At 46.7% G+C, this 72,089-nt stretch overlaps 2 protein-coding genes across 2 annotated transcripts; both read right to left on the bottom strand.

Moving 5' to 3' along the window:
• Window positions 1-29,197: 29,197 nt before the first annotated feature.
• LOC125550755 (probable mixed-linked glucan synthase 8) lies at window positions 29,198-35,120 on the bottom strand. Its single transcript, XM_048713840.1, has 3 exons — window positions 34,984-35,120; window positions 30,961-33,859; window positions 29,198-30,878 (listed from the first exon to the last, which is right to left on the bottom strand). The coding sequence occupies exons 2-3, from the start codon at window positions 31,456-31,458 to the stop codon at window positions 29,274-29,276; spliced, it is 2,103 nt and encodes a 700-aa protein (XP_048569797.1). The 5' UTR covers window positions 31,459-33,859; window positions 34,984-35,120; the 3' UTR covers window positions 29,198-29,273.
• Window positions 34,686-35,192, bottom strand: LOC125550763 (probable mixed-linked glucan synthase 9). Its single transcript, XM_048713847.1, has one exon. The coding sequence runs from the start codon at window positions 35,190-35,192 to the stop codon at window positions 34,875-34,877; it is 318 nt and encodes a 105-aa protein (XP_048569804.1). The 3' UTR covers window positions 34,686-34,874.
• Window positions 35,193-72,089: the final 36,897 nt, after the last annotated feature.

Below are 72,089 nucleotides of genomic sequence, written 5' to 3'. Positions count from 1 at the left end.
CTTGAAGATCATCGTCCAACTCCTTAAGGCCACATGCCCTATAGAAGTTCGAACAAAAGTGCCTCATGCACCATCGATGGTGCAACGGAGCATGCCCGGGAATGTCAATCTCCACCGCGTTAAGAATTCCTGCATGCCGATCCGATATGACACAAATTTCCCTTTGAGCGGGTAACACCTTCGTCCTCAAAAGACGCAAAAACCACTCCCAGTTGTCATTGTTCTCCGCCTCAACCAAAGCAAATGCCAATGGCAACACCCGGTTATTGGCATCACTTGCTATCGCAACCAACAAGGTCCCCTTGTATTGTCCGGTCAAGAACATGCCATCAATGGCGATGACCGGCCTACAGTGTTTGAAAGCCCTCACGCATTGCTCGAACGCCCAAAATGCATGGCCAAATACTCGGACTTTCTTTCCTTCATAAACCATTGTTTGGTGCCCATGAGGCTCGACAACATGAACCATGCCCGGGTTTGTGGCAGCCATGGCTAACAACAACCTAGGGATTCGGTTGTATGCTTCCTCCCAAGTACCATACAGCATCTTAAATGCGGCTTGCTTCGCCTTCCATGCCTTGCCGTACTTCACCTTGTAATGAAAGATGGCTTTCACAAGGTCAATGACATGTTGGACGCTCATTGTTGGAAGTGTGGATATTGAGTTGGAGAGCCTGTAAGCGATGAACTCGGACGTGGGTTGTCTGTGGTCTTGGGACACAATCTTGCCATCCACCCTTTTGCCTCGGCACATGTGAGTTGGCACACAACTCACTACGTGCCAAGCGGGACCTCCTTTCCATGGTCTTGCACGCACAATCCACGGACATATTTCATCTTCACATGCACATGCAACCGTGTAGCGCACATTAACGTCCGAGTGCACCACCTTGAGTGGACGATAATGCGTAACCGAGTAGTTGTCAAGCCACGTCTTCAATTCCAACAAGGTTTCGAACTTAGACCCTTTAGCAATCCGGTTCTTGTTGTCTCCCAAATCACGGTGAGAGCTTGGCCTAACCCCAAGAGATATAGATTTGCCACCATCCACAACGGCTTCATCCGCGAGACTAACATCCTTGAACAATGGTGTCTTGTGATCCCGACCGAATACCTTCTCGAAAGCTTCGGTCTCCTTCATCGTGAACCCCTCCTCATCAACTTGTTTATCGGGACCTTCATCATCCGAATCCGATGCATATGCACGGGAAAAAGGGATGGAATGGTCCATTGTCTCTTGCAAATGATATTTGTCAAGATCACCCACATTGTTGCCATGGAGATCAACTTCATTGTCATCATCCGCATACTCATCATTGTCCTCTTGCAAAGCTTCATCTTCGTTGTTTGTAAACGGGCTCAATGTTGGCCTCACTTCTTGGGTCAAAAGAGGTTCAACAATTTCATCTCGCTTCAAGGGTGGGGGGCTACTAGCAACCAAAGGGGAGGGTTTCCGGTTCAAGTCCAAATGCAAATTTGAATCAACCTTCTTCGTTGCAAATAACTCAAGAGCCTTGTCAAGTGAATTGGCCACCGTTTCCTTGTATGCAACCCAACGTTGCTCCGAGTTGATACACATTGTCTTCCAACGGATGTGCATTCCAAAACCTACATTATGCCTTCCCTCCAACTCAACAATATCACTAGGGTCCATCCAATTCAAATATTTCCTCACTTGTTGCAAGAGCTCCGCATAGCTAGGACTACTATCAAACACCATATCAAGCTCATCCGGATCCGGTTCAATATTGCCTTTCAAGAAGGCGTCTTTATCCCCATGATGAACAAACACACATGTTCTTCCCATCCCTATAAGCATTCAAACAACACAACGTAACATTGCTTCCATGAGTACTAATTTAAGGATTAACATGGAATACAAACCCTAATATATATATATATATATCAAACAATAACCCTAACCCTAACCATAACCCTAACCCTAACCATAACCCTAACCCTAACCATAACCATAACCCTAACAATAACCCTAACCCTAACCATAACCCTAGCACCAACATAAGAACACCCATAAGAATAACCCTAACATACTAACAAAGCCTAATAATAGGAAATTGGCAAACAAAGATCTCACATCTCCATGCAAATCTCTAGATCCAAACAAAACTAGGGTTTCCCCAAACTAGCATTACTTGGATCAAAACAAGGGGATCGGAGAAGATTACCTTGAGGGAGGGTATGACTTCAAAATCCACGGACAAATTCTTCAAATTTGCAAGATTTGGGAGAGGATTTGAGAGGGGGAGAGAGTGGGAGAGGGGGCAAAGCTCGGGTTGGGGTGTGTGCGGTGGGGGGAGTGCGGGAGGGGGGGGGGGGGCCAAGCCGCTGGATAAGTCATAGTGCAGCGCCTACAGGCTGGGCGCTGCACACATTACATGTGTGGCGCCTAGTTCGGAGGCGCTGCACTGCTGGGTGCGGGCCCAAGCTGCCACGGTGGACAGTGCGTGCAACGCCCCAAAGCTGGGCGTTGCAGCTAGGGTGTGGCGCCTGCGTGGCGGGCGCTACACAAAAGGATCAGTTCGTGAAATAGTTTCACGGGCAGTTCATTTCGGTGAATTGATTTCGTCCCAAGGTCAAAATTGTCAAATTTGCCCACCGCCGACGCTAGGGAGTGGAGACCACCTTATTAGGGATCTTAAAGTGAAAGTCTAAACCATTTCTCAAAAAAAAAGGTGAAAGTCTAAACCAGTGGACACACATGCATGAAGCACTATACACATCGCTTGAGTTTTTCGCGACATAGACATAGCGGTTTACACATTTGGCGCCCTCGTGGCTCCCTTATGTTCGTAAAACATGTTTGTATTTTTTTGTTTCACATGCAAGGTGCATATCGTATGTGGTTGTGCCAAACTAAGTATCTTTGAAAAAATTAGCTACCTGCAAGTCGCCTGAAATTTAATTCAGGGTCGGTCAATTTGTGTGCCGTTGATATTGCTTTCCAATGCGTGTTGTTATTCTTTTACTGGTTTGTTCTCTCAGGTGTTTGGCTTGTGTTAAATCGACTGATCACATATTTGGGTCAGTCGATTGCTTAACAGTCCAAAGCCCATTACCAGGTGCGGCCCATCTCCTTTTTTATTTGTTTTTCTGTTTGTGCTTTTTATTTTTTTTATTTTCTTTATTAGTTACTTTTTTATGTTGTGGCTATTTTGTGATATTGGGTGATCGTAAATATTTGCAGAAAAATACTATATGATATGTGTCAATATTGCACTATCATATGGTTAATCTTTGCATATTAAAAAGTGTAGTTTTGATGCAAAGTTGTGTGCAACTTTTTTGTTTATTTATTTTCTTCCTTCTTAAAGGATAATAGATATGCTACTAATTCATTCTTCCTTACAATTTTTTATTTAGTTACTTAGTTTTAATTTATTTTTATTTCTTAAATAAGCATACTACCAACGCTGTTAATTCATTTCTTTGTAGGAAACTTACTTTTTGCAAAAAGAATCCACTTTATTCTTACATACCTTGAAAGAGCGCACATTTTTATATATTGTGTGCAAATTTATCATTGTTAGTTTTATATTTTATTTCATTTTCTTAAAGGGTAATTGGCATGCCACAAATTCATTCTCTCTTATAAAACTACATTATTTTGAGTTTTATTTTATATTTTTTTTCATTTTATTTCCCCTTAAAGGGTAATACCAATGCCACTAATTCATTCTACCTTAGAAAACCTGATTATTTCGATTTTGTTTTAGTTCTTATTTCATTTTCTTTCTTCTTAAAGGATAATACCAAAGCCACTAATTCTTTATTTCTTAGAAAACTTCATTATTTTGACTTTACTTTAATATTTATTTCATTTTCTTTCTTCTTAAAGGATAATATCGAAGCCACTAATTCATTCTTCCTTAGAAAACCTCATAACTTTTTGACTTTGTTTTATTTTTATTTCATTTTTTTCTTGTTAAAGGGCAATACCAAAGCCATCTATTCTTTTTTTTCTTAGAAACCTTAATTATTTTGATTTTGTTTTTACCTCATTGTTTCAATTTTGTTTTACTTTATGTCATTTTCTTTTTTATTAATAGTGTACTACCAAAGCCAATAATTCATTTATTAGAAATCTTCATTATTTTGAATTTGTTTCAGTTTTTATTTTATTTTATTTCTTCTTAAAGGTAATGCCAAAGCCACAAATTTGTTCTTTCTTAAAAACCTTCATTACTTTTATTATTATTTTCCTCTTAGTTAATGGTAATGCCAATACCGGTAATTCGTTCCTCCTTAGGAAACTTGTTTCTCTTTTGTGAAAATTCCACCATTTTATGTGTATTCTTGCATATATTATATAAAGGCACAATATCTGTGTAAGTTGTGTACAAATTTTGTCATTATCAGTTTTATTATTTGACATGGTCTTTCTTCTTAAAGCATCCGAATGCCAACAATATTTTTCTTAGAAAAATGTATTATTTTGATTTAATTATATTTTATTTATTATTTAAGGATAACATGAGTGCCACTAATTCATTACTTGTTACGAAACTTCTTTTGTGTGAAATTCCACTATTATATGCTTATATTTTGCATGTTATAAAAAAGTGTAATGTCTGTGTAAGTTGAATGCAATTTTTTATTTAATTATGCTTTGCTAAAGTGCGATCTTTCATCATGTTAAGGGTCATATTAGATTTTTAAAATTAAGAAAACCAAAGTCATTTTTGTTTGCTTTTGTTTTTTATTTGTGACGTCTATCCTTGACATAATAGTTGTCTTTTTTTGCAAGTAAATAATGCCCATGTCCCTGTTAGAGTAATAATAATAAAACTGAAAGGTGTGTTTCTTCATTTCTGCTCCGGTGCTCCCCCCCTGGGATGAACGCGGGGTGGAAAAACACATCGACGGCCAGGATGAACCAAAAACGGTTCATAACAAGGGGCATGATCATCTTTGTTGCCCCCGCGTATAGCCGTCGAGGAGTCCTGGGAGGCCCATACAGGCCCGGTTAGATCGTATGCCCGTCCGTATATGTATTTGTTTGTATACGGCGGCCTTTCGTGCACGCGTGAAGCCGCCCGCACGTGGGGCAGCGGGTAGTTGCCAAAACTGTCGGGTAGTTGCCAAAACTGTCGCATCATATAAATGTGGACGACAACCACCTCGGGCCGCATCGCCCATCATTCCCCCCCGCCGCATCGTCTCCCTCTCTCCACTCTCCACTCCCCACTCCCTCTCCTCTCCAACCTCCTCGTCTCCCTCACCGCATCCTCTCCATCGCCATGGCGAACGCAGGAGGCGAGCGCCCCGATTGGGGCGCAGATCTGGTGGAGCAGGCGCGGCAGGTCGCTGCGGGCACCTTTGTGAGGGGGCGTGCCGGCGTCCAGCGTGGTGCTCCCTCTGCTGGAGATCTGGAGAAGGCGGGGGCGGGCCGCAACGGCGTGGTTCAGCCAGATGCGCCCGCTCTGGCGAACTTTGGCGAGGCGCAGAAGGTGGAGGCGGGCTCTAGCGAGGCGCAGAAGGTGGGGGTGGGCTCTGGCGAGGCGCACGAGGTGGAGAAGGTGGAGAAAGTGGAGGCCGGCTCCGGCGAGGAGGAAGCGGAGCAAAAGGTATCTGCGGCTAACTTTTAGTTGGTAGTTTTTAGATTGTAGGGTTTGTGGCCAGAACTTTGTTTGGTTAGATTTGTTGGAGGTAGGGCTTTCTCTGCATTAGGGTTTTTCTGTATTTGATTCGTGCAAGAATGGTGGACCACATATGATTATTAGATTAGGTTAGAAGTAGCCAGATTGAGGGATGGGTTTTTTCAGATGCTTATTAGATTAGTAGTGGAATTTTTGCAATTCTTTAGGTGTTTGGAGTCAAATATATACTTCTGTATTGGTTTGGGTTGGTGCCTGCTTTAGTTCTTTGGCTTGATGATTAATTAAATGGATGCTTAGTTCTAGGGATTATGGCTGTCATAGTTGCAATTCTTAGATGCTTGATTGATGCATGTTGTCATAGTTGCAGTTATTTGATGCTTGATTGATGCCTGTCTGGCAGAGGCTATGAGATGAGTTGTGCATGGCCTTGTGTTTTTGGAAATTGTCTACGTGAGGTGATTAGATGGTGCATTAGTTTGGTTGTAAATATAGTGAAGGATGTGCTCATGTACTGGGTGTTGTCATGTTAATCAAAAAGAGCTTCTCAAGGGCTGGATTGTTTTGTGCTGGATTGGGGCTTCTGAAGGAGAGGGGAAGCGTGGTCGAGGGGAAGGGGCAGTCTATGCTTATTTACTTTGGGTTAGTAGTGGAATTTTGTCGTTGCTTCAGAGATATTGACAGCATTGAACATCCTCTGCAATGTCGTTGCTTCAGAGATAAAAGCATCTTGGGGTTTTTTCAGATGCTTATTAGATTAGTAGTTGAATTTTTGCTTGTTAGAATTTAATTAGTATGAGGATGAATACCTTATTTAAGGGGGAATTTAAGGTCAGATAGATGTCATATGATTATTAGATCCGTAGTTCAATGCTGCTGACATTTATGATTATTTGATTTGATCTGTGGTTCAATGATACTGGATGGAAACATATTTGATTTGGAATGCATTAATTAAGATGTGCCAATGAATTGATTTAGATGATACAAGATTCATCTATAGTTTAATTTGTTGTTGTTTAGGTAAGTAATGAAATTTTAGATGTTTGTTGGAGATGTATGCATTTATAGTTGAAGTTGTACATAATTAACTACTGCATTATGTTAATATGTGTAGGAGCTTTGCTGCATTATCCCAAAAACAGTAATTTGTGCATATTAAAATTTGTAGTTGGCTTCTGTAATTAGTATATACTATATGTAAAGTATGAAGTAAACATTCCAAGGCAGGATCCTAGCAACAAAATATACTATATGTTTCCATTAAGTAGTGTGGGGGGGAATTCCCTCAAAACAAAAGTGTTGGGTTAATCCAGGGAATGTCAATAATCCAGCTTGCATTTTCATTAGGATTTATGAAGGACATCATTTATCTGTTGATTGATTGCTTAGATTCTATATTTATAAGGAAAGCATTTGGTCACTTGCAACATACCAATGTGGTTCACATTCACAATTTTGTTTGTAATGACATTCTGTGAACTGCAATTCAATTCATTGTAATTGATGTGCATGTTTGACAATATAGCAGGAGGAGGAGGATCTTCTGGGCAACAAGAGGAAGTGGGACAAGACTGGGTTCTACCCATATGAGTCTGATGAAGATGAGCCGTACGAGGTAAGGCATAGTTGAAATGTTATTTCTGCATTGAGTTAGTATTATGTGTTTATAGTTTTTGAATGCATAATGTATTAATGTCAGTCATTAATGTGTGCAGTATGAATCTGGAGATGATGTGGTCGAGGGGAACGTCGAGTCCTTTAAAGAGAAGGAGGTGTTGAAGATCAGGGTCCAAGGACCTGCTAAGTACTACAACTGGAGGAATGAAAAGTACCGGTGCCCCTACTGCAGCAAGCCCAAGCCCAGGTCTGGATTATTGGAGCATCTGATGGAACATTGCCGGGCTACATCGATCTCCAGTCATGACTACAAGATCATTGGTCAGCATTCTGCCCTCCTGAAGGTCCTGAGAAACCCTGACCTCTAGTCGTACATCATGCTGATCATCGGAAGCTGGAAGCCATACTCATCATCAGTATATTTGATGATGTTTTACTTTTGGAAAGCTGCATCTGGGTCTGAACTGCTTGAAAACTTGCTATATTAATGTAATGTAATGTATTGTGTGTTTGAACTAGATCTGTTGTGAACTGCCTGCTACCTATGGTGGTAACCTAGAATGCTATCTATATATGTGTGGCCTTAACTTTATTGGTCGTGAATGCTTCCTTCATGTTTAGTTGTTGTTTCGATGGTGCAATGATCACAAATGGCGCTTCAGTGTTGCTTGAGACATGCTGCAACACTTGTCTATGCTGTGGGCAAGTGCAACATGCTGTGCCCATGTGCCAATTATACCAAATATTGAATGTGGCAATGTTCCAAAATGGCTGTCATGAATTATAGTACATGGGGTTTAGTAAAGTTACTGATAATTGTTCATCCTCACACATTCCATCAACGCATAATTTGAATAAGCAAAAAGATTAAATGTTCCATCATTTGAACCTATGTTGCAATTAGAGAGCAAATATTCCATCATCAAAGTGTGAAGGAATTAAATGTAAATTTAGAAGAGTAATGTAATACTAGTTAAAAATAATGTGTACAAAAAAAGGAATTTGAAATAAGATCTACTTTATTTTGTAATAAAGTTATATTACCCTACTTATTAGAATTTTGAAAATGTCACTTATTTATAAGAAAAGAAAATATAAATATTCAAAAAGATGTGTTTGATAAAAATACCTTTTGAATTTTTGGTATGTTATTATTTGAGGGGTCATGTAATTTTTATGTTATTTTTGCAGTGCTCAGGTAATTTTTATGTAAAGTGAAGGAAAAGGAAAAAAATAAACAAAAGGAAAAGCATGGGCCATCCTAGCCATCTTGGAAACCTAGCTTTATAAATAAAAAATTCAAAAAAATAAGAGGGCATTAAAAAAGTAAACAAATATAAGAGGGCATTATAAATTCAAAAAAATTCAAAAATATAGAAAGAATATTTTGCAATGCCCCCCTGAGGTATAGACCGATGTTTTGACCAGTCAGTCTAGAGGGCATTATAAATTAATAAAAAATTCAAAAAAATATAAAACCTTGGAAACCCACCTTTGTTTGTGCAATAGATCATGTGTGCCAAAGTTGAGGTCATTTGGAGGTGGTCGAAAAAATGACCGCATTCCGGAGGAGCCATTTGGTCTTAACTTAAGCCAGTTTTTGAAAAAATGTGATTTTTCCCACCACCTCCAAATCACACAAACTTTCTTGAACATGGTGACCCACATGTGCCAGTCATGGCTATGAAAGAAAATTTGGAAAAAGAATATTTTACAATGCCCCCCTGAGGTATAGACCGATGTTTTGACCAGTCAGTCTAGAGGGCATTATAAATTAATAAAAAATTCAAAAAAATATAAAACCTTGGAAACCCACCTTTGTTTGTGCAATAGATCATGTGTGCCAAAGTTGAGGTCATTTGGAGGTGGTCGAAAAAATGACCGCATTAAGCCAGTTTTTGAAAAAATGTGATTTTCCCCACCACCTCCAAATCACACAAACTTTCTTGAACATGGTGACCCACATGTGCCAATCATGGCTATGAAAGAAAATTTGGAAAAAGAATATTTTACAATGCCCCCCTGAGGTATAGACCGATATTTTAACCAGTCAGTCTAGAGGGCATTATAAATTAATAAAAAATTCAAAAAAATATAAAACCTTGGAAACCCACCTTTGTTTGTGCAATAGGCATGTGTGCCAAAGTTGAGGTCATTTGGAGGTGATCGAAAAAATGACCGCATTCTGGAGGGGCCATTTGGTCTAACTTAAGCCAGTTTTTGAAAAAAAGTGATTTTTCCCACCACCTCCAAATCACACAAACTTTCTTGAACATGGTGACCCACGTGTGCCAATCATGGCTATGAAAGAAAATTTGGAAAAAGAATATTTTACAATGCCCTGTGAGGTATAGACCGATGTTTTGACCAGTCAGTCTAGAGGGCATTATAAATTAATAAAGAATTCAAAAAAATATAAAACCTTGGAAAACCACCTTTGTTTGTGCAATAGATCATGTGTGCCAAAGTTGAGGTCATTTGGAGGTGGTCGAAAAAATGACCGCATTCCGGAGGGGCCATTTGGTCTAACTTAAGCCAGTTTTTGGAAAAAAAAATGTGATTTTTCCCACCACCTCCAAATCACACAAACTTTCTTGAACATGGTGACCCACATGTGCCAGTCATGGCTATGAAAGAAAATTTGGAAAAATAATATTTTACAATGCCCCCCTGAGGTATAGACCGATGTTTTGACCAGTCAGTCTAGAGGGCATTATAAATTAAAAAAAAATCAAAAAAATATAAAACCTTGGAAACCCACCTTTGTTTGTGCAATAGATCATGTGTGCCAAAGTTGAGGTCATTTGGAGGTGGTCGAAAAAATGACCGCATTCCGGAGGGGCCATTTGGTCTACTTAAGCCAGTTTTTGAAAAAAATGTGATTTTTCCCACCACCTCCAAATCATACAAACTTTCTTGAACATGGTGACCCACATGTGCCAGTCATGGCTATGAAAGAAAATTTGGAAAAAGAATATTTTACAATGCCCCCCTGAGGTATAGACCGATGTTTTGACCAGTCAGTCTAGAGGGCATTATAAATTAATAAAAAATTCAAAAAAATATAAAACCTTGGAAACCCACCTTTGTTTGTGCAATAGATCATGTGTTCCAAAGTTGAGGTCATTTGGAGGTGGTCGAAAAATGACCGCATTCCGGAGGGGCCATTTGGTCACTTAAGCGAGTTTTTGAAAAAATGTGATTATTCCCACCACCTCCAAATCACACAAACTTTCTTGAACATGGTGACCCACATGTGCCAATCATGGCTATGAAAGAAAATTTTGAAAAAGAATATTTTGCAATGCCCCCTGAGGTATAGACCGATGTTTTGACCAGTCAGTCTAGAGGGCATTATAAATTAATAAAAAATTCAAAAAAATATAAAACCTTGGAAACCCATCTTTGTTTGTGCAATAGATCATGTGTGCCAAAGTTGAGGTCATTTGGAGGTGGTCGAAAAATGACCGCATTCCGGAGGAGCCATTTGGTCTAACTTAAGCCAGTTTTTGAGAAAATGTGATTTTTCCCACCACCTCCAAATCACACAAACTTTCTTGAACATGGTGACCCACATGTGCCAATCATGGCTATGAAAGAAAATTTGGAAAAAGAATATTTTACAATGCCCCCCTGAGGTATAGACCGATGTTTTGACCAGTCAGTCTAGAGGGCATTATAAATTAAACAAAATTCAAAAAAATATAAAACCTTGGAAACCCACCTTTGTTTGTGCAATAGATCATGTGTGCCAAAGTTGAGGTCATTTGGAGGTGGTCGAAAAAATGACCGCATTAAGCCAGTTTTTGAAAAAATGTGATTTTCCCCACCACCTCCAAATCACACAAACTTTCTTGAACATGGTGACCCACATGTGCCAATCATGGCTATGAAAGGAAATTTGGAAAAAGAATATTTTACAATGCCCCCTGAGGTATAGACCGATATTTTGACCAGTCAGTCTAGAGGGCATTATAAATTAATAAAAAATTCAAAAATTATAAAACCTTGGAAACCCACCTTTGTTTGTGCAATAGATCATGTGTGCCAAAGTTGAGGTCATTTGGAGGTGGTCGAAAAAATGACCACATTCCGGAGGGGCCATTTGGTCTTAACTTAAGCCAGTTTTTGAAAAAATGTGATTTTTCCCACCACCTCCAAATCACACAAAGTTTCTTGAACATGGTGACCCACATGTGCCAATCATGGTTATGAAAGAAAATTTGGAAAAAGAATATTTTACAATGCCCTGTGAGGTATAGACCGATGTTTTGACCAGTCAGTCTAGAGGGCATTATAAATTAATAAAAAATTCAAAAAAATATAAAACCTTGGAAAAACCACCTTTGTTTGTGCAATAGATCATGTGTGCCAAAGTTGAGGTCATTTGGAGGTGGTCGAAAAAATGACCGCATTCCGGAGGGGCCATATGGTCTAACTTAAGCCAGTTTTTGAAAAAATGTGATTTTTCCCACCACCTCCAAATCACACAAACTTTCTTGAACATGGTGACCCACATGTGCCAGTCATGGCTATGATAGAAAATTTGGAAAAAGAATATTTTACAATGCCCCCCTGAGGTATAGACCGATGTTTTGACCAGTCAGTCTAGAGGGCATTATAAATTAATAAAAAATTCAAAAAAATATAAAACCTTAGAAACCCACCTTTGTTTGTGCAATAGATCATGTGTTCCAAAGTTGAGGTCATTTGGAGGTGGTCAAAAAAATGACCGCATTCCGGAGGGGCCATTTGGTTAACTTAAGCCAGTTTTTGAAAAAATGTGATTTTTCCCACCACCTCCAAATCACACAAACTTTCTTGAACATGGTGACCCACATGTGCCAATCATGGCTATGAAAGAAAATTTTGAAAAAGAATATTTTACAATGCCCCCTAAGGTATAGACCGATGTTTTGACCAGTCAGTCTAGAAGACATTATAAATTAATAAAAAATTCAAACAAATTCAAAAAAAATTATTAGATGACTTGAAGGTCAAAACATTAACTTGTCATATATGCAAAAAAATATGTGTATTGAACGCAAGTGAGCATGTGTATAATTTAATGTGTGATTTCAAGATCAAATCAATACACAATGGTAATATGCCAAAAAAAAAGTGCCCACCTACCAGAGCAGGAGAATTCATACTCCACGGCCTGCATACGACTAGGAACCCTGCGGTGCATGGGCCAGGATGCAGGCCCGTGGTGCAGAATATCTCTGCTGCTAGTAGGCCCCATGGGGCAAAGGGGGCAAGAGTTAGGCAATGTACTGCCTGCAATAGATGGGAGCTTGGGAGGGGAGTCGCAGTAGGGTATATAAACTGGTGCGGCGCTCCCTCGCTTGGCGAGGTGGGACTAAACTGCCACCACCCAACGGCTATGCGCTGCGATGTGCCCTGCGCGGCTCCGCCTTGGGCTCAATTCGGGCGGGCTGGCCCAGGGTAGCCTTACTCCGCTAGCTGATACATTTTATATATTTTTTTGTTTCTTTTCTTGTTTATATTTCTAATATTTAAAATCAAGTCTCTTTTTTCTATATTATTTCTAACAGTGTTTACTAAAATTTAAAAAAATATGCCAAATTCTGTTGTGTTTTATTTCATTTGTTCCTACTCTTTTGTATATTGATAATATTTACGAAATATGAACTAAAATGTTGTGTTTTAATTCAATTCTTCATTCCAATATTTCTTATCTTTATTATTTTTAAATATTTTTAGTTTGTAAGATAAAATGTTCTGTTTTATTTCACTTCTTCATTCTAATATTTGTTCTCTTCTTTATATTTGAAATATTTCCAAAATGTAAGATAATATGTTGTCTTTTATTGCACTTATTCATTCAAATTTTTTCTTCCGTTTTCTATATTCTCCTCTTTTCTTTGTTCTGAGAGTTATAAATTTAAATAATGTATGATATAATGTTCTCTCATATTTCACTTTTCATGGTTGTCTTTCCTAATTATTAATTTTATTTTCTGTTTCATACTTGAAATATTATTAAATCAAATATAGTTGGGACAATCGCATGTATGCCTCCACTTGCACCATGTACTACAAGCAGGTTCTTCTTCTCGGTCTCACCAATTGATACCAAACTTTTATGCACACCCTATGATGACCATAGCAAGCATGCCTGGCAACTACCGTTCATTTCCGACACTCTATGCATCTTGTAGGCGTTTTGCGGTGATAAAACCCTAGAACACTGCCGCGGCGTGTCGCGACGTGTGTTTTGTGTCCGAACTCGTGCACACCTTGCCTGGGGGGGCACATTGGCCATGCTCACATGCTCCCAAAAGTTGGGGTCATCTCATGCATGCCCCCACATGCACCATGTACAAGCGGACCATTCGGGTCTGCCGGAGGGCAAGTTTGGAAGAGGTTTTCCTTGACGGTCCCACGAAAAGATCCCAAACTTTTTGCACACCGTACCATGACCATGGCATGCATGTGGTAGTAGAATTCATACACCACGGCCTCATTTTTGTTGAAATCCAATTAATATCCATGTGTATTACATGTAAATGAGCATGTGTAAAATTTATTAGATGACTTGAAGGTCAAAACATTAACTTGTCATGTATGCACAAAAAAATTGTGTATTGAATGCAAGTGAGCATGTGTATAATTTAGTCTGTGCTTTGAAGATCAATACACATGGCAATATGCCAAAAAAAAAGTGCCCACCTACCAGAGCAGGAGAATTCATACTCCACGGCCTGCATACGACTATGAACCCTGCGGTGCATGGGCCAGGATGCAGGCTCGTGGTGCAGAATATCTCTGCTGCTAGTTGGCCCCACGGGGCAGAGGGGACGAGAGTTAGGCAATGTACTGCCTGCAATTGATAGGAACTTGTGAGGGGAGTCGCAGCCGGGTATATAAACCGGTGCGGCGCTCCCTCGCTTGGCGAGGTGGGACTAAACTCCCACCACCCAACGATTGTGCGCTGCGATGTGCCCTGCGCGGCTCCGCATTGGGCCCAATTCAGGCGGGCTGGCCCAGGGCAGCCTTACCCGCGCGCTGATATGTTTTATATTTTCTTGTTTATATTTCTAATATTTAAAATCAAATCTCTTTTTCTATATTATTTCTAAAAGTGTTTACTAAAATTTTAAAAATATGCCAAATTCTGTTGTGTTTTATTTCATTTGTTCGTTCTCTTTTGTATATTGATAATATTTATGAAATATAAACTAAAATGGTGTGTTTTATTTTGATTGTTAATTCTAATATTTCTTATCTTTATTATTTTTGAAATATTTTTAGTTTGTAAGATAAAATGTTCTGTTTTATTTCACTTCTTCATTCTAATATTTGTTCTCTTCTTTATATTCAAAATATTTCCAAAATGTAAGATAATATGTTATGTTCTATTGCACTTCTTCATTATTTCAATTCTTCATTTCAAATTATAAATTTTATTTTCTGTTTGATACTTGAAATATTATTAAATCAAATGTAGTTGGGACAGTCGCATGCATACCTCCACATGCACCATGTACAAGGAGTAGGTTTATCTTCTCGGTCTCACCAATTCAGACCAAACTGTATGCACACCCTAGGATGACCATGGCAAGCATGCATGACGAGTATCGTTCATTTCCAAAACTCGATGCATTTTCTAGGGTTTTTCCGGCGACAAAACCCTACAACACTGCCCCACGTGACGCAACGTGTGTTTGTGTCCGAACTCGTGCACACCTTGCTTGGGGGGCACATTGGCCATGCTCACATGCTCCCAAAAGTTGGGGTCATCTCATGCATGCCCCCACATGCACTATGTACAAGCAGGACCATTCGGGTCTGCCGGAGATTAGGTCTGAAATTGGTTTTCCTTGACGGTCCCACCATATGGTCCCAAACTTCATGCATACCCTATGATGACCATGGCATGCATGCGTGACAAGTATCGTTCATTTGCGATACTCGATGCATTTTCTAGGGTTTTCCGGCGACAAAACCCTACAACACTACCCCCACGTGACGCAACGTGCGTTTTGTGTCCGAATTCGTGCACACCTTGCCTGGGGGACCACATTGGCCAAGCCCACAAGCTCCCAAAACCTGGAGTCATCTCATGCATGCTTCCACATGCACCATGTACAAGCAGGACCATTCAGGTCTGCCGGAGGTCAAGTATGAAATTTGTTTTCCTTGACGGTCGCACCATATGGTCCTAAACTTCATGCATACCCTACGATGACCATGGCATGCATGCGTGACAAGTATCGTTCATTTGCGACACTCGATGCATTTTCTAGGGTTTTCCGGCGACAAAACCCTACAACACTACCCCCACATGATGCAACGTGCGTGTTGTGTCCGAATTCGTGCACACCTTGCCTGGGGGACCACATTGGCCAAGCCCACAAGCTCCCAAAAGTTGGAGTCATCTCATGCATGCTTCCACATGCACCATGTACAAGCAGGACCATTCGGGTCTGCCGGAGGTCAGGCCAAATGATCCCAAACTTCATGCATACCCTATGATGACCATGGCTTGCATCGTGACAAATATCGTTCATTTGCGACACTCGATGCAATTTCTAGGGTTTTCTGGCGACAAAACCCTACAACACTACCCCCACGTGACGCAACGTGCATTTTGTGTCCGAATTCATGCAGACCTTGCCTGGGGGACCACATTGGCCAAGCCCACAAGCTCCCAAAAGTTGGGGTCATCTCATGCATGCTTCCACATGCACCATGTACAAGCAGGACCATTCGGGTCTGCCGGAGGGCAGGTCTGAAAGTGGTTTATGCGTAACCTACGATCTCACGAAATGATCCCAAACTTAATCCGTAACCTACGATGACCATGGCATGCATGCATGACAAGTATCGTTTATTTCCGACACTCGATGCATGTATAATATAATGATAGAGATACTATAAATATTGTTGAACATATACAAGTATACAATAACTAATACGTGTCACAAAGAGTTCTTTTTAGGGATGAACCAATGAGATTTATTTTGAGGGAAGAAACAATAAAGGTAGGTGGGCCGGCCCAGACCACAAATAAGTGTCGGATCAATATTGTTGAGCCCACAACGCTGCGCTTTCCATGCACGTCGATCACACGCACGTCGATCACGGGAGTAGTTGCCATTCTGTTACACAATTCTGGGATCGTGCTAATCCATATGTTCCTAATCCTACGATTGAGGAGCACGTTCAGCCTCGCTTCAACGGAGGAAAATATAGATCGCGAGATTGGCCACAGGGAAGTTACGACGACCTAGGCGTCGACCTCGTATATAATCTCCTCCTCCTCGCACATGTCGTCGACTAGATCGACTCCTGCCGGCGAGGCGTCGACAGCTCCGTCCGCCGCATCCCACACACCACAAAAACCCTGAGAAGATCAAGGTCGTCCGCACATGCAGGACGACCTCGACGAACTACGTCGAGAACGCATCGCCGACTTCTTTCATCTTCGTCGACCAATCAAGTAAATTGTCCTCCTTCCCTCGCGCCTTTATAGCAAGCTACTTCCTCCGTCTCGTTGCTTTAATGGACATAGGTTTACCACATATTTTCAACTAGTATGAACTCGACTAGATGCGTTCTGACCAGATGGCGTAGATGAAAACATTCTTTGGTTCTTTCATAGCATGGTAGAATAAGATGTTGTTTCTCGAGAAGCATGATGCAATACATTTTTTGTCACAAGATCCAATTATATTTTTGTCACACGATCCAATTATATTGTTGTGCACATAGAACATTAAAGAGTTATTAACATTAGATGTTGATGAACCTCAAATAGGTACCATTGCTATAGACTCTAGTTTATTTACAGCTGAACAATTTGTCACCCTGTTAGTAAGACAACCAGACGAATTAGTAATAGTTTATCATATTAAATTTATTGATTATATAATTTATATGATACTCAAAGAACTTGATCAGATGCAAGTAAATTCAATTATCAATTGTAGTTATTTTTTTATTACCTCATTCAGCACACACTTGGTTGCATGTTGCAGTATACATGGTGATAGTTTTGTATTTCCATTAGTGTTATTTTTGCATTAGTGTTAGCTACTACCAGAAAGTTTCATATTTTTGCATGCCTATTGTTATTTTTGCTTTAGTGTTAGCTAATGTCACGAAGTTATATATTTTCTTTCAACAGGATGGACGAGCTGAATGGAGAAATAGTATGCGCAGTTGAGAAATGGTGCAAGCTTGTTGCTGATCTATCGAGCGGTCAACGCGCTAGAGTGGCTGATACATCATTGCGCAGCATGCTGCAGATACCATCTATTAAGATGCGTACCCTGCTTATTAGGTATATGATTGAGAATTTTCAGGCCAGCACGGGCAGGTTCATTATACAAGAGCAGGTTGGGGAGGTGACTCTCGGTGCGGTCGACGTCGAGTGCATCTTTAACCTCGAGAACCAAGGACTGTCCGCTTTGGACATTCTGACTGAAGAAGGCGAGGACATGAAGGAGCGGGTGCCGCCACAATTTCTCAGTAAGACATCAGAAAACATAGTGATAGATAATCTCATTGAGGACATAATTAAAAGTAAAGCCACCGACGACGATTTCCTTCGCAAAGTAGTGCTTGTCCTGTTAGGAACAATTATTGCTCCCATGTCGAGCAAGATTGTGCCAAAGCAGTACTACGCTTTGGTCAAAGATGTGAAACGTATTTCAAAGATTAACTGGAATGCCTTCACCATGCGTGTTCTCCTTGATTGCCTTCGCATAGTGAAGAAAGGCAAACACCTCCGCCAATGGCCGAAAGGCAATTTGGCTCTCTTGCAGGTACACATATGAGACATGTTGCATAATGTCAATTATCATATCATTGCAATTTTATGTGATGTATTACTAACTCTAAATCCTTATATTTTTTGTAGTACTTGTACTGGGAGAAGGTGCAACCGGTCGAAGGCGAATGCGCCTATAATCCCAACTTGTCCATACAACCTCTAATGAGGAACTGGACAGAAGGTGCAGCCACTAGGAGAGATAGGTTCAACTATGATAATGGGCGCGGCCTTGGTAACATAAGGGTAAGTCATTGTGTTTCGTATTTCTTAAATGTTTTGTAACTTAATACTATTTATTTTTTATTCATCGCATGTACTTCAATATCGCATGCAGATCGAAAATAATATCACCCAGGAGTATAGGGCTCAGGAGCCCAACATCCCAAATAATGTGCCTACCATGAAGCCAAAAACCAAGCCTGCAACTAGAAACGCAAAGAAGTCGACGACAGCCGCATTGTCAGAAGATCTGATTGAGCTTCTAATGAAGCGGTGCATGGACTTCATACACACCCAGATGAGGCAAATCCCTGATCAAGTTGCTGAGGTATCACACCCAAACTTTATAATTTACAGTATGTTTGCTGTTTTAAACCATGCTACCATTACTAAGTTTATATTTCTATTGCAGAGGTTGTTGGAGAAGCTGAACAAAGCAGGTGTCATGTACAAGCCGGCTGCTGCCGTGCCATCCGCGGAGAATGATCCGGACGAAGTGGATTCGTTCGAGAATGGTCCATATGAAAAGAAGGAATTCGTGTACAAGGAAGACATGGACAGTGATGGACAGCCGATCATTGACATGACGCAGCCTGATATAGTGCTTCCCGACCATAAAACCGTTCCTGAGGTACTATGTATTTATCTTTCTGTCTATAATTTTCTCGTTTAATTTTTTATGTCCAGAAATGTTCACACGATTTAGTTTGCCAAACCGAAAACCCCACCGAAGATGAATGGACACAAGGAAGCTTCACCTGTTAAGCGTAATGATGTATGTGGGGGTACACCGGAAAACCCTTGGGTGGTTGGTACTTCTACTCTAGCACCTTCATCGGACATAGACATTTGTCCATCTTCTGTCAGCAAGTTCATGGCTAAGGCGAATGGAAAAAAGGGTGTAACAATCGATAAGGATGAGGAGGTTATGTCCGGTAAGCGGAAGCGGACCGTTCCCAAGAAATTTGAATCCCCCTACGCACTTGACAAGCCCGGCAGGCGTACCAGCCGTGGTCAGAGAACCTCTGGTACTAGTACTGCTACTAGAGGTATCGTAACTAACATTCTTAAATTCTTTTATTTACTACCAATGCATATGATCACCATTTTTGACGTTCATATTATTTCATGCAGCTCTATTTTCGAACAATAATGTGCCGGAGGTTGTGGCAGATGAGTTGACGCCGGAAATAATTGATGCAGCTATTTCATTTGTTGAGTTAGCTGCTAGCACTGAGAAGAACAAGAACAAAAAAATTACTACAGTGAAGGGCGTGGCATAACTCTGACTTCCGAAAGGATTCTACCGGTACTAGCTCATAGATGGCTATCGGACGATGTAAGTACTACTTGCATGTCCTGTTTTTAAAATGCTCAATAATCCATGTCTCAACTTTCAACATGTAATGCGCTGATATTCTATGCAGGTTATTGATGCTTATATGGGACATTTGGAGCTGCGTGTTGGTCATGATCGTTACCTCTGTCTAGCGTGGAGGTCCAAATTCCTTGTAGATCGTGCTATCGCACATGACGATCCATTGCCATCGAGCTGCAACATGGATAGTGCTTTGACCAAAGCTGGAACAGTTAATAGAGTCACGAAAGAGTATACTGTGCATGATAAGGTACGTAATGTTTGTGATTCATCACTACATGATAGTTCATCAAGTATTTCTTTTGATCCGTAATGGTTTTTTGCACTGTAGACATATATCGCGTTGAATATCGACAATAGCCACTGGATGACCGTGGTCATGCACATGATCAAGAAAGAATTCCAAGTTCTCGATTCGCTCTATCCTCTGGACCTGACTGAAAGGACTGTTAAAGCACTGGTAATGTAACCAACATTTGTACCATTGCTCTTACATATTGTTTATGATTGTTCTTTAACACTATCCTTTTTATAGCTAATGGCTATAGCAAACGATATGCGTCAGGCAAATCTTATTACACCAGGGAAATATCCGGACGTAAGTAAGTGGCCTATTAAGGAGTATGACATACCCCAGCAATAGGATGGGTGAGTTAATAGGACATCATGCACAATCAAACAACAACACACATGTTTGTATTGCCCACCGCTAATGTTTGCATATGTACCAGGAACTCTTGTGGCCTTTTTGTCACAGAATGTCTAGAACATTGGGACGGGGACCGAATCACCCGCCAATTTACACAGGTATGCTGTTATTTTCATTTGTAGACTAGCTACTATGGTGGTGTAGCAACTTCGGTTCATGTAACCTTTATGTCATTTTTTGCAGGCCACCGTTGACGCAAGGAGAAGATGTTTCGTCGCAGAGTTGATTATGTCACCTTCAAACTCGATGGAGTGTGTGAAGAACAAAATTCGCGAAATCGCAAGGAAAAGGCGCCTGAAGAATTCATGCGGCATGCAAGATTGAAGTTTTAGTGGTTTGGATTTAGTCCGGTCGAAGGTTTCGATGGCATGATTATCTTAGGGGTTCTATAATTTTTATGTAATAAACAGGGCACATGCATGTGTATGTGTCTGTCAGACAATTCGCTCGTACAAGACAATTCGGTCATAAAATTCGCTCGGAGAAGACAATTTGGTCGTACCAATAAAGTTTTGGCTTCACTTATCAATTGTTCTTGCTTAATATTTTTCTCGTTCTCCAATTTTTTATAATTGTATTTTTCACGGCTTCACTTATCAAGTGTTCTTGCTTAATATTTTTCTCCTTCTCCAATTTTTTATAATAGTCTATTTTTCTCTTCAACTGCTCTCGTAAGTTTCATATTAAAATTTTCACAATCTTAACTTTTTTTTAAACTCTACCAAGCTTAGCATTCTTCCTTAGCTATCTCCATGTCATCATCTTGCATAATCTCCTAGTAATTCCCCCTCATCACATTATTATGAAAAGTAGTCATGGTAGATAAGTAAATATATCGAGCCAAAATGTAATATTACACTCATCAAAATTAGTCATGTCAGCTCGTTGGCTCTATCGCGTGTTATCAGGCATCATGTTTTTCTAGTTTGTTTTACAAACCCGTCGTTTTTTTATTATATGTATAATTAACTTTTTCTGTACTCACCATAATGCCAGGCACGGCCCATCTAACCACGTGAGGGGCCCCACAGGTGGGCTATCTTCCCGACAGCGCTACACCAGCCCATTTTGCCAGGTTCACATCGATCTTTCCCCTTTTCTCGTTTCCCTTTCCAAATCCCTAGCCCTCCCTCTCTATTTGCGCCTCCAAATCTCGACGGCGAAAGCATGACAGCGAGCTGGGCTGCGGCGAGAAGAGCGGAGACGACCGCAAGTTAGGTCAAACCCTGGGTCCTACAAGCAGGTGGGCCGGATTCAGTGGCACAGGAGGCAGCGGTGGCGGATCTAGTGGAACAGGGGACGGGGGTTTCGTGGGCGGCGGCGAGCCGGGAGAACCCACGGCTAGGGTTTCTTCAGTCCTACACTTTGGTGGCAAAAAGGTAAGTTCTTTACCGTTGTTCTTTACATCCCAGCATTATCATCCATAATTCATCACATGTGGCCATGACAAGCTCCATCTATGTGGTCATCAGGAAACTCCTAGTGGCCGTGTCTGCATAGATGCAGAAAATTTTGGCAGCGCACTCGGGGGATGTGTGTTTGAGGTTAGTCTACTGAGCATGATCTTCAAACTAGTACTGCTATTGCGGTCAAGCTGCAAAAAAGTTCAGTGTTTAACGCTTGCAGCGACAAGTTCAGTTATAAAATGACTTGAATTGCTCATGATTTATTTAGGATGGTATCACTTCTGAGTATGTTGAATGGGTTGATGGGGAGTGGGATAGCAAAGCAAAGTCAGTCATTAAGTATCTTGCCATGAAGAACAAGAAACTGGAGACTAAGATTACAGAATATGAAGCTGAAATTAAAAGGAATGAGAAAGAAAAGAGGGCAATGGTTAAGATGCACAAGGAGATATTGCTCTATAGGGATAGGATTTTAGAATTTGGAGGTCTTCTGTATCTTGGCCTGCTTGCCATTATGATTGCTGTCATAGTTAGCAAGTAGATTGTTCATAAAGTTATTGACATCATTGTAATTGACATGATGAAATGATGCTAAATTATTTGCTATTCAGTTTATGGGCAAAGTGTAACAGAGATTGCAGCATAAATAACATGGGGCCATCATGATTGGTAGACAGTGCACTTTTGGCATGTTCTATATTTGGCAGACAATGCACTTTTGGCATGTCATGTATTTGACAGACAATGCACTTTTGGCATGTTCTATATTTGGTATGTGATGCACATGGGCACATTACCTAGCAACACTACTGATTTATGTAGCTGACTTTCATTGTCTTGTTGCAACATAGGAGCAACATCTAGCAGCTTCCATGCAACACTGAAGCAAAGCAACAATACATATTCAATATTCAGAAATTTAACTGAACTTGGCACTTAGGGTGAGCAGTAGATATTCAGTTCTTCAGCCACAAAGAACCCGATCAAACCGTACCGATTGCATAACTTATATGCTTACATATAAAAGCATACCTAACCAACATCAAACCCAAAATAATGTTAACTTATATGTTGAAACATATAACAGCATACCTAACTTAAGATAATCAGCAGCTTCCTCCTCCTTCAGCAACTGTGCCCATCTTTACTTCTTTAGAAATTTGAGGCGGCGTGAGTGGCGTACCACACGCGGAGAAGCCTTCTTCTTGACCACCGTTCTGTTGGACAGCTGCGCCACCTGATCCTGAGCCACCTCCTCTTCTTCCACCTTCACTATGCCAGGGAGGAGGGGAAGGAGCTCGACATCGATGGGCATTGTCTTGCCACCCTCGACGGCGACCGGCGCTACCATCTGCACAGCGTCCTCCTCGCCCTCCTCATGGTCCAATGGCAGCACTGGCTTCGACACATGGCGGACCTGGTAGTCCGGGCTGACGGGCGCAGGGACAGCAAGCTCGACGTCGACGCGGTCCGCCCTCGACGTGACGCGTGATGAATCTGGCCGCAGCGTCATGGTGGTGGAGCGGTACATCCACCACCTTGCGCGCTGAATAGGGGAGTCGCTCAGCGTGGCCTCTCACATTGCCCACACGAGTAGGACAGCCGGCGGGATGCCGCGGCCGTAGGGGAAGGCGCGCTTCCTCTTGGCGTCGGTGAGGACTTTGACGAGGCCACGCGCGTGGTTGACCAACATCTCCGTGCTGGGGAACCAGCCGCACACCTCCGTCAACTGCGCGCGCCACCCCTCGTCATCGCCGGTGAGGTCCATCATCGCTCTCTGCCAGCCGAGGCTTCTCTCCATGGAGGCGGCTGCAGCGGTCGCCGGCGAGGGTATTCTCGATCTACTGTAGGTGGGGATAAGAGGGGAGTTCGAACCGGCGCCCGTGGGAGGTGGGTGAGTGTGTGGTGGGGAGGAGAGTGGTATAGTTACTTATTTAATGGCATTTAGGACGTGGGCAGGGGAAATGTACAATGATATTCTTTCTACCTCCCGCCCCGGTCATTACACAGTAAAGAATTTTTTTGATTTTTGTTTACAGGGAAACATCTTACTTTATTTAAACAAAGACCGAGATCTCGTCTGCTAATACACTAAGGATACAATCACGGGGCCAAAGCCTCCAAACCAAAGAAACACAAGCACCTATAGCTACCTTAGCCGAAGCATGAGCCGACCGATTAACACAGTAAATAATTGAAGCAAGTGTTCTACTCTTGTTCCTTCTCCACTTTTCTGCACCTGATAGAAGACAAGCTAAGTTAATGAATGATACAAACTTTAATAATCCACAATGCATACAAACACTTACTTCTGATTTTGTTTGCATTTCTTGCTACGTCTAGTGTGTCCTACCAATTTGCAAGCGCCGCACCGGGTTTTCAACTCATCAAAAGAGAGTGGTCTACCATTTTTTTAGACAGGGCGGCTCTCATATGCCTTTGTTGCACCTTTGCTTGACACTTTCATAGGATCTTTAACCTCAATCATGTTGCCTTCACCATCGTCCACATATTCAACTGCACACTTACTGATGTCATTTGTTTGCTTCAACAAATTTTTCTGTAGCAGATCATACTCATGACTCTTAGCTATCACAGCCTTCAAACTCTCCTGTAACTGATCCCACAAAGCAGGGTGTTTGCATGCCGCATGCATAGCTTCAGACGCTAACACACTGACCTGGCTATATTTTATCCTTTCCCCGGCCCCAGTCCAACCAAATCCCAACAGATCGCTTGTGCACCTCGCGGGCAGTCCCAACCTTGCTTCTTTTGTGAACCGAATAAGAACTAAACACTTTGGTATTTCAGATATGTTCAAGTGCTTCAGTATATGGAATATGTGCTTGCAAGGTAGACCCTTTTGAATCATTCTTCTGCAGCTGCACCTTATAGTTTCTGCGGAATTTACTGGTGTATACTCCACCCAAAAACGGTGCTTCCGGTTATTCTTCCAGGCCACAATGTACTGCTGTGATCCGTCTCCCAGCTTAATTTCTACAATCTCCATGCCGTCAATTTTTCTAAGATCATCTTGCAACATATAGAAGTTTGCTGGAGTGAAGACGTGAGAAGCAGCTATCTCAAGTTCCCTCGAGCTAGTAACTGGCACCGGTAAACTCTGTGAGGCCGTGCAGTCATCTCGCGCCTCGTTTTCACGGATACGCACAACGGCGTTCTCATAGTGCAAAATCATATCCACCAGGGTCATTTCACCGTCTAGGTGGAGGTGAAGGCATGAGTTCAGGCTTTCACTCCGCTGGTTTCTTTTCATGCCAAGCCAAAACCCCTCAGTTAGATATGCCGTGGCCCACAGTCTCCTCTTCTTATACATCCGCCTCAACCATGTTACAGTTTTTTCCGACTGTCATCTTTTGGAAAATGCGTGCCATCTCTCCTCAAACGTTGCCGTGGACGTGATGTAGTACAGAAGAGTTCGGAACTCCTTCAAGGACTTGTGACTGAGGTGAATATTCATATTTTTCTCTATGTGCCATGTACATATACGGTGCCACACGTCTGGCAAGACTTCACGAATTGCCTTGATCATCGCAGTGTCAGCGTCTGTGATAACACTCTTAGACATCTTTTGACACATGGACCTCAAAAAAGTCTGCAGAAGCCACACGTATGTCTCCTCGGCCTCGTCCGAAACTATGGCACAACCAAAAACAGTGGTCTTCCGGTGATTGTTAAGACCAACAAAAGGTATGAATGTACCATAGCGGTTCATCTTGTACGTGCTGTCAAATACAAGCACGTCGCCGAAGTCCTCATAGTCATGACGAGACTGGGAGTTGCACCAGAACATCCTATTCAAATGTCCTTCCTTATCTAGCCTGTACTCGAAAAAGAAGCTAGGATCCCTCTGTTTCCTACTGGCCATGATGCCTATGGCTGTGGCAGCATCACCTTTTGAAAGCAGCTTCCTCTTCTCCTTGGCGCAAAGGTTGTATATTTCACGCCTGGTAAAACCAACACCGCCGTACCATACATGTTTGCTGATGAAGCAATCCATCATGTCGTGAATTCTAATCCCTGCAGCTCCCATGGACATTATCTCATGCTTCTGGTACTCTTTGATTTTTCTGTGGGACCAAAGAAAAGGTACCTCGTTCGGTACTGCCAACATATGGCTATGCTTGTCCTCAAAACTTTCAACATACCAAACCCCACGCTTTTGGTCAAGCTTGACGGTCAGGTGCGCTTCGCAAAAGCAGCGTGTCTCGGCTCTGAGCCTACGGTTGTGTCCTTCCTCGGTTAGCAACTTGCCGTCACATTTCCCTTGTCTTGAACAAACAAACCTCCTATAACGCATATGACGTGAGTCTGTTTTGCTATACCTGACCTTATTCTTTCTAATGCTGAAACCATTATCTCTAGCATAGCTGTTGTAGAAATCATACGCACCATCGTGAGACGTAAAGGTCATTTCCATTATCTGCATGAACATATCCCTCTTATCATCTGCACTGGCAGTATCTTGGACATTGTTTGCCCCATCATCTTGTGTTACCTACACAATCAAACCACAGCCATGAAAACAGATTTCTAAGGTTTAACATTACTTACTTCCATAGAACATTGATTACACACATACCTCACTCATGATGACCGACGACTCGGACTCCCCAGAACCAGGTGCATCTAATGATTCGTCGTTAAGGCCTGTCTCCGCGTTGGATTCACCGTAATAGTCGTACGTATTATGACATTCGGAAATGAACTGAAAAATACAACACAAATACATAATTACTTATCATATAATATTCCAGAAGAAATTCAATTTGCATGCCAACAAAATTTTTCACTTACGTACCTGACTAATGTAATCTTCATTCGAGAGCTCCGAGTTGTTTTCCTGATCATCATCAAGCTCATCGATCTATAAATTTTCAACACAAAGATTTAATGTTGTCGGATGCCACCAAAAAATTACAACATGACAATGTCACTCACATTAAGATCGTCCCATTCGTTCCCATTGTCTGACCGATCTTCACGATCTGATTTTTCATCATCTGACCAATCTTCTATCCAGTCTTTCATCAGTTCTCCAAACTCCATGTCTACCATGATATCAGTTAACTCCTCGTCCGCCATTTCCTACAACCAATATTATGTATCATCACCTGTGCAAACATTATCAATGATGAAATATAAAACACATAGCACACGATCACGGATGTTATGTAAACAACCGCAATCGAGGCCGTTCAGATCTGCCCAACTTAGTAAGAAAGATGGCCACGACACCCGTCGTGATCACTTTCAATCGCGAGGAACTGCACGATCTCCAAACCTAGCTTGATCTGTGATTACCTCTGCCGCCGGATACCTAGGTTAGCCGCCACATCAAATAACGATACCGGTGGTGCGCACAGCCGACGGCAACCGACGCTACGTGAACCCAGATCACAAGGAGCAGCACTACCGGAACAAGATCCACGATCGCATGCGTCGCCGGGTAGCTAGGTTACCCGCCCCGCTAGGTTAACCACTACCACTGGCGGCGGCAGTTCGTTCGATGTTGCCGCGAGCGAGACTAGAGGGGGGATGCGGGATGCGGTACCTGTGCGCGCTCGTTGGAAATTCACGACGTTGTCGCGCCCGCTGTCCGACGAGATCGCCGGCGACGAGACAGCCGCCGCTGGAGATCTACTACGTGACTTATGGAGCTGCGTCAATGCTCGCGAGATTGATGGAGCTGCTCGCGTGAATGATTGGATTCGGCAGGTCTTACGTGAACGTGGGGTCGTGTGATGTTTTTTTTCAGACCAGGGTACTGTACGTATACGTTCTGGGTTATATACGGCTAAACAGGGCTTGGATCTAGGCTGCGGCGGGCCAGGAAAAAAATAAATTCACAGGGACAAAAATATCTCTCTGAAATTAGGTTAGGGGGGAGCACTGGAGCAGGGCTCGTGTTTCTTACGTCAAACACAACCAACACTAGCTAGCTTGCATGCATGCACTACTCACCTTTATTCCCAGTCGCATGCATGCGTTTAGTAGTGGCCTCGACTTGACTGGCAACTGGTCTTTTAATCCCGAGCGAGTAGAGTAGTTAGCTGATTGTAAAGAATAAAAAGTGACTGACCGAAATCGGAAATTCGGTCACATGGTCCCTAGCCGGTCCCATCTTTGGACAACTGAAACTGTGAATGTGGACAGCCTTAGTTCCATTGTATACTACCGATTATTATACTGTTGGTTATTCGGTTAGAAAATGTAGAGCGGAGAGCGACTTAAAGCATGGTTAATAATACAACCAATAATCAGCTATCAGGAGTTGTTATGTCATCTAGAGTTAACCTTATAGTAAGCATGTATAATAATAAGTTATATATATATATATATATATATATATATATATATATATATATACTACTTTATTACTAGTTAGCCTACTTTACAATTTCATAAAATGTCTTAGGACTCGTGTTAGAGCCGGCTACTAACCAAAAGACCGCTTCTCTTCACTCTCCTCTTCTCTCTCCTTCAATTAAGAAAGATATAATATTCTAATCCTTATAGCTTGCTTATGTCATCTTATTGTATTTGCTCTTAATACAATGTTGAGATGCATTTTACTTGTTCATTCTTCATATTATGAGAACAGAGCATCACTCTCTTGGCAAGCGCCGCGGGGTGCGCATGCTGCCCGCCCAGGTTTGAGACTTGGGCTCGACGGGTGCTCAGGTTACTTCTCCTATGAAAATATGCCATCAAAGGCTAGTCCTGATAGGTCTTATTTTCTTAATTGATGCATAGTACTTCTCTGTGTTTTTTTAGGTGCGATGGACCACCCTTTTCACACAACTTGATGCATAGTATTTTTTTTGTGTTTTTTAGATGCGATGGACCATTCCTTTCGCACACCTTAATGCCTAGTACTTATTTGTACTTTTTAGGTGCGATGAACCACCGCTTTCGCACACCTTCAAAAAGCGACGGTTCAAAGCTTTGTCAGCAAGAATAGGTTTAAATCGTTTGCATATGACATACGTGCACACTAGTGGTTATTTAACATGTAAAATGGCCAGCAAATTTTTTGGCTCATCTATGTGGGAACCATGCTAGCACAATGGACGTCACAGACTGCTGGTTGGACACTGCTCTCAGTTTTTATTTTTTACAAAAATGATCTAAATCTATTATCGAAGTTCATCGAAATTACAAAAGCACCTCAAACAAAATAAAAATTACATAGAAATGCCGAGACCACCAAACGACTACTACCGCCGTCAGAACAAGCCACCGACACGCCACTCGCCGCTTCCATACCAAAACCGGCTTGACCTTGAAACACGTTCAGCGGCACAAAACACCTCAGATTTTTTTTAACCAGCCACGCTGGGTTGTGTGTGTGGAATACAGCTCACAATATTTCGCTGCCAAAAGAAAAGATTGCATGCCTACCGTACCATGCTACGAACACAACCATTAAGGTAAACTTTATTACATGCTGCAATTTAAACTATGGGTGTTTTGACTCACAGCTCTTACAGGCTTTGCAGCATTACTTAGGAGTACAAAATTTAAACGGTAGGGAGCCGGCGAGCGCGACGTACACGGACGCGGTGGCAGCGACCGCGGTCACCAGCACAACGAACAGGATGTATGGCCTCTTGCTCCAGCGCCCCATTATCCCGAGCGCGAACGGGTAGAGCAGCAGCAGCATCCACACGTTGAACACGAGCCCGCTCGCCGCCCCGGCGACCTGCGCGGCCGACCACCTCCCAGCGATCGCCTTGCCCGCCGCCGCGCCGATGGCGGCCACGTTCACGGCCATCACCACCACCGTGGGCACCAGCAACAGCACCCACTGCACGTCGTAGAGCTCCGCGAGCCTCTCCCTGGCGCCGCTCGTGAGCTTCTTGGCCGTCAGCTTGAAGGACACCCCCTTGATGCCGAAGGACCTGAGGAGGATGTGCAGCATGGCCATCGGGTACACGCCGGTGGTGCCGATGATGTAGAACTGCTCGTTGCGGACCCAGTCGAGCAGCGTGAGGCCGGCCCACCTGATCTCCACCATGCCGATGAGCTCCACCGTGGCGATGATGACGACGACGAACAGCGCGAACGTCTGGAACGGCCTCTGGATGTAGAACTCCCCCTGGAAGAGCCACATCACCGGGTAGAAGTAGTACATGAGGATGAAGAAGGTGGAGACCGGGTAGGTGGTCATGTTGATGTAGGCGACGCGCTGCATGGGGTGGAGCCGCCGGCCGGCCAGGAGCGGGCAGAAGCGGGAGAAGAACATCTCGAGGGATCCCCCCGACCAGCGCAGGATCTGGTAGAGCCGCTCCGTCAGGTTGATGGGCGCCGTGCCGCGGAACGCGTCGGGCTCCATGGCGCAGTACGTGGAGCGCCACCCCGTGCGGTGCAGCCGGAAGCCGGTCACCACGTCCTCCGTCGCGATGTTGTACACCCACCCGACGTCGTTGCCCCACTCGGTGCCGTCCTCGTAGGCGCACGTCATCGTGTCGGCGAGCTCCACCTCTCCAACCGTCGGCGGTGACGGGACGGACCGTTCTTGGTTGGCGGCCGCCGGCATGGAGTTGATGAAGGACGTGGACTTGCCAAACATGTTGGGCCTGTAGTGCGAGGCCTTGGCCTCCTTGGCGTCGTCGGGGCGCCACCGGGGAGGGTCAGCGCTGTAGAGGGCGACACGGCGAAACATGCAGCCAGTGCCGACGAAGGAGGGGCCCTGGATGCCGTTGAGGCCGAGGAGGGTGGCGTCGAAGAACATGCGGTTGTGGTTGCAGTACCGGTCGGTGGGGTCGACGTCGTCGAAGCGCTGCGGGAACTGGACGAAGGCCGTGTCGGCGCCGTCGCGCGGGTCGAGCATGAGGCACATGGCGGCGCGGAAGGCCTGCGAGTTGTTGACGTAGTGGTCGCCGTCGAAGTTGATGATGAAGGGCGCGTTGGAGAGCAGCGCGGAGACGCGCAGCTGCACGTTCATGGCGCCCGCCTTCTTCTGGTGGTCGTAGCCCGGCCGCTTCTCCCGGGCGATGTAGACCAGCATCGGGAGGCGCGCGTCCACGGCGCTGAAGTCCAGAGGGTGGTCGGAGCTCGCCGTCATGCCCAGCTCAGGATCCTTGCTCGGTTGATCCAGCATTACCTTGAACCATCATCACATGTTAGCAACAGTTTTGTATGAAAAAATCGCATGAAATAAAAACCTGGTTTATTTTAATTTGTACCTGAAGAATTGCAGGGTGGTGTCCTTTCCTGTGGCCCTTTGCCGGTTTGATCCACGTCCCCTGCCATTGCGTGCACCCATCAGCCATCCAAGTAGCATTTGCACACTCCTCTTTGTCTTTCCCGTTGGCACGGTTGCACACCTCCGACCGCTGCTCGATGGCGGCAGAAAGCCCGTCCAGCCTCGCCTTGAACTCCTCATACGCCGCGCGCATCCGCCGATGGTCGTCAAGGAACTCCTTGGGCGCGCTGCCGGCGTACTCCCCGCGCATCTTGGCCCAGAAGTAGCTCTCCGGGGCCCGGGGCTCGACGCAGTGCTTCCGGCAGAACGGGACCCAGGACGCGGCGAACTCCGCCGCCAGCTGCAGGCCCTCGTAGTGCACCAGCGACCCGCCGTCGTCGGAGAAGTAGGTGGCGTACTTGTCGACGGGGTAGTCCGTGGCCAAAGTTAATTGCAAGGAACTATCACACTTCGTCACGTCGTAACAAATCAGTATCATTAGTCATATTTTTTGCCATGCAGTACCAACTCTAAACCTAAGTGTTGCAAAAAACTACCGCACTTCGCCACGTCGTAACAAATCAGTATCATTAGTCATATTTTTTGCCATGCAGTACCAACTCTAAACCTAAGTGTTGCAAAAAACTACCACACTTCGCCACGTCGTAACAAATCAGTATCATTAGTCATATTTTTTGCCATGCAGTACCAACTCTAAACCTAAGTGTTGCAAAACGGTCTGACAGCAGTATAAGCGCGTACTGACGGTGTATCTGACCGCTGGGACCCGTGCGTCGGGGCTGACGTGGCATGCTCTTTTACAAAAACAACCCTTACCTTTTATTTAATCACGCATATATCCTCTGTTTGTAAAAAAAGGTGTTGCCACAAAAAATCTTTTTTCAAAAATAAACGCACGCGCGGGTGCCGCAGGGATTCGAGCCAGCGACGTGCGGCTCTAATGGGTAGCGAGCTACCGCTGCGCTATTACACCTTACGCGACCAAAAGCACGCGTCGTTATTTTTATATTTTGTGCCATTCGTTCTTTTTACGAAGTAGAAAATCGCGCGCCCGTCCGACGGAAATCGATCCCGCGCCTAGTCGTTTGCAGCGCTTACCATCCTATGCGTCAACTAGTACGCGTATACGCCTTAAATTCCTCGCCGTTCCAATTTTTATACGATACTAAAAATATAATATATGACATTAAAAAAATGTTTGTCGCGTTGTATAATTGAAAATATGTTCATTGCACAATATATTAAAAAGTTCATCGTATATATGTTGAACATTTTATAGTATACAATGTCTGAAGAATACCCAAGCTCTGAAGAATAAACCTGCTGGTCTCTGCTTTGTTTTTTGGGTTGACGTTCAAAAAAATTAAAATTAAACTGAAAGGTAAATAAAGTGTTCGTGCATTTGAAGAAAAAAATGTTCAAAACATTTTTGGGAAATGTTGAACACATATTTAAAAATTATAAATGTATTTTCTAAAATGTGTGTCATGCAATATAAAATTTATTACGATTACACAATAATTTTTAGTACATGTTATCATTTTTTTGAGTAACTGTGCATTAAAAAAATAAAAAAAATATGCAGTAACTGTAAGTTGGGCATATAATTTGTTTAATTGTGTATTTAAAAAATATATTGATGATGCATAATAGTTGTCCATGCGTGTGGTCCTGAGTGAAGTCACATAAAATTTTCTTACATTTGATCTTTTAATCCACATAAATTTTAGAAAAAAGTTCATGCTTGGCAGTAAATAATACTAACCCACATAAAATCTTGCCGTGCGTGGGTCTGGTGCTTGTCACTAAATAGTACTAACATATAATTGCAAAAAAATGAAAAGAATTGTTCTTTTTAGGTCTATATGTGCTGGCCTCACTCCCCGCAGAAAAAAACAATGTGCTGGCCTCACTGGACCACGATTGGGCCGTCCTGCAGCCCACACGATCCTGACTCGTCTACCTCGAGCGGATCTGACCAGGAACACAGCGGTGGGGGTTGATTCCAGCGGCCGTTTCCCGTTCGGCACCGGCGAGCACGCCGCCGCGCCGCCCTCAACCCCCGTCGCCTAACACCAGATCCGGGCAACGCCCACATGGCCACCATCACCAACCCGCGCATCGCACCAGCATCAAAGACCACCACCGCCCTGGCGAGCTAGCAAAGAGGAGAGGAAATGAAGGAGAAGGGAGAGGGGCACTAGTGCTCTGGCGAGCCAGCAGCTGCTCCGGTGAGCCAGCGACTGGGCTCCGGCGAGCCAGCGATGGGGCTCTGGTGAGGGAAGGCCGGCAAGGTCGAGGCGGCGTGGCACAGGGGAGGCGGGGAGTTTTGAGTGATTAAATTTACAACAAAGGTGTTTTCTGGAAAAAAAATATGCCAGGTTGGCTCCTGACACACGGGTCCCAGCGGTCAGATACATCATCAATACGCGTTTATACATGACTTAGACCGTTTTGCAACACTTAGACTTAGAGTTGGTACTGCATGGCAAAAAAAATGACTAATGATACTGATTCGTTACGACGTGCCGAAGTGTGGTAGTTCCTTGCAATTAACTCCCGTGGTCAAGATGGAGAGGATGGAGTTCATGGTGTAGAGCATCGGCTCGTCCACCGGGTCGACGGTGTTGATGAACACGTCCAGGAGGGGGAGGTCGGAGCCGCCGTCGGGCTGGTCGAGCTGGTCTCTGAGGACGGAGATGCTTGGGACGCATTACCTGGGCTTGAGCTTGGTGATCTGGTTGAGCAGCCAGGTGAGTCCGAACCAGAGGTCGCCGACGACCGAGATCCACCACAGCCACATCGCGTCCGAGTCCCGGTGCCTCATGCGCCACGTGAAGAATAGAATCACCACTATCACTCTCACCAGAGTCAATAACCTGCAGTGCGGTTACGTTTTGGACAAATGAAATGATGTGCTGATGGGAATAGGTTAAAGTCTTGGTAGTACAGAACGACAAGGTTATAGAATCTCTAACTATAATAGAACAAAGTTTGCCAAGTTGCATGCTTTCGTAGTTATATGATCTCCACTGTAATAATTGTAGTTGAGCTCACGTGCTCTTGGATTAAAATACTACACTTACTATTTTGAGCACTGGCTACAAATTAAGATCCTGCGAATGCATGTGCAGAGTGAATATTTGCACAGTGTAGATTCTAGATTTCTGCCTTAAACGTTTTTAAAATTTCTTGGCCGGATCAGGATCTGAGCGTTGAGATCCGCAATCTCAGCGGTTAGACATTCCGCCGCATGCTAACAATGCATTTTTTTTAGCGTCAAATTCTAATAAACATATAAAACTAAATAAGCGAATTTCGCCTATCAGTATGGAACTAACTAGCTGGCCCTCAGCGAACAGGTTAATTTTAGCACTATTTTACCGACAAAAAGGTACTCCCGTCCGGATAACTTTTACTGTGCCCCCGTCCGGATCCGGCTACAAGTCACAAAGGTCACGTCCCTTATAGCTTGAGCGTGTACTGGCGTCGGTGCATCTCCTTTTGCTTTTTTTTGTCAACCTTTTGCTTTCTTTGTTATCCAAAATATCCAATGGCACGCCCGTGCCGCACAGTAATAAGCAATGCAATACCATTTGGATCGTTTGCAGCTTTTGCCTACTTTGACGCTGTCCTCTCACTGCACTTTGGGTGCCTCCAGATCACAGCACGTTCTGTTTGTTTCTTAAGATTGTACTTACTGCCTTGGAATCAATTAACTAACACTCCGTCAGTGTGCATCAAAATTCAGGCAGTACATTTATATTCAGGTATCATCTGGTTTCGTTCGTTCATATAAAATGGAGCCGTGGGCGGGGCCCCTTCATGAGTAGTCTGTCAAGAAATACTAGTACTACAAACTACTGTAGTACTAGTACATTGCTTAGATTTAGACTACCTATGAAACGTAAGAGTTCGATCAAGTGGCACTGCCCTTCGGGAACATACATCTATGGCGCAAAACAAGGGGGAAGAAGGAACTGAACCGAGACGATGCTCCCACCTGTAAAGGTTGATGAGGAAGCCGTTGACCATGAACGTGCGGTAGAGCAGCGGTACCCGGCCGTCCTCGCCGGCGCCGCTCTTCTGCGACGCCAGGATCTCTCTCTCGTCGGCGGGCACCCAGTACCTGTCCTTGGCGCCGACGACGACGTCGGCGGCCAGCAGTGGGTCGGCTAGACGACCCCCGCGGACGGCCGCCGGAGAAGCCATGCCACCTTGGTCCGCCTACCAAGTAGCAGAGCCGGCTCCTGCACCCTGAGTGAGTGAGAGAGTGATCTACGGGAGCAAGCAGCCAAGCACCGAACTGACTACCACGGGGTGGTTAGCCAGCCACAGCACGAGACGACGCTGGGTGGAGACGCTTAACCACACGCCACGTTATATAGCGAGAGAGAGAGACGCGGTGGGGGATCGGACACGGGACGTGCATCCCAATGCCCGGAAGCATCATGCCGAGGCACGAGGGCGTGGCCACTGGCTACTCGATTCGACAAAATGCCACTGGCTGGCTACTTGACTGGACGAGTGCATCGAGATCCGCGTGGCTCACGTGACGCTCACTGCTGGACGTCCAGTGCACCTACAGCTGCGACAAGGCAACTTGCCGGGCATAAAACGTGCGCTGCCTTTCCGTCCGTCCGTCCGCTGTTCGTTTACAGGGAAAGTACGGGTGGAACACTGTTCGCACATGAAATTTTGCCTCCATTTGGAACGTAGAGCAACTCCTCCAACGATCCAAACGGACACACGCTTTATTTGGTTTTTGTCTGTTTAGATCAGATGTCCGCTCATCATCCATCCCCTTTTGCGTTTGGGTCGGTCGTGCGCCCAACCGACCGACCCAATTCACATTCATGCAGAAAACCATATGAATTTTACAAAGGCACGTGGTCATAGATCATGCCAACAGTCATTGCCATCGCCCAGTGTTCATGCCGGCGACATGCGAGCCTTCAAAAAAAATTCATACAGTTCATGTTGACGCACTTGCCAGCGATCGGCACACATGCCAGCACACAAAATAGGGGCGAGAGTTCAACTAAGTCATCTCAGCCATGGCCATGCCGACACACTTGCCGGCATACAAAAAAGGATGGCGCTCTCCGCCATAGATCACTTGTCATCGAACTTAGAGCATGTCAGCCCACACCTTCTCAAACCAATGCCTCTATCTTGGGGACACCTTGCTCAAGTCCACCTTCATGATCTCCATCCCCGCCGTCATGCAAGCGAGCGCCACTTCTTTTGCCTTGGTCTTTGCATTGGTAGCCTCGATCTCGAGTATCTTCCTTTGCTTCTCCGCCTACATCTCGAGCTTCTTCGCTTGCTTCTCCGCATCGAGCTTAAGCCTCCTTCTTTGAATCTCCATGAAGACCTTAATTTGCTCTTCATTGTCTTGCTAGCGCTTCTCCTCCCTTGTGTCCTTCTTGGTCATCATGCCTTCCAAAGTGGCATGCAAGGCAATCGACGCCGCATCACACTTGTCCTCTTTCTTGGAGTTGGTATTCTCCCGGTGCCGTGGCTTCTCGTCCTCACCAAGGTCCTCGACGGCTTCCTCCCCTCCGCGCACCTTGATGACTGCATATTGCATCTTGAACTTCTCGTCCCTGTTGATGACCATCCAACAATAGATGAGGTTGAAGGACTTGCCATCATGTTGGGCCTTGAATGCCTTCAATGTTTTAAATACCTACAAATGAAATAGTATGCAAGTATATGGGCAAATGAACATGCAAGCATAAAACAATGGGCTTTTTCTCACACATGATTGATTGTTGAGGTGTTTATTTTCCTATGCATCGTTACATGTTAAGTTGCCATTTTAGCATGTTATGAATTTAAGAGAAATATGGATAATGGGATCAATTATTTAAAAAGTATATAGGATTAGTGGTGCTACTTCTTGAGCATGAGTTGGTTTTTCCCTTGAAGAGGAAAGGGTGATGCAGCAAAGTAGAGATAAGTATTTTCCTCAGTTAAGAACCAAGGTATCAATCCAGTAGGAGAAGAACGCACAAACCACCAATACATGCACAAACAATCAAACACTCGCACCCAACGCGATAAAGGGGTTGTCTCCCTTCACGGTCACTTGCAAAGGTGAGATCTGATAGACATAAATAAACTAAACAAAAGATAACTAAATATTTTTGGGTTTTTTGGTTTATAGATCTGAAAATAAAAGGTTTCAAAATAGTAGATCGGAAACTAATACGATGGAAAATAAACCCGGGGGTCATAGGTTTTTCTAGAGGCTTCTCGCTTGAAGGCAAATAATACGGTGGGTGAACAAATTACTGTCGAGCAATTGATAGAAAAGCGCAAAGTTATAACAATATCCAAGGCAATGGTTATATAATATAGGCATCACGTCCATGTCAAGTAGACCGACTCCTGCATGCATCTACTACTATTACTCCACACATCGGCCGACTCCAGCCTGCATCTAGAGTATTAAGTTCATAAAGAACAAAGTAACGCTTTAAGTAAGATGACATGATGTAGAGGAATAAACTCAAGCAATATGATGTAAACCCCATCTTTTTTATCCTCGATGGAAACAATACAATACGTACCTCGCTACCGCTACTTTGTCACTGGGTGAGGACACCGCACAGTTGAACCTAAAGCTAAGCACTTCATCCATTGCAAGAAAAACCAATCTAGTTGGCCAAACTAAACCAATAGTTCGAAGAGAATTACAAAGATATCAAATCATGCATATAAAAATTCAGAGAAGATTCAAATAATATTCATAGATAATCTGATCATAAATCCACAATTCATCGGATCTCGACAATCACACTGCAAAAGAAGATTACATCGGATAGATCTCCAAGAACATCGAGGAGAACATGGTATTGAGAATCAAAGGAAGAGAAGAAGCCATCACGCTTCATCGGAAGGGCAATAGAGTTGATATAGATGCCCTCCGTGATCGAATCCCCCTCCAGCAGGATGCCAGAAAAGGCTCCAAGATGGGATCTCACGGAAACAGAAGGTTGCGGCGGTGGAAAAGTGTTTTCGTGGATGCTTCTAGAGGTTCGGGAATATATGTGAATATATAGGAGGAAGAACTAGGTCAAGGGAGTCACGGGGCCCCACAAGGTAGGCGGCGCCCCCGCTAGGGCACGCCCTCCACCCTTGTCACCGCCTCGTGGCTCTTTTGACTTGAACTCCAAGTCTCCTGGGTGTCTTTTGGTCCAAGAAAAATAATCGCAAAAGCTTTATTCCGTCTGGACTCCATTTGACATTCCTTTTCCGCAAAGCTATAAAACAAGGAAAAACATAAACTGGCATTGGGCTCTAGGTTAATAGGTTAGTCCCAAAAATAATACTCCCTCCGTTCCTAAATATAGGGTGTATAGTTTTTGGCATGAAAATTAAAGAACGCACGTGGAGGGAAATTTCACAAGTTTTGGGCGGGATTACACGTGACTAATTGACATGAGAAAATAGAGGAGCTTGTCTTTTTATAAGGAAATGTGATCAAATCCCTAAAAAAATATCCAAATGAGTGGTGCAATGCAATACACCTTATATTTCGGATTTTTTCTCAAAAATCTATCCACCTTATATAAAGGAAGGGATGGAGTATAAAATAGCATATCAATGCATATAAAACATCCAAAATAGATAATATTGAAGGAAATATGCCCTAGAGGCAATAATAAAGTTATTATTTATTTCCTTATCATGATAAATATTTATTATTCATGCTAGAATTGTATTAACCGGAAACTTAGTACATGTGTGAATACATAGACAAACAGAGTGTCACTAGTATGCCTCTACTTGACTAGCTCGTTGAATCAAAGATGGTTAAGTTTCCCAGTCATAGACATGAGTTGTCATTTGATTAATGTGATCACATCATTAGAGAATGATGTGATTGACTTGACCCATTCCGTTAGCTTAGCACGGTGATCGTTTAGTTTGTTGCTACTGCTTTCTTCATGACTTATACAAGTTCCTCTGACTATGAGATTATGCAACTCCCGAATACCGGAGGAACACTTTGTGTGCTACCAAATATCACAATGTAACTGGGTGGTTATAAAGTTGCTCTACAGGTGTCTCCGATGGTACTTGTTGGGTTGGCATAGATCGAGATTAGGATTTGTCACTCCGATTGTCAGAGAGGTATCTCTGGGCCCTCTCGGTAATGCACATCACTATAAGCCTTGCAAGCAATGTGACTAATGAGTTAGTTGTGGGATGATGCATTACGGAACAAGTAAAGAGACTTCCCGGTAACGAGATTGAACTAGGTATTGAGATACCGACGATCCAATCTCGGGCAAGTAACATACCGATGACAAAGGGAACAACGTATGTTGTTATGCGGTTTGACCGATAAAAATCTTCGTAGAATATGTAGGAACCAATATGAGCATCTAGGTTCCGCTATTGGTTATTGACCGGAGATGAGTCTCGGTCATGTCTACATAGTTCTCGAACCCGTAGGGTCCGCACGCTTAACGTTCAGTGACGATTTGTATTATGAGTTATGTGATTTGATGACCGAAGTTTGTTCGGAGCTCCGGATGAGATCGGGGACATGACGAGGAGTCTCGAAATGTGCGAGCCATAAAGATCAATATATTGGAAGGCTATGTCCGGGTATTTTTTGGAGTACCGAGGGAGTTACGGGAATACGGGAGTACATATGGGCCTTAGTGGGCTTTAAGGAAAAAAGAGGAGAAGCCACGAGGGCTGGCCGCGCGCCCCCATGGGCCTAGTCCGAATTGGACTAGGGGAGGGGCTGCGCCCCCTCTTTCCTTCTCCTCCCCTTCTCCTTCCTTTTCCCTCCTAGTAGGACTAGGAAAGGAGGAATCCTACTCCTACTAGGAGGAGGATAGCTCCCCCCTTGGCGCGCCTAGAGAGGCCGGCCGGCCTCCCCTCCCTCCTTTATATACATGGCGAGGGGGCACCCTAGAACACACAAGTCGATTGTTCCAAGCCGTGTGCGGTGCCCCCCTCCACCATAATCCACCTCGATCATATCGTACCAATGCTTAGGCGAAGCCCTGCGTCGGTAGCAACAACATCATCATTATCATCACGCTGTCGTGCTGACGGAACTCTCCCTCAAAGCTCTGCTGAATCGGAGTTTGTGGGATGTCATCGAGCTGAACGTGTGCTGAACTCAGAGGTGTCGTGTGTTCGGTACTTGGATCGGTCGGATCGTGAAGACGTACGACTACATCAACCGCGTTCTCATAACGCTTCCGCTTACGGTCTACGAGGGTGCATGGACAATACTCTCCCCTCTCGTTGCTATGCATCACCATGATCTTGTGTATGCGTAGATTTTTTTTTGAAATTATTGCATCCCCCAACAAATATAATAGCATGGAACTATAAAAAATTATAGATATGTTGAAGATGTATCAAGTGGTAGTTTGGAGGAGTTTTTTTTTAACTCAAAGTCGGATTGAAAAGCAACATAGAAAATGTAAGGAGAAAATATAATAAAATACCATAGAGGGGGGCTATTTTAGACTCAAAGTTGGACTAGAAAAGCAACACAGAATAAGCTAGAAGGAGGTGTTTTTTAAGTCAAAGTCAGATTGGAGAAGCAACATACAAAAGATGAGAAGAAAATTTAAGAAATGGTAGGAGAAGGGCAACATATTTAAAAAATATAATAAAAACGATAGAAGACATCCAAGGTCCTCGAAGACTTCCTCCCCTCCGCGCACCTTGATGATGGCATACTGTGCCTTGAACTTCTCACCCCTATTGATGACCATCCAACTACTGGAATAAGAAGATTTTCCATCTGCCACATCTTTGCCGTCTGCTAGCGAACGACAAAGAGTGGCTTTGCCATCAGTTATTAGAAGACAGATGACAAAGAGCTAAGACGGCAAAGGGTGGCTTTGCCATCAGACAACTCTTTGTCATCTGCCAGCAGACTGCAATGGCGCTGCGGACGTCAACGCTTTGATTTTGACTTAATTGGGGCGTGCCACCGCCGTCGCCCTCTCTCTCTTTATCCTCTTTCTCCTCTAGGCCCAACGAGCACCACCGCCGCCTTGTCGCCCCACCGGCCCACCCCCTCTCTGTCGCCGCCCCCTCCCTGCCACCCCGCCTGTCGGTGTCAAAACCGACGGATCTCGGGTAGGGGGTCTCGAACTGTGCGTCTAGGCGGATGGTAACAGGAGGTAGGGGACACAATGTTTTTACCCAGGTTCGGGCCCTCTTGATGGAGGTAAAACCCTACGTCCTGCTTGATTAATATTGATGATATGGGTAGTACAAGAGTAGATCTACCACGAGATCAGAGAGGCTGAACCCTAGAAGCTAGCCTATGGTATGATTGTATGTTCGTCCTATGGACTAAAACCCTCCGGTTTATATAGACACCGGAGAGGGCTAGGGTTACACAGAGTCGGTTACAATGGTAGGAGATCTACATATCCATATCGCCAAGCTTGCCTTCCACGCCAAGGAAAGTCCCTTCCGGACACGGGACGAAGTCTTCAATCTTGTATCTTCATAGTCCAGGAGTCCGGCTGAAGGTATAGTCCGGCTATCCGGACATCCCCTAATCCAGGACTCCCTCAGTAGCCCCTGAACCAGGCTTCAATGACGACGAGTCCGGCGCGCAGATTGTCTTCAGCATTGCAAGGCGGGTTCCTCCTCCAAGTACTTCATAGAAGATTTTGAACACAAAGGTAGTGTCCGGCTCTGCAAAATAAGTTTCCACATATTGCCATAGAGAGAATAATATTTACACAAATCTAATCTGCTGACGTATTCCGTAGCATGACATCACACCACGACCAAGTCTTTATTCGAATCGTTTTACTGTTCCACCTCAGCGCGTTTAGCGAGGCGGTTTCCTTGGCACGTCTTGTCAAAGCAGAGATCGTGTCCCCTTATTTCGGGATTCTCATCAATACGAGCGTGGGTAACCCAACCGCGCCATTGATTACGGCGCTTGGGAGATAAGCGAGTTTTACCAGGCTGGTGGGGACGCATAGTCGCGTCCGCCCATATAAGGGGATAAGGATCCACCTTTTCATCCACGCCTTCTTCCTCCTTTGCCTATCCATTTCCGCGCACTCGAGCTCCAGCGCCCAAGTCCGCACACCCCACCTCAACCTTCTCCAGCCATGTCCGGAGCGGGAGGCAAGTGGATGGTCTCCTCCGTCACGGAGGGACACATCAAAAAACTGAGGAAGGCTGGATACTTGTCTAACGACATTGCGCACCGGCTTCCCGAAGAGGGGCAGCTCATCCCCACCCCTAGGCCCCATGAGAGGGTGGTGTTCCTCCCCCATTTCCTCCGCGGAGTGGCTTCACTCTCCACCCATTTGTCCGAGGGCTCATGTTCTACTATGGCCTGGATTTCCATGATCTGGCCCCGAACTTTGTCCTCAACATCTCGGCGTTTATCGTCGTGTGCAAGGCTTTCTTGTGCATCCGCCCCCATTTCGGCCTATGGCTCAAGACTTTCAATGTCAAGCCAAAGGTGGTGCGCGGCACCCAGGCAGAGTGCGGAGGCGCCGTGGTGGGCAAGATGCCCAACGTCCTATGGCTCGAGGGCTCCTTCGTGGAGTCCCTAAAGGGGTGGTAATCAGGGTGGTTTTACATCACCGAGCCACGCGACCCTGAATGGGTCGCAGCCCCCGAGTTCCGATCCGGACCCCCTATGCGGCTCGCCTCCTGGAAAGAGACGGGCCTGTCGTGGGGTAAAAAAGGAGAGCTAACCGGACTCTAAACATGCGTCCAAACCCTGGTGGACAAGAAGCTCAAACTTGTCAATGTAGTCCAGGTTATGCTCATCCGCCGGATCCTCCCGTGTCAACAATGGGCCTTCAACCTGTGGGAGTTCAACCCGGCACGGCACCGAACTCTTAGCAGGCTCTTCGACACGACGTACGAAGATGCCTGGAAGGTGCTTTTCAAGGGCGCCGAGGCCCCCGCATCCGCTACCGAGGATCGCGGATTTAGCACGCAGCGTCACGCTCGTGCGGTAAGCTGTTTTTATCTTTTACAGGGTATTAGTTTTTCATAGTTTGACTCCATGCGGGATCTAAGCTCCCTTACCTTTGACAGGATTGGCATGAGACGTCCAGACAGATCAAATGTCCTTCTCCTTTGCCCGAAGGCCCAGCGGACGCTCGCTTGGCGAAGCTGCTGGTTCCGGCACCCTATGTGGTGCCGGAGAAGAAGGCCAAGAAGAAGGCCACGGGGACTCGAAAGAGTGCCCGGCGCCAGGAGGTGTCGGATTCATCATCCGACGACTCCAAGGCACACTCCTCCCATGAAGACGAGGAGGAGGAATAAGAGACTTCTCCCCCTCCAGCGGGGGGAGGGAAGAAAAGGAAGGCCGCCCCAACTGGGGAGGCCGAAGGGTCCAAGAAGGGGAAGACCCCTCCTACGGATTACTCCACCAACACCGACGACGGCGAAGACGAGTGGCCGCATAGGGCCAAGCCCCTGGCGAGATCGTAAGTATCTGGATACCAGAGTGATTCATAGTATTCCCCCATTGCACAACTTTTCCTTACGTCGAACATGTTTATGCAGTCCACCCAAAGACCGGCTCGATGTGTCGTCGAGCGGTTCCCTGGATTCGTCGGATGTGAATTCGCTTCCAACAGCTACCTCCCCCCATCCTACGGACGACGCCGCGGTGGCGTCCCAACAGGTTCCAAGCCAGGAGGAGGTGGTCCTGGAGGCGCCGCAAGGCGACCTCCCGGACTCCAGGCGTAAAGGGGATAGAACCCCCAAGGGCTCCGAGTCCGGCCTTGAGCCGGACACCACGCCGGAACCTTCAACGGTTCCGGACTCCGGTAGGCAGCCTCCTTCCAAGAGGAGCAAGCCTACCGAGCCGGCGACCTCCGTCCAACCGGAGGCACCGGACAATTTGCTGGAGGTGCTTAACGGCGCCTCCATCGACGAGGAGCACCGCACTATTATGAGTGCGGTGATCCAGAAGGTTCAGTCCGCCAAGGGCAGACTGACTGAAGCCTGTGCCAGCCTTCTAACAGGCTTTGAGGTAAGTAAAGAATATGTAAAAATATTACCGCATAGACAGTAGCCCCTGATGCTCTGTTCGGTGTTCGGAAAGAAAAGCCGAATAAAGGATCTAATAACATTCGCAGGAGTCTAACATAATCATGTAAATATGCGTATGCAGGATTCGCTGCTGGCCTCCGCCGCACTGACTGCGGAGGTGGATACGCTGAAGCAAAACCTCGCGCGGTCCGAGAACGAGCTCGGCCATGCCAAGAGGCAACTCGAGGAGAAGGAAGGTAAGTAATACCTTGCGCAATTATATAGAGAAGATGTGGTTGCAAAAAATGACAGGATCAACGTGCTATTATAGGGGCCACGACCGAGGTGGCAACCCTTAAGAAAGCGCTGTCCGAGGCCGAAAACAGCGGCCACGGAGCACAAAGAGAGAGGGAAGCAGGAGGCGCGGGTGGAGGAGGTGCAAAAAGAGCTCCAGGCTCTCGTGAAAAAACATGAGAGTTTGGAGTTTGACTCAAAGACGCAAGCGTCCGAGCTTGCGGCAGCCCTCGAAAGCACGAAGTCTGCCAAGGCCGAAGCCTTGAAAGCCCTCCAAGAAATTGAAGCGATGAAGAAGATAGCGGCGGGTAAGGCATTCATTATGCAAAGCAAGCACGTGAAAGTGAATTACTTGTTACTTACCCGAGTCCGGAGCTCTCCAGGAGCATTCGCAGATTTGCCCCGTAGTGCGTCTGATGCCGCCGCCTACTACCGATCCGACGAGGGGAGCTCTACAGAGAAGGTGTTCTGGTCTCAGTATGCTGAGGCCGGACACCTGGTGCCTTTGAGAAACCAGCTGAAGCAAATGGTCGAGCTCCACAAGGTGGCCGAACAGGCCATAAAGGGCCTCGTAGTTCGGCTTTGGCCTTGAGAGGCTCTGCCTGGGAGCTACTTCGGGCTGGTGAGGCGGCTGGTGGATGCCTTTCCACAGCTTGAAGTAATCAAGCGCTCCGTCTGCATCGAAGGTGCCCGTAGGGCGCTTAGCCATGCTAAAGTGCACTGGGGCAAGATGGATGCAGAGAAGCTGGTGAAGGATGGGCCACCGCCGGGCAAGGAGCATCGCGTCCCGGAAGCGTATTATGAGGGCGTCCTGAAGGGTGCCCGCCTTATAGCGGATGAATGCTCCAAAGATGTAATTTTTGAGTAAACTCGCATTTGTGATCTTGTACGCTGAAAACTTGTTCATATGCGCTAAGCAACGCTTTTGAATTTAAAATATTACCTTCTGTGCGGCCGTTTATCAAATTTGAGAGATGGCGAGTCGTCGGCTTCTGCCCCCGTGCCACGAGTGCTGGGGTGTTCGGGATAAACATGAGCGCTCTTTTTCCCATTCTTGGGTCCTTCGAGGGAGGCGCTCAACACAACGAACAAGGCAATCGGACTATAATGCTTGAACACTCTCACTTAGCCATAGAATTCTATAATTTTAAATTTCGGCGAAGCCCCTAGTGTTTGGAAAACCGAGTTCGGGGCGCTATCCACGCCTAGGCCGGACAAAGCCGACTCCTCGCTCTAAGCGGCATAAGTCTTTAGGGACTCGAAAACCCCTCGAACAGTGACCAACTCTCGCCTCATCATGATGGTCAATTTTAGCTTTCTCTACTGAGGTGCTTACCCAGCTCAACTGGGGCACAATCGCAGTAGTTCTCCTAGTGCTACCTTAGCCGATATAACGGAACGTAAGGTACCAAAACATAGGAGCCGGGCAAACCCAACTATTGACCCAAGACATGATTCAGAGCCGATGCATATAATGCTATAAGTTCGGGGTGCTGCACTTGTGAAAGTGTTCGGACTTCTCACACCGTATTGTGGGGTACTTAAGCCCCTGGCATATTGGCCGTACCAAAGTGTACGGGTGCAACATGTCATTATTGAACATATGTTTGTAAAAAAGAGTAATGCAATAATAGACGGAAGCTATGCATTGTTTATTTAAAAAGGCTGCGATCAAAGCAGAACGATACAAATAGTGCAATAAGCAAAAGATGGGACTATTTAACATGTCCTTTCCAGGGGCGAGCTGCGGAATGTTATGTGAAACAGGTATACTACTCGTTATAGAGACCACCTTAGAGTTCCATAGTGCAGCGTAGCTTTCTTCTTCCCTGGTTGTATCGTTTGTGCGGCAATTGTACTGCCGGACAAGCCTTCCAAAGAATGGACTCCTGAAAATAATAGAAAATTAAGAAATCGGCAGCCCCTAGTGCGGTTTAAGCCGCGTTTCGGGCGTGTCGTGATGGTGCCCCTCCCCCTGTGCCCATGGTATTTCCAGAGCATAGTTATGTACGTGCAACACTGGTTTCACAAGTTCGCGAGAGCTGGGGTTGGGGCCGCATTGCTACGCTTGCTCGGAACGTGCCATGCGGTCTTGTTGTAGGTTACTCCGGGCGTGCTTGACGGTGTCCAGACGTTTAATGGCCGGACTGGAGAATTGCCTTGAGAGGCTGCTTTGTACTTCCGCTGCGATAGCCGCCGTATGCTCCTCCGTTCAGAGAGAGCGTTCGGTGTTTCCATTGACCGTGATGACTCCTCGAGGGCCTGGCATCTTGAGCTTGAGGTATGCGTAGTGCGGCACCGCACTGAACTTGGCAAATGCGGTTCGCCCGAGCAGTGCGTGATAGCCACTGCGGAACGGGACTATGTCGAAGATTAACTCCTCGCTTCGGAAATTATCCGGAGATCCGAAGACCACTTCAAGTGTAACTAAGCCTGTACAGTTGGCCTCTACACCTGGTATGACGCCTTTAAAGGTCGTTTTAGTGGGTTTGATCCTCGAGGGATCGATGCCCATTTTCCGCACTGTATCCTGGTAAAGCAGGTTCAGGCTGCTGCCACTGTCTATAAGGACTCTAGTGAGGTGAAATCCGTCAATAATTGGGTCTAGAACCAATGCGGCAAATCCGCCATGACGGATGCTAGTGGGGTGGTCCCTTCGATCAGAAGTGATCGGGCAGGAAGACCATGGGTTGAACTTTGGGGTGACTGGCTCCATCGCGTATACGTCCCTTAGCGCATGCTTCCGCTCCCTCTTGGGGACGTGGGTTGCATATATCATGTTCACCGTCCGCACTTCTGGGGGAAAACCTTTCTGTCCACTGTTGTTCGGCGGGCGGGGCTCCTCCTCGTCATCGCTATGCAGCCCCTTGTCTCTGCTTTCAGCATTTAACTTGCCTGCCTTCTTGAACACCCAACAATCCCTGTTGGTGTGATTGGCTGGTTTTTCGGGGGTGCCATGTATCTGGCATGAGCGATCGAGTATTCAGTCCAAACTGGACGGGCCCGTAGTATTTCTTTTGAATGGCTTTTTCCGCTGACCGGGTTTAGAGCCCTTGAATCCGGCATTAACTGTCGTATCCTCAGCATTGTCACCGTTAATGCGACGCTTTTGCTTGTTGCGACGCGACCTGCCACTGCTGTCCTTGGTATCCGAATTACCAGGGCTCTTGGTCATGTTATTGCTGCGAGCTAGCCAACTGTCTTCTCCCGCGCAAAAGCGGGTCATAAGTGTCGTGAGGGCTGCCATAGATTTCGGCTTTTCTTGTCCTAGGTGCCGTGCAAGCCACTCGTCGCGGATGTTATGCTTGAAGGCTGCTAGGGCCTCTGCGTCCGGATAGTCGACGATTTGATTTTTCTTGGTTAGGAACCGTGTCCAGAATTGTCTGGCCGATTCCTCTGGCTGCTAAATTATGTGGCTAAGGTCATCGGCGTCTGGTGGTCGCACATAAGTGCCCTGGAAATTGTCGAGGAATGCGGTTTCCAGGTCCTCCCAACAACCAATTGATTCTGCTGGCAAGCTGTTAAGCCAATGCCGAGCTGGACCTTTAAGCTTGAGTGGGAGGTATTTGATGGCGTGTAGGTCATCACCGCGGGCCATGTGGATATGAAGGAGATAGTCCTCGATCCATACCGCAGGATCTGTTGTGCCATCGTATGATTCTATGTTCACGGGTTTGAAACCCTCGGGGATTTGATGATCCATTACTTCATCTGTGAAGCATAGTGGGTGTGCGGCGCCTCTGTATTGGGCTATATCACGACGCAGTTCAAACGAGCTTTGTCTACTATGTTCGGCCCAGCCGGATTTACTGTATCCGGAGTGACGATTACCGTCTCGTGCCGTGGGGCGCCCACGCGATCTGTAGATCGATCTTGTTTGCCTTGCCTTGTCCTCCAATATATCTCGCAGGTCTGGCACATTTTCCCGTGCCTTGGTATTTTTTGAGCGGCGCCGGGGTGCGGCTTGAGTGGAGGGCCAAGAGGCCTCTCTGTCATGGCCACGGGGTGGCCGGTCGGCCGCATCATGCGCTGGTGATGTAGGTTTAGGTGCTTCCTCCTCTAATCGGGGTAGCAACCTGCGCTTTGGGTAGCTCTTGGAGGGGCGTTCGAGTTCATACTCTTCGGCCGCAAGGACTTCAGTCCATCTGTCGGCTAGCAAATCTTGATCAGCTCTAAGCTGTTGCTGTTTTTTCTTGAGGCTGCTCGCCGTGGCCATAAGCCTGCGTTTGAAACGCTCTTGTTCGACGGGATCCTCCGGCACGAAAAATTCGTCGTCGTCGAGGCTTGCCTCATCTTCGGAGGGAGGCATATAATTATCGTCCTCGGCCTATCAGTCTGCCGCTCTCTCATGAGGGCTGGCTTCTCCATCCTCCTGTGCTGAATCTTGCTGGAGGTGGTTGCCTTCGGCACTGTCCGGGGTGTTATTATCTCCTGTGCCGGAATCACCGTTTTTGCTTTGGCGGGATTTAGAGCGGCGCCGCTGACGCCGGCGCTTAGGCTGCTTCTTGGAGGGGTCATCCTTCGCTGTTCCATCGCCATTGCCTTCTTTTGGGGTGTCCACCATGTATATATCATACGACGAGGTGGCTTTCCAGTGCCCTATAGGCGCTGGTTCTTGATCGTCTCTTGCATCGGCATCCATACCATCGATGTCTTCGGAGTCGAAGTCGAGCATGTCGGTTAAATCATCGACAGTGGCTACAAAGTGGGTGGTGGGTGGGCTTTAAATTTCTTCATCATCCGCATCCCAACCTTGCTGACCATATTCCGTCCAGGGCTCTCCTGATAAAGAGAGAGACTTTAGTGAATTCAGAATATTGCCGAAGGGCGAGTGCTAAAAGATGTCCACGGCGGTGAACTCCATGATCGGCGCCTAATCGGGTTCGATCGGTAGGGGCGCGGAGGGCTTGGAGTTTGGACAGGAGTCCGGCTCCTTGGAGTCACGGGCTTCGTAGAGAATAGGGCTGGTGTTCGGCTCGATCGCCATAGAGATTGCAGCCCCCGAGGCGGTGTCCAACCACCCATCCTTGATTGGCGCAGTTGGCTCCGAATTAAGGGTCGGAGCTGATGCGGGTGCGGCCTCCAGGGCACTGTTCAGCGGCAGAGCTAGATCATGCCCACCATGACAGTGCGGCGCGCTCGGCTGCAGCTCGAACCCATCGAAGATCAAGTCTCCACGGAGGTCAACCGTGTAGTTCAAACTTCCAAATCTGACCTGATGGCCAGGGGCGTAGCTTTCGATCTGCTCCAGATGGCCAAGCGAATTGGCCCGCAGTGCAAAGCCGCCAAATACGAAGATCTGCCTGGGGAGAAAAGTCTCACCCTGGATCGCATCGTCGTTGATGATCGGAGAAGCCATCGGGCCTAAAAGTGACGACACAGAGGAACTCTCAATGAAAGCACCAATGTCGGTGTCAAAACCGACGGATCTCTGGTAGGGGGTCCCGAACTGTGCATCTAGGCGGATGGTAATAGGAGGTAGGGGACACAATGTTTTACCCAGGTTCGGGCCCTCTTGATGGAGGTAAGACCCTACGTCCTGCTTGATTAATATTGATGATATGGGTAGTACAAGAGTAGATCTACCATGAGATCAGAGAGGCTAAACCCTAGAAGCTAGCCTATGGTATGATTGTATGTTCGTCCTATGGACTAAAACCCTCCGGTTTATATAGACACCGGAGAGGGCTAGTGAGGGAGTCCTAGATTAGGGGGTGTTCGGATAGCCGGACTATACCTTCAGTCGGACTCCTGGACTATGAAGATAGAAGATTGAAGACTTCGTCCCGTGTCCGGATGGGACTTTCCTTGGCGTGGAAGGCAAGCTTGGAGATGCGGATATTCAAGATCTCCTACCATTGTAACCGACTCTATGTAACCCTAACCCTATCCGGTGTCTATATAAACCGGAGGGTTGTAGTCCGTAGGCAATCAACTCCATATACAACAATCATACCATAGGCTAGCTTCTAGGGTTTAGCCTCCTTGATCTCGTGGTAGATCTACTCTTGTACTACCCATATCATCAATATTAATCAAGCTGGACGTAGGGTTTTACCTCCATCAAGAGGGCCCGAACCTGGGTAAAACATCGTGTTCCCTGCCTCCTGTTACCATCCGGCCTAGACGCACAGTTCGGGACCCACTACCCGAGATCCGCCGGTTTTGACACCGACATTGGTGCTTTCATTGAGAGTTCCTCTGTGCTGTCGCAATCAGGAAGGATGCCTCCTCCCGTCTTTAGAGACGGCACCGTTGCTAAGGGAGCCTTGGCTGTCGGCCAAACCCTCCGGCTAGGTGGTTTCCTCATGACCGCCTGTTCGGCTGTTGCGCCGATGGTGACCTCTCGGGTCATCAAAAGCAACCTACACGTCAGCTCGGAGCTCGTCGAGCAGCTAGATCCAATGGAGCTCTCTTCCGTAAACGGGATCTTGGATCGCATCGCCGCCCTGGGGGTCGCTACGGATTACGACCAGGTTGGGCTTAAACCCGATCTAAGAGAAATTAACTCTCCCCAAGTCACCCACCACGTTGCCGTGGTAGAGACGCTGTGCGGCGACCCTTCATCTATTTTAAGGACTAGCTACGTCCGAATTCCCGACCCCTCCAAGCCGGATACCCGCGGAGGGGGAGATATAACTCAAGACCTGAGCTTAGGATCAGGCAACGGGCCAGATTCACTGGACAACATCCAAGAATCCGAACTTCAGAGTTCGGAAACTCTTCGGCCTCCGCATCTTGGATTGGGTGAGGTTTCAGATTCAATGACACCCGCCCACCCAATCATAAGCGATCTCTCCCAAATCAGGCAGAGGCCCGAGGAAACAGTACATCATTACTGGGCCAGATTCCTCCTGGTTATGAACAGGATAAAGGATTGCCGCGAGGAAGACGCAATCTCAATTTTTTGCAGTAATTGCACGGACAAGGGAATCCTTAATGCCGTAAGTTGTCGTGATATCACACGCTTCGCTGACTTGGCGTCCATAGTACAAAAATACTGTGTGATGGAAAGCGCCTGGAAAACCGAAATAAATTTTTGGGATAATCCGGCCTTGAATAGTAATCCCGTCCGAACTAAGAGGGTGCATCATCACAGGACACCCAGGATAAACACCAAAAAGCCAAAACCCTCTATAGGGCATGGAACCGTACTGGAAAGATGGCTTGATGGACCCTGTAGAATTCACAGTACAGAGGACGGCACACCAACTCACAGCCTTAGAGCATGTTGGATACTCCGGCAGGTGGCCAAAATCGGCGAGGACCTCTTAATTCCGGAGGCCGCAGAAAGCCAGCCCAAGGACACCAGTACCGTTCTCACAGTCTTCGAGACTTTCGCATCAAACAATGTTGAAAAAGAACACTCCGCAGCCTCGCCGAAGTCTATCAAGTTGCAACAATAAATTCATGGAGCGACACTGCCATTACCTTCAACGCAAGTGATGAACCTAGATTCCGAACAGCCCGAGCACCAGCCGCATTGGTCCTCAGTCCCATAGTGGACGGCTTTCGCCTCACCAAGGTGCTCATGGATGGAGGCAGCGGACTGAACCTCATTTATGAGGAAACCCTTCAAAAAATGGAAATAGACTGGAACCGCATCGAGCGAAGCAGCACAACCTTTAGAGGAATAATCCCCAGTCGGGAAGCGCGCTGCACAGGAAAAATCACACTAGATGTGGTGTTTGGCACGCCGGATAATTACAGGTCCGAAGAAGTCACATTTCTGGTGGCCCCGTTCAAAAGCGGATATCAAGCTTTACTGGGACGGGAAGCATTCACAATCTTTCAAGAAATACCCCATTACGGGTACATGAAGCTTAAGATGCCCTGGCCGAACGGAATTATCACTCTAGCTAGTGATCCGGACGTAGCACTCCACGCCGAAAACAAGGCGGCCGCATTAGCCCTTGAGGCACTATCCGAAGCCTTAGCGGCCGAGGAACTAACTGCGCTGCGCTCCACGGTTAACAGGGATGATGTGATACTCGATAAGAGATCCAAATCCACATCCTTCAAGCCAGCTGACGAAATAGTCAAATTCCAGGTCCATCCAACGGACCCCAACAAAACAGCTTCAATCGGGGCACGACTGGACCCTGATGCAGACGCCGCACTGCGAGAGTTCCTACGAGAGAACTAGGACATCTTCGCCTGGCACCCTTCAGACATGCCAGGGATCCCACGCAGGCTGGCCGAACACAGCTTAAATATCCTAAAAGGATTTAAACCTGTCAAACAAGCCCTTCGGGTTTTTCCGAACCCAAGAGACAGGCTATGGGAGAGGAGCTAGCCAAGCTATTGGAGGCCGGATTCATCAGAGACATAAAACATCCGGACTGGCTAGCAAACCTGGTGATGGTACCAAAGAAGGACAAATCCTGGCGCCTGTGTGTCGATTTTAAAGACCTTAACAAGGCTTGCCCAAAGGATCCCTTCCCCCTCCCCCGCACCGATCAAATTATCGATGCCACTGCAGGACACGATTTGTTGTGTTTCCTCGACGCATACTCTGGTTACCATCAAATCAAGATGGCAGAATCAGACCAAGCTGCAACAGCATTCATCACACCATACGGCCCATTCTACTTCAACACAATGCCCTTCGGGCTGAAAAACGCCGGCGCAACATATCAGCGCATGATCCAGACATGTCTGGCAAACCAGATCGGCAAAACAGTGGAGGTGTATGTGGATGATGTGGTTGTCAAATCAAGACATGCCGAATCCCTAGTAAATGACTTGAGGCTTACATTCGATAACCTCCGACAATATGACATCAAGCTCAACCCAGAAAAATGCGTCTTCGGCGTTCCAGCCGGAAAGCTCTTGGGCTTCATTGTATCCGGTAGAGGAATTGAAGCGAACCCAGCCAAGATCCGAGCTTTGTCACAATTGGATGTCCCAAAGGACCTTAAACAAATACAAAAATTAACCGTGTGCGTGGCGGCTTTAAGCCGCTTCATCTCCCGCTTGGGAGAAAAGGCACTACCCCTCTATCGCCTCCTTCGGCGCACCGAACACTTCGAGTGGATGGAGGCCGCCACGGCCGGACTTGATGAAATAAAATCCATATTGGCGGCAAACCCAGTCCTGGCCGCGCCAATCACCGGCGAACCAATGTTATTGTACATTGCAGCAACACACCAAGTTGTCAGCGCAGTGCTCGTTGTCGAGCGGGAAACGGACGGACACAAATTCCCCCTTCAAAGGACGGTCTACTACGTGTCCACTGTCCTCACTCCATGCAAATCATGGTACCCACATTATCAAAAGATTGCATACGCGGTATTCATGGCATCCCGGAAGCTACGACACTACTTTCAAGAGTGTTCCATAACAATAGCCTCGGAAGTACCACTCAACGATATTATCAACAACCGCGATGCAACGGGCCAGATTGAAAAATGGGCCATCGAGCTTCTCCCGTTAGATATAACCTATAAGCCACGGCGAGCTATTAAATCACAAGTTTTGGCCGACTTCGTCGCAGAATGGACGGAGGCCGAGCTCCCAAAAGAGTACGGCACATATTCAAACTGGATTATGCATTTCGACGGCTCCAAAATGTTGGCCGGACTGGGGGCTGGCGTCGTCCTGACGTCCCCCACAGGAGACACAGTCCAATATGTGCTCCAGATCATGTACACGGATTCCAACAACGCAGCCGAATATGAGGCCCTCCTACATGGTCTCCGGATAGCAGTATCCATGGGTATCCAGCGCCTAGAGGTATGCGGGGATTCAAACCTCGCGATATCCCAAATAAATGGAGACTTCGACGCCAAGGACCCAAAAATGGCAGCTTACCGCAACGCCGTCCTAAAAATGTCAGCTCGGTTGAAAGGGCTGGAGTTTCACCATATAGCCCGAGAAAACAATCAAGCAGCGGACGTCCTGGCACGCATCGGAGCAAAACGCGATGCAGTCCCCCCCAACATCTTTTTGGAAAGATTGTTCAAGCCATACGTAGCATGGGAGGGGGAACCCGCAAATAACAGCCCGGACCCAGCCGCACCACTCGACGCCGAACAATCTGACACAATCGGAGGCTCTGCCAATGAAATTACACCCTCAGCCCACGTAATAATGGCGGTTATCGCCCCGTGGACAGAACCATTCCTAGCCTACCTTACTAGGCAGGAACTCCCGGAGGACCAAAACGAGGCCCGCTGCATAGTGCGGCGATCTAAAGCCTATAGAGTCCATGAGGGAGAGCTTTATAAGAAAAGCACTACCGGAGTCCTTCAAAGGTGCATCTCCGAAGAGGAAGGGCAGAACCTTCTGGCTGAAATTCATGCCGGACTCGGTGGTCACCACGCCGCTGCTTGGTCCCTTGTTAGCAAGGCTTTCCGTACAGGCTTTTATTGGCCGACGGCCCGGGCAGATGCTCAGGACCTAGTCCAACGATGCGCTGGTTGCCAACTTTTTGCCAACCAAAGCCATATGCCACCCACCGCACTCCAAACTATACCCATCACCTGGCCTTTTGCGGTCTAGGGGCTTGACATGGTCGGACCCCTTAAAGGTGGGACCGATAGGAAAAAAATACTTACTGGTCATGGTGGATAAATTCACCAAATGGATAGAAGCCAAGCCTGTTAAAACGGCCAAATCCGGACCTGTGATAGACTTCATATCCGGGGTTGTACACCGTTATGGCGTCCCCCACAGCATCATAACCGATAACGGTACAAACTTTACCGCCGACGAGGTAAAACTCTGGTGCAAAAACATGGGCATCAAGCTCGATTATGCTTCCGTCTATCACCCACAAACCAACGGCCAGGTCGAACATGCAAATGGTCTTATCATGAGCGGCATTAAACCTAGACTGGTGCGGTCCCTCAAGGAATCTAACACGCACTAGGTAGAGGAGCTCGACTCCGTGCTATGGGGGCTGCGGACCATGCCAAATCGCACCACCGGATACACACCATTTTTTATGGTGTACGGCGCAGAGACAGTTCTGCCCTGCGACATAATTCATGACTCACCTAGAGTGCGCATGTACGAAGAAAGAGAAGCCGAGCTCGATCGGCAGGACAACTTGGACGCCCTGGAGGAGGAGCGTGACGTGGCAAAAGCCCGTTCCGCATTTTATCAACAGCAGGCCCGAAGATATCAAAGCAGAGAAATACGGGCCAAAAATTACAATGTTGGCGAACTAGTTCTACGCCTGCCGGATAAGAAAAAGGACAAACTCAAGCCCAAGTGGGAAGGTCCATTCATAATCGACCAAGTCCTGACTGGCGGGGCGTACCGCCTGCGAGATGCGTCGGATAACCGACTCGAGCCGAACCCGTGGAACGCCACCCGTCTCTGAAGATTGTATGCCTAGCGCCGGACTCTGTGTTCATCTCCTTCCTCTGTCCATTTTTTGCATTTTTCTGTCTTACATTTCTCTCCTTCCCCTCTTTTCTTTTATAGCCCTTAAAGGCTCATCTAGTGATGTGCCACTCGCGCTCATTAAACCTGGGGGCTTCTTTAACAGAAGCTTATTTATACGGGCTTCACGCCCAACACATGCGTCAAACTTCCGCATGTACCTTTTTTCTTCACCATTATATGCATCGATATGACTTAAGTTTTGGCCAAGCTGGGTTGCCTAGCTCCTGTGCTTACCCCTACGTTCCCGATTGTTCGGCTAGGCGGTAAAGGGAGCACCTCTATGATTGTTACTGCCGGGTCAGCCGGATGTGTACCTCAGACTGGGTGAAGCCGAAAGCTAGCGTTCTTAAGGGAATATTCGGTCGGTGAGATAAAAGATGATCTTTTTACTCATTTTATGCGCCCCCAGATGCCTTTTTCTGCGTCTTTTTTGTTGGAAATATGCCCTAGAGGCAATAATAAAAGCATTATTATTATATTTCCTTGTTCATGATAATTGTCTTTATTCATGCTATAATTGTATTATCCGGAAATCGTAATACATGTGTGAATAATAGACACCAACATGTCCCAAGTAAGCCTCTAGTTGACTAGCTCGTTGATCAACAGATAGTCATGATTTCCTGACTATGGACATTGGATGTCATTGATAACGAGATCACATCATTAGGAGAATGATGTGATGGACAAGACCCAATCCTAAACATAGCACAAGATCGTATAGTTCGTTTGCTAGAGTTTTTCCAATGTCAAGTATCTTTTCCTTTGACCATGAGATCGTGTAACTCCCGGATACCGTAGGAGTTCTTTGGGTGTACCAAATGTCACAATGTAACTGGGTGACTATAAAGGTGCACTACAGGTATCTCCAAAAGTGTCTGTTGGGTTGACACGGATCGAGACTGGGATTTGTCACTCCGTATGACGGAGAGGTATCACCGGGCCCACTCGGTAATGCATCATCATAATGAGCTCAAAGTGACCAAGTGTCTAGTCACGGGATCATGCATTACGGTACGAGTAAAGTGACTTGCCGGTAACGAGATTGAACGAGGTATTGGGATACCGACGATCGAATCTCGGGCAAGTAACATACCGATTGACAAAGGGAATTGCATACGGGGTTGCTTGAATCCTCGACATCGTGGTTCATCCGATGAGATCATCAAGGAGCATGTGGGAGCCAACATGGGTATCCAGATCCCGCTGTTGGTTATTGACCAGAGAGCGATCTCGGTCATGTCTACATGTCTCCCGAACCCGTAGGGTCTACACACTTATGGTTCGGTGACGCTAGGGTTGTAGGGATATGTATATGCAGTAACCCGAATGTTGTTCGGAGTTCCGGATGAGATCCCGGACATCACGAGTAGTTCTGGAATGGTCCGGAGGTAAAGATTTATATATGGGAAGTCCTGTTTCGGGCATCGGGACAAGTTTCGGGGTTATCGGTATTGTACCGGGACCACCGGAAGGGTCCCGGGGGTCCACCGGGTGGGGCCACCTGTCCCGGGGGGCCACATGGGCTGTAGGGGGTGCGCCTTGTCCTACATGGGCCAAGGGCACCAGCCCGAAGAGGCCCATGCTCCTAGGGTTTCAAGGGAGGAAGAGTCCTAGGAGGGGAAGGCACCTCCTAGGTGCCTTGGGGAGGAGGGATTCCTCCCCCTTGGCCGCACCCCCCTAGGAGATTGGATCTCCTAGGGCCGGCGCCCCCCCTTGGCCCTCCTATATATAGTGGGGGTAGGAGGGCTTTTCATCCACGCCTTTGGTTGCCTCCTTCTCCCTCTCCAACACCTCCTCCTCCTCCATAGCGCTTGGCGAAGCCTTGCCGGAGTACTGCAGCTCCATCAACACCACGCCGTCGTGCTGCTGCTGGTGCCATCTCCCTCAACCTCTCCTCTGCCCTTGCTGGATCAAGAAGGAGGAGACGTGGCTGTTCCGTACGTGTGTTGAACACGGAGGTGCCGTCCGTTCCGTGCTAAGATCTCCGGTGATTTGGATCACGCCGTGTACGACTACCTCATCCCCGTTCTTTGAACGCTTCCGCTCGCGATCTACAAAGGTATGTAGATGCATCCGATTACTCATTGCTAGATGAACTCATAGATGGATCTTGGTGAAACCGTAGGAAAATTTTTGTTTTCTGCAACGTTCCCCAACAGTGGCATCATGAGCTATGTCTATGCGTAGTTCTTCTTGCGCGAGTAGAACACAATTTGTTGTGGGCGTAGATGTTGTCAACTTTCTTGCCGTTACTAGTATTATCTTGCTTCAATGGTATTGTGGGATGAAGCGGCCCAGACCAACCTTACACGTACGCTTACGTGAGACCGGTTCCACCGACTAACATGCACTAGTTGCATAAGGTGGCTGGCGGGTGTCTGTCTCTCCTACTTTAGTTGGAGCGGATTCGATGAAAAGGGTCCTTATGAAGGGTAAATAGAAGTTGACAAATCACATTGTGGCTTTCACGTAGGTAAGAAAACGTTCTTGCTAGAACCCTACTTCAGCCACGTAAAACATGCAACAACAATTAGAGGACGTCTAACTTGTTTTTGCAGCAAGTGCTTTGTGATATGATATGGCCAAAGTTGTGATGAATGATGAATGATCTATATGTGATGTATGAGATTTTCATGCTATTGTAATAGGAATCACGACTTGCATGTCGATGAGTATGACAACCGGCAGGAGCCATAGGAGTTGTCTTTATTTTTGTATGACCTGCGTGTCATTGAGAAACGCCATGTAAATTACTTTACTTTGTTGCTAAACGCGTTAGCCATAGTAGTAGAAGTAATAGTTGGCGAGCAACTTCATGGAGACACAATGATGGATATCATGATGATGGAGATCATGGTGTCATGCCGGTGACAAGATGATCATGGAGCCCCAAGATGGAGATCAAAGGAGCTGTGTGATATTGGCCATATCATGTCACTATTATTATTTGATTGCATGTGATGTTTATCATGTTTTTCATCTTGTTTGCTTAGAACGACGATAGTAAATAAGATGATCCCTCACAACAATTTCAAGAAGTGTTCTCCCCTAACTGTGCACCGTTGCTAAAGTTCGTCGTTTCGAAGCACCACGTGATGATCGGGTGTGATAGATCCTTACGTTCACATACAACGGGTGTAAGACAGTTTTACACATGCAAAACACTTAGGGTTAACTTGACGAGCCTAGCATGTGTATAGACATGGCCTCGGAACACAAAAGACCGAAAGGTCGAGCATGAGTCGTATAGAAGATACGATCAACATGAAGATGTTCACCGACGTTGACTAGTCCGTCTCACATGATGATCGGACACGGCCTAGTTGACTCGGATCATGTTATACTTAGATGACTAAAAGAGGGATGTCTATCTAAGTGGGAGTTCATTATAATTTGATTAGATGAACTTAATTATCATGAACTTAGTCTAAAATCTTTACAATATGTCTTGTAGATCAAATGGCCAACGTAGTCCTCAACTTCAACGCGTTCCTAGAGAAAACCAAGCTGAAAGACGATGGTAGCAACTATACGGACTGGGTCCGGAACCTGAGGATCATCCTCATAGCTGCCATGAAAAATTATGTCCTACAAGCACCGCTGGGTGACGCACCTGTTCTCCCTACAGAACAAGACGTTATGAACGCTTGGCAGGCACGTACCGATCACTACTCCCTCGTTCAGTGCGGCATGCTTTACAGCCTAGAGCCGGGGCTCCAAAAGCGTTTTGAGAGACATGGAGCATATGAGATGTTCGAAGAGCTGAAAATGGTTTTCCAAGCTCATGCCCGGGTCAAGAGATATGAAGTCTCCGACAAATTCTTCAGCTGTAAGATGGAGGAAAATAGTTCTGTCAATGAGCACATACTCACTATGTCTGGGTTACATAACCGCTTGACTCAGCTGGGAGTTAATCTCCCGGATGATGCGGTCATTGACAGAATCCTCCAGTCGCTTCCACCGAGCTACAAGAGCTTTGTGATGAACTTCAATATGCAGGGGATGGAAAAGACCATTCCTGAAGTATTTGCTATGCTGAAATCAGCAGAGGTAGAAGTCAAGAAGGAACATCAAGTGTTGATGGTCAATAAAACCACTAAGTTCAAGAAGGGCAAGGGTAAAAAGAACTCCCAGAAGGACGGCAAGGGAGTTGCCGCACCCGGCAAGCAAGCTGCCAGGAAGAAGCCAAAGAATGGACCCAAGCCCGAGACCGAGTGCTTTTATTGCAAGGAAACTGGTCACTGGAAGCGGAACTGCCCCATATACTTAGCAGACAAGAAGGCTGGCAAAACAAAAGGTATATGTGACATACATGTAATTGATGTGTACCTTACCAGCACTCGTAGTAGCTCCTGGGTATTTGATACCGGTGCAGTTGCTCACATTTGTAACTCAAAGCAGGAGCTGCGGAATAAGCGGAGGCTGGCGAAGGACGAGGTGACAATGCGCGTCCGGAATGGTTCCAAGGTCGATGTGATCGCCGTCGGCACGCTGCCTCTACATTTACCTACGGGATTAGTTTTAAACCTCAATAATTGTTATTTAGTGCCAGCTTTGAGCATGAACATTGTATCGGGATCTCGTTTAATTCGAGATGGCTACTCATTTAAATCTGAGAATAATGGTTGTTCCATTTATATGAGAGATATGTTTTATGGTCATGCTCCTATGGTAAATGGTTTATTCTTAATGAATCTCGAGCGTATTGCTACACATATTCATAGTGTGAGTACCAAAAGATGTAAGGTTGATAATGATAGTCCCACATACTTGTGGCACTGCCGCCTTGGTCACATAGGTGTCAAACGCATGAAGAAGCTCCATGCAGATGGACTTTTAGAGTCTCTTGATTATGAATCATTTGACACATGCGAACCATGCCTCATGGGTAAAATGACCAAGACTCCGTTCTCAGGAACAATGGAGCGAGCAACCAACTTATTGGAAATCATACATACTGATGTGTGCGGTCCAATGAGTGTTGAGGCTCGCGGTGGCTATCGTTATGTTCTCACCCTCACTGATGACTTGAGTAGATATGGGTATGTCTACTTAATGAAACACAAGTCTGAAACCTTTGAAAAGTTCAAGGAATTTCAGAGTGAGGTTGAGAATCAACGTGACAGGAAAATCAAGTTCCTACGATCAGATCGAGGAGGAGAATACTTGAGTCACGAGTTTGGCACACACTTAAGAAAATGTGGAATAGTTTCACAACTCACGCCGCCTGGAACACCTCAGCGTAATGGTGTGTCCGAACGTCGTAATCGCACTCTATTAGATATGGTGCGATCTATGATGTCTCTTGCCGATTTACCGCTATCCTTTTGGGGGTATGCTTTAGAGACTACCGCATTCACTTTAAATAGGGCTCCGTCGAAATCCGTTGAGACGACACCGTTTGAATTATGGTTTGGTAAGAAACCTAAGTTGTCGTTTCTGAAAGTTTGGGGATGCGATGCTTATGTCAGGAAACTTCAACCTGAAAAGCTCAAACCCAAGTCGGAAAAATGCGTCTTCATAGGATACCCTAAAGAAACTACTGGGTATACCTTCTACCTCAGATCCGAAGGCAAGATCTTTGTTGCCAAGAATGGGTCCTTTCTAGAGAAAGAGTTTCTCTCGAAAGAAGTAAGTGGAAGGAAAGTAGAACTTGATGAAGTATTACCTCTTGAACCGGAAAATGGCGCAACTCAAGAAAATGTTCCTGAGGTGCCTGCACCGACTAGAGAGGAGGTTAATGATGATGATCAAGATACTTCTGATCAAGCTCCTACTGAAATTCGAAGGTCGACAAGGACACGTTCCGCACCAGAGTGGTACGGCAACCCTGTCTTGGAAATCATGTTGTTTGACAACGGTGAACCTTTGAACTATGAAGAAGCGATGACGGGCCCGGATTCCGACAAATGGCTGGAAGCCATGAAATCCGAGATAGGATCCATGTATGAAAATGAAGTATGGACTTTGACTGACTTGCCCGTAGAGTGGCGAGCCATAGAGAATAAATGGATCTTTAAGAAGAAGACAGACGCGGATGGTAATGTGACCATCTATAAAGCTCGGCTTGTCGCTAAGGGTTATCTACAAGTTCAAGGGGATGACTACGATGAGACTTTCTCACCGGTAGCGAAGCTGAAGTCCGTCCGAATCATGTTAGCGATTGCCGCATTCTATGATTATGAAATATGGCAAATGGACGTCAAAATGGCATTCCTTAATGGTTTCCTTAAGGAAGAATTGTATATGATGCAACCGGAAGGTTTTGTCGATCCTAAGAATGCTAACAAGGTGTGCAAGCTCCAATGCTCGATTTATGGGCTGGTGCAAGCATCTCGGAGTTGGAACATTCGCTTTGATGAGATGATCAAAGCGTTTGGGTTTATGCAGACTTATGGAGAAGCCTGCGTTTACAAGAAAGTGAGTGGGAGCTCTATAGCATTTCTCATATTATATGTAGATGACATACTTTTGATGGGAAATGATATAGAACTCCTGGACAGCATAAAGGCCTACTTGAATAAGAGTTTTTCAATGAAGGACCTTGGAGAAGCTGCTTATATATTAGGCATCAAGATCTATAGGGATAGATCGAGACGCCTCATAGGTCTTTCACAAAGCACATACCTTGATAATATTTTGAAGAAGTTCAAAATGGATCAGTCCAAGAAAGGGTTCTTGCCTGTTTTGCAAGGTGTGAGATTGAGCTCGGCTCAATGCCCGACCACGGCAAAAGATAAAGAAGAGATGAGTGTCATCCCCTATGCTTCAGCCATAGGATCTATTATGTATGCCATGCTGTGTACCAGACCTGATGTAAACCTTGCCGTAAGTTTGGTAGGTAGGTACCAAAGTAATCCCGGCAAGGAACACTGGACAGCGGTCAAGAATATCCTGAAGTACCTGATAAGGACAAAGGACATGTTTCTCGTTTATGGAGGTGACGAAGAGCTCGTCGTAAAGGGTTACGTCGATGCTAGCTTCGACACAGATCTGGATGACTCTAAGTCACAAACCGGATACGTGTATATTTTGAATGGAGGGGCAGTAAGCTGGTGCAGTTGCAAGCAGAGCGTCGTGGCGGGATCTACATGTGAAGCGGAGTACATGGCAGCCTCGGAGGCAGCACATGAAGCAATATGGGTGAAGGAGTTCATCACCGACCTAGGAGTCATACCCAATGCGTCGGGGCCGATCAAGCTCTTCTGTGACAACACTGGAGCTATTGCTCTTGCCAAGGAGCCCAGGTTTCACAAGAAGACAAGGCACATCAAGCGTCGTTTCAACTCCATTCGTGAAAATGTTCAAGATGGAGACATAGAGATTTGTAAAGTACATACGGACCTGAATGTAGCGGATCCGTTGACTAAACCTCTCCCTAGAGCAAAACATGATCAACACCACAATTCCATGGGTGTTCGATTCATCACAATGTAACTAGATTATTGACTCTAGTGCAAGTGGGAGACTGTTGGAAATATGCCCTAGAGGCAATAATAAAAGCATTATTATTATATTTCCTTGTTCATGATAATTGTCTTTATTCATGCTATAATTGTATTATCCGGAAATCGTAATACATGTGTGAATAATAGACACCAACATGTCCCTAGTAAGCCTCTAGTTGACTAGCTTGTTGATCAACAAATAGTCATGATTTCCTGACTATGGACATTGGATGTCATTGATAACGAGATCACATCATTAGGAGAATGATGTGATGGACAAGACCCAATCCTAAACATAGCACAAGATCGTATAGTTCGTTTGCTAGAGTTTTTCCAATGTCAAGTATCTTTTCCTTTGACCATGAGATCGTGTAACTCCCGGATACCGTAGGAGTGCTTTGGGTGTACCAAATGTCACAATGTAACTGGGTGACTATAAAGGTGCACTACAGGTATCTCCAAAAGTGTCTGTTGGGTTGACACGGATCGAGACTGGGATTTGTCACTCCGTATGACAGAGAGGTATCACCGGGCCCACTCGGTAATGCATCATCATAATGAGCTCAAAGTGACCAAGTGTCTGGTCACGGGATCATGCATTACGGTACGAGTAAAGTGACTTGCCGGTAACGAGATTGAACAAGGTATTGGGATACCGACGATCGAATCTCGGGCAAGTAACATACCGATTGACAAAGGGAATTGCATACGGGGTTGCTTGAATCCTCGACATCGTGGTTCATCCAATGAGATCATCGAGGAGCATGTGGGAGCCAACATGGGTATCCAGATCCCACTGTTGGTTATTGACCAGAGAGCGATCTCGGTCATGTCTACATGTCTCCCGAACCCGTAGGGTCTACACACTTAAGGTTCGGTGACGCTAGGGTTGTAGGGATATGTATATGCAGTAACCCGAATGTTGTTCGGAGTCCCGGATGAGATCCCGGACGTCACGAGTAGTTCCAGAATGGTCCGGAGGTAAAGATTTATATATGGGAAGTCCTGTTTCGGGCATCGGGACAAGTTTCGGGGTTATCGGTATTGTACCGGGACCACCGGAAGGGTCCCGGGGGTCCACCGGGTGGGGCCACCTGTCCCGGGGGGCCACATGGGCTGTAGGGGGTGCGCCTTGGCCTACATGGGCCAAGGGCACCAGCCCCAAGAGGCCCATGCGCCTAGGGTTTCAAGGGAGGAAGAGTCCTAGGAGGGGAAGGCACCTCCTAGGTGCCTTGGGGAGGAGGGATTCCTCCCCCTTGGCCGCACCCCCCTAGGAGATTGGATCTCCTAGGGCCGGCGCCCCCCCCTTGGACCTCCTATATATAGTGGGGGTAGGAGGGCTTTTCATCCACGCCTTTGGTTGCCTCCTTCTCCCTCTCCAACACCTCCTCCTCCTCCATAGCGCTTGGCGAAGCCCTGCCGGAGTACTGCAGCTCCATCAACACCACGCCGTCGTGCTGCTGCTGGTGCCATCTCCCTCAACCTCTCCTATGCCCTTGCTGGATCAAGAAGGAGGAGACGTGGCTGTTCCGTACGTGTGTTGAACGCGGAGGTGCCGTCCGTTCGGTGCTAAGATCTCCGGTGATTTGGATCACGTCGTGTACGACTACCTCATCCCCGTTCTTTGAACGCTTCCGCTCGCGATCTACAAAGGTATGTAGATGCATCCGATTACTCGTTGCTAGATGAACTCATAGATGGATCTGGGTGAAACCGTAGGAAAATATTTGTTTTCTGCAACGTTCCCCAACATTTTTACGCAGTCTGGACATGCACTTTAGGGCATGCCTCCCAGCGAAAGGAACCCCTAACAGAACTATTCTCTCTGGAAGATGTTTCTTACTAACCATGTAATATAATATAACTAGTTGGGCACTTGTCTGATAAAGCACTAATGACCCCTACGCCTGGTCTCCACGCATACCACGGTTCTTATATAACCGCTATGGTATTCGGACACACTCCGGACCGTCAAGTCCCGAGGTTGAAGCGAAAAGGTCGGCAACGACAAACGATCTACAATCCGGCTAGAAGGCATTACACATGTCAATTCAAAATTACATAGTCATTCTGACTGATTGTATTCCTCTTCTATACCATCTAACAGGCTGTCTAATTTATAGTCCTGCTGGGAATACTTCGCGGCCAACTCTACTTGGCCGTATACTAAGCTCACAGGGATCTCCTTCCCGTCAGGCCCCACTGGTCCGACCTCGGCCATGTGGTTTGGGTCAGACTTTGTAAAACGGGTCTTCACCATGGCCCAGGCTTCCCTAGCGCCTTGTCGGTAGGCCGATATCTTCCACAACCGGAAGCGCCGCCGAGCTCCCTTCAGCTTCTCCGCAAGCTCTCCAAGGTCCTCGGGCACGGAGTGGGCAGGCCATAAGGCTTGGGCAATATCCCCCATCGCCTGCCGAATTCGCTCGTGCAGTTGCAAGAGTTCAGGAAGAAGGTCACCCGTAGAACCGGGCATCTCCTCTGCAGGACGATCTGTGAGCATACCTACAGACATTACTCTGTTAGTCGACTTCCTCGCCGAACTCTTTTTTTCAAAGTTCGTTCAAGCACTTACTAAAAATGCCGCGTCGAAGCCTCTGATTCTCCTTCGTGGAGTCCGACAGCTGGCCACAAACATCTTTAAGTTCGACGTCCAGCTTGGTGTTGGCATCCTGAAGATCATTCTTCTCTCGCCTCACCTTTGTCAACGTACTCTCACCGGCCTTTAGCCGGCGTAAGAGTTATTGTTTGTCCGGATCGAGTCCGGCGCCATCTGCAATATGATTTGTCAGATTTGCACCCACACCGCACAATACTAATCTTTCGAAATGTATCTTACCTGAGGGGGTCTCTTTGGGCTCCGCTGCTGCGGCTAGTGCGGCCTCTAGTTGGGCCTTGCACTTTTCCAGCTCCTGGGACAGTACGGTATTCTTCTCTGTAAGAAGCTGCATGTTAAATGATCCTTAAATCAGTTGCTCTAACTGCTTCAAGTCTCGGGGGCTACTGGCATATATATATATATATTCAACCAAAATTTTCTTACCCGTATGTCTTTTACATACTGCTCCGTTGCTCTGGCTAAACCATTTTGAGCGGCACGGAGGTACGCATCTTCCGAACTAAAGGCATCTAAAGCCTCTTGGGAGAAACAAGCGTTGCGTAGAACTGTCTGGCGACGCCTGTGGTTCATGGCACTCTCCACTTCAGAATTTGTGGTAGACAACTTGTCCGCATCCTTTGTCGGAGGAGCGTCCGGTGCGCGCCTTGTGCTCGCCTCCGCTTCCTGGCCAGACATTGGAGCCTGGCTGGTGGGGGCGCGATTGGGAACCTCTCCGGATGTAGTCCGGCGAGGTCTCTTCGTTCTGAAGATAGCACGAACGTTAATATGCCCTGACAGAATAACACCAGGGAAACAGAGGGTGCGCTATACCTTTGCGTCGGCATCTCAGTCCGGACTGCATTCCTTTTTGCCCCACGGAGTCCTGCGGCCCCTCGTTGGCTAGCCGCCGCAGGTTCGGCCTCCCGCCTCAGAAAACTCCCCTGCAAAACACGGTTGTCGTCAGAAACATCGGAATACGTGAGAGTGGAATCTCTCTCAAGGGAATGAGACTCCGTTTTCTGTCCGTTTTCTTTACCTCCTGTCGCAGTTCCTGCACTGAAGTCGTTAGACTACATATCTAACTGTGGGAGTATAAAACAAACAGGCAAGCGCAATTATTCACTTACCCAACTTGGAGGGTCGTACATAGTAAATCTGGCCTGCGGATTGACGCGGAGGAATTCCTCCTTTTCTCCCTTGTACAAAGAGGATAAGATCTTTACTAGGGCGACAGCTGAGGCCGGCCCCTTACGACCGTAACGGGTGGCGTCATCCTCCCCGTTGAAATCCCACATGGGGTGGCCTCTATATTGAAGCGGCTGCACCCCCCGCATAATGCATGCGGCCATGACTCCAATCATGGTTAGTCCGGAATGAGCCAACAGTCTTATCCGGCCCATCAGGTAAAGGACGTCTCTGTCGCTTTCTTTCTGAGAGCTCCGCGGACGCCAGCTCAAGCGTTTCTTCAATGGGGCACTATTGAACTCAGGGAGACCGACCCGGATAGGGTCCGGTAGCGGGACGTCATCTATATAAAACCATTCCGAAGGCCAGTCCTCGGACGCCTTCTTTGGGGTTCCGGATAGGTATCCGGTCCCGGCGATGCGCCATACTTCGGCTCCGCCCACTTGGTATATAGACCCCTTTTGAGAACGTTGCACCAGGCAGAATAACCTCTTCCACAGCGCGAAATGAGCCTCAACGCCTAAAAATAGCTCGCAAAGGGCGACGAAACCCGCAATATGTAATACGGAGGCGGGCGTGAGATTGTGCAGCTGGAGGCCGTAGAACTCCAGAAGTCCGCGGTGAAATGGATGAATTGGAAACCCCAGTCCCCTTATTAGATAGGGGACGAGGCACACCCGCTCTCCCTTAGAAGGATTGGGGGTGCTCTCCGCTTGTTTTCCGCCATTGTAGGTGGCGAGACCGGCTCGGACCGGGACCATGTATGTCGGAGGGAGAATCCCTTGGCCTGAAGCGACACTAACTCGCTGTGCGGAATGGTGCAACTCTCCCAGTCCCCGGGTTTGGGACCGGAGGGGCGAGGGGAGGAGCTGCGACGGCTGGTCATGTTGGAATGGACCTTTGCTGGAAGCGCTCTGATGATAACTCGCGGAAAGGAGAAGATGTGGTTTGGACCTAAATCCCCATCCCGTTAAATAGGCGGCTCGTTTATACGGCTAGGGGTGTGGACGTAAAAACATCCCGGCTTTTCGCATTCATTTGACACGTGGAAGACGGCCATTATTGGGCGTGGAAGCCGAGGAGCACTACATTACAAAAATCGGACATTATTCCTACAGGTACACAAGATTTGGAGAAGAACCCGCCTTGCAATGCCGAACAATCTGCGCGCCGGACTCGTCATCATTGAAGCCTGGTTCGGGGGCTACTGAGGGAGTCCTGGATTAGGGGGTGTTCGGATAGCTGGACTATACCTTCAGCCGGACTCCTCGACTATGAAGATACAAGATTGAAGACTTCGTCCCGTGTCCGTATGGGACTTTCCTTGGCGTGGAAGGCAAGCTTGGCGATGCGGATATTCAAGATCTCCTACCATTGTAACCGACTCTATGTAACCCTAACCCTATCCGGTGTCTATATAAACCGGAGGGTTGTAGTACGTAGGCAATCAACTCCATATACAACAATCATACCATAGGCTGGCTTCTAGGGTTTAGCCTCTCTGATCTCGTGGTAGATCTACTCTTGTACTACCCATATCATCAATATTAATCAAGCAGGACGTAGGGTTTTACCTCCATCAAGAGGGCCCAAACCTGGGTAAAACATCGTGTTCCCTGCCTCCTGTTACCATCCGGCCTAGACGCACAGTTCGGGACCCACTACCCGAGATCCGCCGGTTTTGACACCGACAGCTAGGGTTACATAGAGTCGGTTACAATGGTAGGAGATCTACATATCCATATCGCCAAGCTTGCCTTCCACGCCAAGGAAAGTCCCTTCCGGACACGGGACGAAGTCTTCAATCTTGTATCTTCATAGTCCAGGAGTCCGGCCGAAGGTATAGTCCGGCTATCCGGACACCCCCTAATCCAGGACTCCCTCACCGCCCCATCGCCGCCCCCTCCCTGCCACCTCGCGTCGTCGCCGCCGCACCCTCCTCGCCCCGTCGCCGCCCCCTCCCTGCCTCCCCACCCCCTCCCGAGCCTCCCCGCCACAGTCGCAGGTTGGCCGCCCCCGAGGAGCGCCGCCCATCGCCGCCCCGTCGGCTGAAGGAAATATGCCCTAGAGGCAATAATAAAGTTATTATTTATTTCCTTATTTCATGATAAATGTTTATTATTCATGCTATAATTTTATTAAACGGAAACATAATACTTGTGTGAATACATAGACAAACCAAACGTCACTAGTATGCCTCTACTTGACTAGCTCATTAATCAAAGATGGTTATGTTTCCTAACCATAGACATGTGTTGTCATTTGATTAACGGGATTACATTATTAGGAGAATGATGTGATTGACATGACCCATTCCATTAGCTTAGCACCCGATCGTTTAGTATGTTGCTATTGCTTTCTTCATGACTTATACATGTTCCTATGACTATGAGATTATGCAACTCCTGTTTGTCGGAGGAACACTTTGTGTGATACCAAACGTCACAACATAACTGGGTGATTATAAAGGAGCTCTACAGGTGTCTCCAAAGGTAAATGTTGGGTTGGCGTATTTCGAGATTAGGATTTGTCACTCCGATTGTCGGAGAGGTATCTCTGGGCCCTCTCGGTAATGCACATCACATAAGCCTTGCAAGCATTGCAACTAATGAGTTAGTTGCGAGATGATGTATTACGAAACGAGTAAAGAGACTTGCCGGTACCGAGATTGAACTAGGTATTAAGATACCGATGATCGAATCTCGGGTAAGTAACATACCGATGACAAAGGGAACAACGTATGTTGTTATGCGGTCTGACCGATAAAGATCTTCGTAGAATATGTGGGAGCCAATATGAGCATCCAGGTTCCGCTATTGGTTATTGACCGGAGACATGTCTCGGTCATGTCTACATTGTTCTCGAACCCGTAGGGTCCGCACGCTTAAGGTTTCGATGACAGTTATATTATGAGTTTATGAGTTTTGATGTACCGAAGGAGTTCGGAGTCCCGGATGAGATCGGGGACATGACGAGGAGTCTCGAAATGGTCGAGACGTAAAGATCGATATATTGTACGACTATATTCGGACATCGGAAAGGTTCCGAGTGATTCGGGTAATTTCGGAGGTACCGGGGAGTTACGGGAATACGAGGAAGTAGCAATGGGCCTTAATGGGCCTTAGTGGGAAGGACCAGGAGGTGGCGCGCGCCCCTCCCTAGCCCAGTCCGAATTGGACAAGGGATTTGGGGCGCGGCCCCTCTCTCCCTTCCTTCCCCTCTTCCCCCCTTTCCCCCCTTCTCCTAGTTGGACTAGGAAAGGTGGAAACCTACTCCAACTAGGAGTAGGAATCCTACTCCTCCTTGGCGCGCCCACAAGGGCCGGCCGGCCTTCCCCTTGCTCCTTTATATACGGGGGCAGGGGGCACCCCATAGACACACAAGTTGATCCACGTGATCGTTTTCTTAGCCGTGTGCGGTGCCCCCTTCCACCATAATCCTCGATAATATTGTAGCGGTGCTTAGGCGAAGCCCTGCGACGGTAGAACATCAAGATCGTCACCACGCCGTCGTGCTGACGGAACTCTTCCCCGACACTTTGCTGGATCGGAGTCCGGGGATCGTCATCGAGCTGAACGTGTGCTAAAACTCGGAGGTGCCGTAGTTTCGGTGCTTGATCGGTCGGGCCGTGAAGACGTACGACTACATCAACCGCGTTGTGCTAACGCTTCCGCTGTCGGTCTACGAGGGTACGTAGACAACACTCTCCCCTCTCGTTGCTATGCATCACCTTGATCTTGCATGTGCGTAGGAATTTTTTGAAATTACTACGTTCCCCAACATCGGCACCCCGCCCCGTCGCCGCCACTTGCCCGCCCCGTCGCCACCCCGCCCCGTCGCCGCCCCCTCCCTGCCCCGTCGCCACCCCGCCCCGTCGCCGCCCCCCATGATGAGCCCCTGCCACCCCTTTTCTTTTTTTCTTTTCTATTTTAGATATTAGATATAGTTAGCTAGATTAGATTAGATTAGTGTTAGGTTTTAGTTAAATAGTTATAAGTAAAGGAAGTAAAAAAAGATGAAAAAAGACGAAGAAAAGTAGAATAAGTAGAAGAGGGAAGAAGAAGAAGAAGAAGAGGAGGAGGAGAAAAAGAGGAGAAGATGGGAAGAAAAGAGGAAGAAGAAAAAGAAGGAAGAAGAAAAATAAGATAAGAAGAAGAAGAAGAAGAAGAAGAAGAGGAGGAGGAGGAGGAGAAGGAAAGAAGAAGAAGAAAACGACACCCCGACCCCGACACCCCCGACACCTCGACGCGGCACCCCTGACCCTGACACAGCACCCCGACCCTGAAACGACAGCCCTGACACCCCCGACCCCGACACAGCACCCCGACCCTGACACAGCACCCCGACCCCGACACAACACCCCAACATGGTACCCCAGACCCCGACACAGCACCCTGACCGCGACACGACACCCCCGACACCCCGACCCCGACACCCCCGACCCCGACACCACGACACCTCTTCGGCCTCCTTGTGACCGAAAAGGTGCTCTTCGGCCTTCCAGAAGCCGACGGGGTCATACATTTGTGAAACGTGAGTTAGGTCATAAATTTTTTATTAAGTTTATGTTGTAATAATTTCGTTTACTCTTTGTCATTGCAGGTGTTGACAGATGGTGGGAGCGGGTCGAGAGCGCTCCGAGCCTCCTTCCTCGATGCGTGCTGGGAGGGGTGTTTCCATTCCACCCCAGCACCTCCAGAGAGCGCTGCTAGACAGTATGCAGACACCACTAGCGAGCGCTTCTTCTTCGGTCAGGAGAGGTCAGGGGAAGATGAAGAGGGGTCCTAGAGGTGGATGTGGCAGCGGGCCTTCCTCGCCGCCACCCCCTACTGATTCTCCCAACCACAGGACTGCTCCGTCTGACGTGGACCCGTCTCAGACTCCGGTCCACGAGCCTCGGGTCGCCGAGCCTTCATCCCACGAGACTCGGGTCCCAGAGTCTTCGTCCCATGAGACTCTAGTCCTGGAGTCTTCATCCCACGTGACTCCGGAGGCTAGTGGCCATGGTGATGGTGGCGAGGACAACTTTTCTAAGGATAGCTATAGCAAGGGCGAGCTGGTTGAGGGGGGCAAGAAGGTCTACCAGCGTGGTGGTACAAAGCTTCCTTCCGTGTCGGCGACCCGCGATCAGAGGTGATTGATTGAGCCTAATGGGGAGAAGTAAGTGCATTT

The sequence above is a fragment of the Triticum urartu genome, chromosome 1 (genome assembly GCF_003073215.2).
Source record: "Triticum urartu cultivar G1812 chromosome 1, Tu2.1, whole genome shotgun sequence".
Taxonomy (NCBI): Eukaryota; Viridiplantae; Streptophyta; class Magnoliopsida; order Poales; family Poaceae; genus Triticum; species Triticum urartu.
This window is presented reverse-complemented; position numbering and strand designations above follow the sequence as displayed.

Bases quoted from the DNA above. Each gene is read 5' to 3' on its own strand.
- LOC125550755 (XM_048713840.1), bottom strand. From the start codon at position 31,458: ATGATACTGATTTGTTACGACGTGACGAAGTGTGATAGTTCCTTGCAA. The intron at 30,879-30,960 runs GTACAAATTAAA...TGATGGTTCAAG, and splicing joins ACCACCCTGCAATTCTTCAG to GTAATGCTGGATCAACCGAG.
- LOC125550763 (XM_048713847.1), bottom strand. From the start codon at position 35,192: ATGGCTTCTCCGGCGGCCGTCCGCGGGGGTCGTCTAGCCGACCCACTG.